This window comes from Triticum aestivum, chromosome 1B (genome assembly GCF_018294505.1).
Source record: "Triticum aestivum cultivar Chinese Spring chromosome 1B, IWGSC CS RefSeq v2.1, whole genome shotgun sequence".
NCBI classification, from domain to species: domain Eukaryota; kingdom Viridiplantae; phylum Streptophyta; class Magnoliopsida; order Poales; family Poaceae; genus Triticum; species Triticum aestivum.
In genome coordinates this window covers 617,115,042-617,187,130 of record NC_057795.1, presented here as the reverse complement: position 1 = coordinate 617,187,130, position 72,089 = coordinate 617,115,042, and the positions used below count along the sequence as shown (strand labels likewise).

General features: G+C 42.5%; 1 protein-coding gene and 1 long non-coding RNA gene across 3 annotated transcripts; one reads left to right on the top strand and one right to left on the bottom strand.

Moving 5' to 3' along the window:
* Positions 1-28,437: 28,437 nt before the first annotated feature.
* Positions 28,438-69,179, bottom strand: LOC123142663 (serine/threonine-protein kinase 10). Of its 2 annotated transcripts, none has more exons than XM_044561474.1 (11): positions 68,680-69,179; positions 58,081-58,291; positions 51,300-51,540; positions 48,707-48,851; positions 47,818-48,210; positions 47,456-47,657; positions 46,395-46,644; positions 45,583-45,736; positions 32,058-32,348; positions 31,900-31,966; positions 28,438-29,493 (listed from the first exon to the last, which is right to left on the bottom strand). In XM_044561474.1, exons 1-11 carry the CDS (start codon positions 69,049-69,051, stop codon positions 28,613-28,615), a joined length of 3,207 nt encoding a protein of 1,068 aa, XP_044417409.1. In that variant the 5' UTR covers positions 69,052-69,179; the 3' UTR covers positions 28,438-28,612. The 2 variants fall into 2 exon arrangements, with proteins under 2 accessions (XP_044417409.1, XP_044417414.1); XM_044561479.1 differs by having other exon boundaries at positions 32,079-32,348.
* LOC123142681 (uncharacterized) lies at positions 62,044-64,553 on the top strand. Its single transcript, XR_006470592.1, has 2 exons — positions 62,044-62,319; positions 64,122-64,553. It is a non-coding gene; the product is annotated as an uncharacterized lncRNA (long non-coding RNA).
* Positions 69,180-72,089: the final 2,910 nt, after the last annotated feature.

The following is a 72,089-nucleotide window of genomic DNA, read 5'->3' as shown; positions in this document are numbered from 1 at the left end:
CCCCGAGCCCGCTGACGCCTTCGCTGGATCCACCGTGAGCATCTCCCCGTTTCCCCTCTCTTCTCCCCCTCGTTTCCGCGCCGTAGCTCCGTTCCCCACCATGGCCGAAGCCATCGCCGCCGCAGCTCCTCGCCGTCGTGGCCACAGCCGCCGCAGGCCGCAGCCGAGCTCGCCGTTGCACTCAGTGCACTCTGGCGAGTCGCGCGGACCCGCTCGCAGCCTCCCTAGTGCCCCGCAGCCCGTTCCCGATCGAAGCCGAGCTCCAGCCGCTGCCGTGAGCTTTGCTCCGGCGAGCTCCGGCCTCCCCAGCTCCTCCCACCTGCCCCTCCAGGTGCGCGAGAGCCCGGGCTACACCCCGGTGCTCTCCGACGCCGTCCCCGTGGCCGATATCGCGGACGCCGCCGCGTCCAGAGGTCGCCGCCGATGACCTCGCCGGCCTGACGGGTGGGCCCCGTCGGCCAGGTGATTAGCTTAGTGCTAATCACCGCTTAATTAACCCCCCCTGAGGCTGACATGTGGGCCCCGGTGCCCCCCTAATCCTTTAATTAAGTTAATCTAACCCTGTTTAACCCCTGTCACTAACGTGTGGACCCCACACGTCAGGTTTGACCCCAGTCAGCCGCGTTGACCTGCTGACGTCGTGCTGACGTCATGCTGGCGCAATAATATGATTTCTGGATTTAAATTAAATCAGGAAATTCCAGAAATTGATTTAAACTTCAAAAATTCATAACAATTCAACCGTAGCTCAGATTAAAATAATTTATATATGAAAAAATATCAGAAAAATGTAATCTATCCATCTGTACTAGTTTCATGCATGACAAACCAACTTATACATGCTGAATATGAGGAAACACATTATGGCATATATAGGAGCTTAATTTGGAAGTGCATTTGAGCTTTTGGTTCAAATGGATTTCAAACCAAATGAATACTAGTTGCATTAGCTCAAACAGCATCACATCTTCATGCCATGTTCATGCATCATATTGTTGCATATGTTGTGTATTGATTGCCGACACTGTTCCTTCTCGATAGGTCCTGCTCCGGAGTCCGTTCCAGAGTGCCTGTCTATGAAGCAGTGCCTCCCTTGTTGATTTACCAGGCAAGCAAACCCCCTTGTTCATTCCGATACAATCCTACTCTCTCGCTCCTGCTCTCAGTTATTGCATTAGGACAACAACGATTCATCTGCTACTTTGTGCTGCGGTAGTTGAACCCATTCCTCTGCATGACCTGTCATTGCCACAGTAAATAGTTGAAACCCACTAGCATGTGTAGGAGTTGATTGAAGCCATTGTTGTGTTCCTACCATGCTATGCCTGCTATTGCTTAGAGTTGTGTCAGGTCTGGTTCATTGGGAATGAATTGGAGTGTTACGATATGTTCTGATGCTGAGAGTGAAGTGTGTGAACACGATTTGGTAAAGGTAGCGGTGAGAGGCCATGTAGGAGTACATGGTGGGTTGTCTCACTGGAACCGTCCTTAAGCACTGAGTTCTATGTATGTTGTCCAATGACTCGATACTACCACACATTGGGATCCGGTAACTCGACCCCTCTCGACTTATTAACCAACTTGATCTCTGTCCAGGAGTCGCAACTAGTTTCTGGTGTTTGTAGGTAGTGCTATTTTTCTACCAAGTGGCACCCGGCAGGGTGGGCTTGGGACAGACTAGGCACACGTGGCCTGGTGTACCGAGTGGCACCCGGATGGTGGGCTCGGGAACCCTGCTCACATCGTTTGGGGCCGTGAGCGACACCCCGGCCGGATCTCCTTGCGGATGGAACCCGAATAGGCGATAAACCTGGGCTAGAGTCTTGTGTGGTTAGTCAGGTCGTGGCCGACACCCTCGCCAGGCTTCCGCTTGAAGGTTGCCGAGATACATGACGTGTACATGGCGGTAAGTGGCGAGAGCGTGTGTGAAGAAGTACACCCCTGCAGGGTTAACATGATCTATTCGAATAGCCGGGTCCGCGGTTATGGACTTCTTGGATGCTTACATGGTACATAGACAACTTGAAGTGGATACTCTAAAATGCTCAAGACAAGTGTGAGTGCTATGGATGGCCTTCTCGTAGGGAGACGGGGATGAATCCATAGTAGTGTATTGTGTGGTGATTAGTGGACTCGTGTACGTTGTCTCACCTCAAGAGTTTCTGGTAGTCGTAGAACAGGATAGCCACAGAGTCAAAGCTGGCTTGCTGCAACTAAACCCCACATTACCTTCTTGATACACATGCATGTATGATAGGATCTGATGTAAGTCTTGCTGAGTACCTTTGTACTCATGTTGCTTTATTTATGTTTTTGCAGCGGAGACTTCGGTCTTACTAGTGTTCTCATGGACTTCGACTAGTAGCTAGTACCTCAGCTACGATCTTGATCGGATGTTGTAGATAGTCAGGCTTTCAGCCTTTTTCATTTATAGATGTCTGTACTCAGACATGTAATGCTTCCGTTTGTTGCTTGATTGCTCTGAATGTTGGGTCATGTGACCCCTGGTTTGTAATAATGCTATGATGGCTCTTCTGAGCCTTTATCTATATGAGTTGTTGAGTTATGCTGTGATGCCATGTTGTACAGCACATACTTGCATGTTATGCGTACGTGTAATGTGTATTGCTATGTGTGGGATCTGACTATCTAGTTGTTTATCCTTAGTAGCCTCTCTTACCGGGAAATGTCTCCTAGTGCTTCCACTGAGCCCTGGTAGCTTGCTACTGCTCCGGAACACTTAGGCTGGCCGGCATGTGTCCTTCTTCGATCCTGTGTCTGTCCCTTCGGGGAAATGTCACGCGATGAATACCGGAGTCCTGTTAGCCCGCTACAGCCCGGTTCACCGGAGTCCTGTTAGCCCAGTGCTACAGCCTGGATTCACTCGCTGATGACCGACACGTTCGATGCTGGGTCATGGATGCCTGTCCCTGTAAGTTAGTGCCACTTTGGGTTTACGACTAGCCATGTCAGCCCGGGCTCTTTATCATATGGATGCTAGCGACACCATCATATACGTGTGCCAAAAGGCGCAAACGGTCCCGGGCAAAGGTAAGGCGACACCCGTGGGGATACCGTGCGTGAGGCCGCAAAGTGATATGAGGTGTTACATGCTAGATCGATGTGGCATTGAGTCGGGGTCCTGACAGCGTTGGTATCAGAGCCTGACTGCCTGTAGGATTACCAAGCCAAACTGGTCGAAGTTGAGTCTAGAAATTCTTTAGTTATGTAAGGGAATTGATTGTGGGAAGGAACGTAAGGCTCTTTTTACTTCTTATACCTCATGGCCTTCTGATCTGAGTTGTCCTATCTTTCCTACGGGGTTAAGGAACTAGGCTTTCTCTTCCGTCTATTAGGATCACGTGTTACTACTCCGTAGTCCCATAGGATTGGTTGATCAGAGTCATACCCCAGTTTTGAGTATTTCCGGTGTAGTCTGTTTAGTATGATCTCAGAACCTTGAGTAATGTTGATGAGTATGTTACCACCCCATTTTTAGTAGGATGTCTCATTCTGAGCATTTTACTGCCGTTATGCTGCTGGAATTTCCCTAGGAGTTCGAGAGATACTAATTCCTTGTCCTACATTCTACAGTCTATAGTTGATGTTGATTCCGTCCCTGGTTTTCGTTTCTCAGGATGTCCTCAAGTTCTATTGTTCGTAGCCAGAACCATGAGGATGGTAGGGATGAGGATCCTCCCGACCAGCCTTCGTTGGCAGAGTTCATGTTAGAGATGGAGAGGAACAAGCGTGAGTCTAATCGTTTGTTGGCACGTATCGAGGAGAACACCGCACATCAGTCCAATAAGTCTGCGACCATTCATGACTTCATTCGCTTGCACCCACCTACCTTTCATCATTCCATCGAGCCACTCGATGCAGATGACTGGCTCCGTAGCATCACTCATAAGCTGCGTTCCGCGAGCGTAGCTGAAGATGACAAGGTCACCTATGCCACATACCACCTGGAAGGTCCTGCTAGTCTTTGGTGGCAGAACTATGAGGCTATGCTTCCAGCTGGCCAGATTCCCACCTGGAGAGATTTTACTGAGGCTTTTCGCGAGCATCACATTCCCCAGGCCCTCCTTGATCGCAAGAGAGAAGAGTTCTGTAGTTTCACCCAGAGTAATATGGCTGTTGATGCTTATAGTAGAGAGTTTGAGAACCTCGCTCGCTATGCCACAGAAGAAGTGTCCACGGACGCCAAGAAGCAAGCTAGGTTCCGGAAGGGTCTCAACCCCAAGTTGCGTCGTGATCTCCACCTGCATCATTGTGATACATTCCAAGCTCTTGTGAACAAAGCCATTAATGCAGAGACAGCTCAACTCACTTACGAGGAGTCTCGTAAGCACACCCGTGATTTGGGATCTTCCTCTGGCTCTAGTTCCCAGAAGCGCCGGATTTGGGTTCCAAACTCCGCTCTTCCTTCCGGATATACACCGAGGCCATTCTATGTGGTGCCTTCCCTAGCTCAGTCATATGTTCCACCCAGGCCTACTAGTAGACCGCTTGTCAGTGCGGGTCCACGTCCAACCTCAGGGACTTGCTTCACATGCGGGAAGCCAGGACACTATGCACGTGACTGCTCTCAGACTAGTTATGCTCCACCCCAGCCCGAGAAGACTGTTGGCTGTATTAAGCCATCACGCAAGATGATCAGTGTCAAGTCAGCCCCCACTGAACATGGGCGTGTGCATCACGTCTCAGCTAAAGACGCTCATGATGATCCGGATGTCGTTCTTGGTACACTCCTTGTCAACTGTCATCCAGCATCAGTTCTATTCGATACTGGGGCATCTCACTCCTTCATTTCTGAAGGCTATGCTCGTTTGCACGACATGTCATTTTGTGATATGCCAACTCCGCTTGAAATCCAAACCCCAGGGTCTAGATGGCAAACTACCAGAATCAGCCATGGTAATGAAATCCTTGTTGACAGACTTGTATTCCTTGCATCACTTGTAGCCCTCAAGTCCTCAGATATTAACATCATCTTGGGTATGGACTGGATGACAGCTCATCATGCCAAGATTGATTGTTACACCAGATCTGTTCAGCTTACACACCCATCTGGCAAGATAGTCACCGTCTCCACTAGAGTTGCCAAGCGTCAGCTCTATTCTCTTAATGCCAGCCCTCTTCCAGACCTTGAAGATATCCCGGTAGTCCATGACTTTCCGGATGTCTCTCCAGAGGAACTGCCAGGTGTTCCACCTGACAGAGATGTAGAGTTCGTCATAGATCTTATCCCAGGAACAGCTCCAATCTCCCGGAGACCTTACAAGATGGCACCCTTAGAACTAGCCGAGCTTAAGAAACAACTTGATGAGTCCTTGCAAAAGGGTTTCATACGTCCTAGTTCTTCTCCTTGGGCTTGCCCCGTCCTCTTTGTCAAGAAGAAAGATGGTACGGACCGGATGGTTGTAGATTATCGTCCCGTTAATTTGGTCACGATAAAGAACAAGTATCCGCTCCCCAGGATCAACGATCTGTATGATCAGCTCGCTGGATCCTCAGTCTTCTCCAAGATGGATTTGAGGTTAGGATACCACCAAATTAAGATCAGAAATGGGGACATTCCCAAGACAGCTTTTGTCACTCGTTATGGCCAGTACGAGTACACCGTCATGTCCTTTGGCCTAACCAACGCTCCAGCCACATTCTCCCGCTTGATGAACTCGATCTTCATGGAGTACTTAGATAAGTTCGTCGTGGTTTACCTCGATGATATTCTTATTTACTCGAAGAACGAGGAAGAGCATGCCGAACATCTTAGACTTGTGTTAGAAAAACTCAGAGAGCACCGCCTTTATGCCAAGTTCTCCAAGTGTGAATTTTGGTTGCCAGAAGTGACCTACCTAGGCCACGTAATCTCTGGTAAGGGCATTGCTGTCAATCCCGAGAGAGTCAAGGCCGTTCTCGATTGGACTCCACCTGAAACCGTTAAACAAGTTAGGAGCTTCCTTGGTCTAGCCAGCTATTGTCGCCGCTTTGTTGAAAACTTCTCCAAAGTAGCCAAACCCCTCACGGAACTTCTCAAGAAAGATAAAAAGTTCGAGTGGTCCCCACAGTGTGAGTACAGTTTTCAGGAACTGAAAAGACGCCTGACTTCTGCTCCCATACTTGTGCCACCGGATTTCACTAAAGACTTTATTATCTACTACGACGCCTCACGACAGGGACTAGGTTGCATTCTTATGCAGGATCGTCATGTGATTGCCTATGCATCTCGACAGTTGCATCCACATGAGGAGAATTATCCTACACATGATCTAGAGCTTGTAGCCGTAGTCTATGCACTCAAGACCTGGCGACATTACCTCCTTGGTAAACGTTGCGAGATCTATACCGATCACCAGAGTCTCAAGTATATTTTCACCCAACCAGATCTGAACCTTAGGCAATGACGTTGGTTGGAGTTAATCACCGATTATGATCTAGGGATTACCTACACCCCAGTGAAAGCCAATGACATGGCTGATGCTCTAAGCCGTAAATCCTATTGCAACAACCTCATGTTGCAGCAAGGCCAACCACTTCTCCATGAGAAATAAGCTTAATCTTCACATTGCTCCTCACGGATTCCTTTCTACCTTAGTGGCGAAACCTACCCTTGTGGATCTTATCATAGAAGCCCAGAAGCATGATACGGGGATTACCCGGATCAAGAGAAACATTGCCAAGGGTATTGCTGGTAGTTTCTCTATAGATGATCGAGGTGTTGTTTTCTTTGGGAACCGCCTGGTGGTCCCCAAGAAGCAACATCTGCGACAATTGATTCTTAAGGAAGCGCATGAATCTCCTCTCACGATTCATCCCGGTAGTACTAAGATGTATCAGGACCTACGCCAGAAGTTCTGGTGGACTAGGATGAAGAGAGAAATCGCTGAGTTCATTGCTAAATGTGACGTTTGTCGTCGCGTTAAGGCAGAGCATCAAAGACCTGCTGGCACCCTTCAGCCTTTAGCTATTCCTGAATGGAAATGGGATAAAGTTGGTATGGACTTCATCACCGGCTTTCCCAGGACCAAGAGAGGGAATAACGCTATCTTCGTAGTCGTTGATCGTCTTTCCAAAGTGGCTCACTTCCTTCCTGTTCGAGAGAGTATCACTGCTAGTCAGCTTGCTGACTTATACATTTCTCGAATAGTATCACTCCATGGTGTTCCACTAGAGATCAATTCAGACCGTGGCAGTCTTTTCACTTCTCATTTCTGGGAGAGTTTCCAAACTGCCATGGGAACCCATCTTTCCTTCAGTACCGCTTTCCACCCTCAGTCGAGTGGTCAGGTGGAACGGGTCAATCAAATTCTCGAAGACATGCTCAGAGCTTGCGTTATCTCATTCGGTATGGATTGGGAGAAATGTCTTCCTTTTGCCGAGTTTGCTTATAACAATAGCTATCAATCCAGCCTCAAGAAAGCTCCTTTTGAGGTTCTCTATGGACGAAGATGTCGAACACCTTTGAACTGGTCAGAAACCGGTGAAAGACAATTCTTTGGACCGGACATGATCCAGGAGGCAGAAGAGCAAGTTCGCATCATTCGTGAGAATTTGAAAACAGCCCAGTCTCGTCAGAAAGAGCCAGTACGATCGTCATCATAAGGATATGACTTATGAAGTTGGCGAAAAGCTTACCTTCGGGTTACTCCTTTGAAGGGTACCCATCGTTTCGGTATCAAGGGCAAGTTGGCTCCTCGTTACATTGGTCCCTTTCGCATTCTCGCTAAACGAGGAGAGGTTGCCTACCAATTGGAACTACCCCCACATCTTTCTCGAGTTCATGATGTCTTCCACGTCTCTCAACTCAGGCGTTGCTTCTCGGATCCTATCCGCGGAGTGGACCACGAAACGCTTGATCTCCAAGATAACCTCACATACCGAGAGTACCCGGTTCGCATTCTTGATCAAGCAGAGCGTGTTACCCGACGTCAGAACATCAAGTTTCTCAAAGTTCAGTGGTCTCATCATTCCGAGAGAGAAGCTACTTGGGAGCGAGAAGATCGTCTTCGACTGGAGTACCCCGCTTTCTTTCCGTCAACCCTTGAATCTCGGGACGAGATTTTTTCAAGTGGGGGCGAGTTGTCACATCCCTAGTCTGGTATGACCTAGACTAGCTAGCCATTTGTGCATCATATTTAAATTTCATTTAAATTTGAAATGAGGATTGGTGGAACCCTCAGAATCATTTTTGAAATGACCCAAATAAAAATTTCTCCTAAAGGGTCCAAGAAAATGCTCATGTTGCTCTCTGAAAATATTGGGCAGAGATAAAAAAATCAAACCAATATTTTTAGGAGCTCATAAGTATTTATTTTGGCCATTTGGAATTAATGCATAAATATTTGCATTGGAAATATATTAGTTATATATATTAATATATGTCCAAAAATTATGCCACCTGTTGGGGAGCTCTGGAATAATATAGCTAGCTCCTGTAAAAATTGGCATAAGGTAATAAAATGATTTAATATTTTAATTAAATCAAAACAAATGTCAGAAAAATTAGAAAACAAAAAATAAAAGAGGGAGACTTACCTGGGCCTCCCCCCTGTGCAGCCCAGCAGCAGCAGGCCGGCCCAGCCAGCAGGCGGCCCAGCCCGCCTCCTCCTCTGTCGTCTTCGTCCTCGACAGAGGGAGGGGAGCGTGCCCGGCGCGCGCGCGCGCCACCGCGCCACGCCACCAGCCTCCCTGCTTGCCTGGCGCCCTCCTCGTCGCCCTGGAACGCCCGGATGTCGCCACGCCCCCCCCCCCCGATTCTTCCTCTCACTCTTCCCCGATTCTTCCTCTCCTCTCCCTCGCTCTCTCTCTCCCGTGTCCGAACGCGTCGGTCGCCGCCGTTCGCCATAGCCGCCGCCACCGGCCTCCCCTCACCTCCCCGACACGCGCAGGAGCTCCGCCCCCTCGCCCTGAAGCTCTCCGTCAAGCCACAAGACGCCGGACGCCCTGTGGAGCCGCCGTCGCCGTCGTCTTCCACCTCAGGCTCCGACCACCACCGCCGTCGATTCGCCGCACGCAGGACGTCCCCGAGCCTGCTGACGCCTTCGCTGGATCCACCGTGAGCATCTCCCCGTTTCCCCTCTCTTCTCCCCCTCGTTTCCGCGCCGTAGCTTCGTTCCCCACCATGGCCGAAGCCATCGCCGCCGCAGCTCCTCGCCGTCGTGGCCACAGCCGCCGCAGGCCGCAGCCGAGCTCGCCGTTGCACTCAGTGCACTCTGGCGAGTCGCGCGGACCCGCTCGCAGCCTCCCTAGTGCCCCGCAGCCCGTTCCCGATCGAAGCCGAGCTCCGGCCGCCGCCGCGAGCTTTGCTCCGGCGAGCTCCGGCCTCCCCAGCTCCTCCCACCTGCCCCTCCAGGTGCGCGAGAGCCCGGGCTACGCCCCGGTGCTCTCCGACGCCGTCCCCGTGGCCGATATCGCGGACGCCGCCGCGTCCAGAGGTCACCGCCGATGACCTCGCCGGCCTGACGGGTTGGCCCCGTCGGCCAGGTGATTAGCTTAGTGCTAATCACCGCTTAATTAACCCCCCCTGAGGCTGACTGTGGGCCCCGGTGCCCCCCTAATCCTTTAATTAAGTTAATCTAACCCTGTTTAACCCCTGTCACTGACGTGTGGACCCCACACGTTAGGTTTGACCCCAGTCAGCCGCGTTGACCTGCTGACGTCGTGCTGACGTCATGCTGGCGCAATAATATGATTTCTGGATTTAAATTAAATCAGGAAATTCCAGAAATTGATTTAAACTTCAAAAATTCATAACAATTCAACCGTAGCTCAGATTAAAATAATTTATATATGAAAAATTATCAAAAAAATGTAATCTATCCATCTGTACTAGTTTCATGCATGACAAACCAACTTATACATGCTGAATATGAGGAAACACATTATGGCATATATAGGAGCTTAATTTGGAAGTGCATTTGAGCTTTTGGGTTCAAATGGATTTCAAATCAAATGAATACTAGTTGCATTAGCTCAAACAGCATCACATCTTCATGCCATGTTCATGCACCATATTGTTGCATATGATTGTGTATTGATTGCCGACACTGTTCCTTCTCGATAGGTCCTGCTCCGGAGTCCGTTCCAGAGTGCCTGTCTATGAAGCAGTGCCTCCCTTGTTGATTTACCAGGCAAGCAAACCCCCTTGTTCATTCCGATACAATCCTACTCTCTCGCTCCTGCTCTCAGTTATTGCATTAGGACAACAACGATTCATCTGCTACTTTGTGCTGCGGTAGTTGAACCCATTCCTCTGCATGACCTGTCATTGCCACAGTAAATAGTTGAAACCCACTAGCATGTGTAGGAGTTGATTGAAGCCATTGTTGTGTTCCTACCATGCTATGCCTGCTATTGCTTAGAGTTGTGTCAGGTCTGGTTCATTGGGAATGAATTGGAGTGTTACGATATGTTCTGATGCTGAGAGTGAAGTGTGTGAACACGATTTGGTAAAGGTAGCGGTGAGAGGCCATGTAGGAGTACATGGTGGGTTGTCTCACTGGAACCGTCCTTAAGCACTGAGTTCTATGTATGTTGTCCAATGACTCGATACTACCACACATTGGGTTCCGGTAACTCGACCCCTCTCGACTTATTAACCAACTTGATCTCTGTCCAGGAGTCGCAACTAGTTTCTGGTGTTTGTAGGTAGTGCTATTTTTCTACCAAGTGGCACCCGGCAGGGTGGGCTTGGGACAGACTAGGCACACGTGGCCTGGTGTACCGAGTGGCACCCGGATGGTGGGCTCGGGAACCCTGCTCACATCGTTTGGGGCCGTGAGCGACACCCCGGCCGGATCTCCTTGCGGATGGAACCCGAATAGGCGATAAACCTGGGCTAGAGTCTTGTGTGGTTAGTCAGGTCGTGGCCGACACCCTCGCCAGGCTTCCGCTTGAAGGTTGCCGAGATACATGACGTGTACATGGCGGTAAGTGGCGAGAGCGTGTGTGAAGAAGTACACCCCTGCAGGGTTAACATGATCTATTCGAATAGCCGGGTCCGCGGTTATGGACTTCTTGGATGCTTACATGGTACATAGACAACTTGAAGTGGATACTCTAAAATGCTCAAGACAAGTGTGAGTGCTATGGATGGCCTACTCGTAGGGAGACGGGGATGAATCCATAGTAAGTGTATTGTGTGGTGATTAGTGGACTCGTGTACGTTGTCTCACCTCAAGAGTTTCCGGTAGTCGTAGAACAGGATAGCCACAGAGTCAAAGCTGGCTTGCTGCAACTAAACCCCACATTACCTTCTTGATACACATGCATGTATGATAGGATCTGATGTAAGTCTTGCTGAGTACCTTTGTACTCATGTTGCTTTATTTATGTTTTTGCAGCGGAGACTTCGGTCTTACTAGTGTTCTCATGGACTTCGACTAGTAGCTAGTACCTCAGCTACGATCTTGATCGGATGTTGTAGATAGTCAGGCTTTTAGCCTTTTTCATTTATAGATGTCTGTACTCAGACATGTAATGCTTCCGTTTGTTGCTTGATTGCTCTGAATGTTGGGTCATGTGACCCCTGTTTGTAATAATGCTATGTTGGCTCTTCTGAGCCTTTATCTATATGAGTTGTTGAGTTATGCTGTGATGCCATGTTGTACAGCACATACTTGCATGTTATGCGTACGTGTAATGTGTATTGCTATGTGTGGGATCTGACTATCTAGTTGTTTATCCTTAGTAGCCTCTCTTACCGGGAAATGTCTCCTAGTGCTTCCACTGAGCCCTGGTAGCTTGCTACTGCTCCGGAACACTTAGGCTGGCCGGCATGTGTCCTTCTTCGATCCTGTGTCTGTCCCTTCGGGGAAATGTCACGCGATGAATACCGGAGTCCTGTTAGCCTGCTACAGCCCGGTTCACCGGAGTCCTGTTAGCCCAGTGCTACAGCCTGGATTCACTCGCTGATGACCGACACGTTCGATGCTGGGTCATGGATGCCTGTCCCTGTAAGTTAGTGCCACTTTGGGTTTACGACTAGCCATGTCAGCCCGGGCTCTTTATCATATGGATGCTAGCGACACCATCATATACGTGTGCCAAAAGGCGCAAACGGTCCCGGGCAAAGGTAAGGCGACACCCGTGGGGATACCGTGCGTGAGGCCGCAAAGTGATATGAGGTGTTACATGCTGGATCGATGTGGCATTGAGTCGGGGTCCTGACAGCACCCCCAAGATAATCCAAGGACACCAAAAAGTCAAAGCTTGGGATGCCCCGGAAGGCATCCCCTCTTTCGTCTACTTCCATCGGTAATTTACTTGGAGCTATATTTTCATTCACTACATGTCATGTGTTTTGCTTGGAGCGTCTTGTATTATTTGTGTCTTTGCTTGTTAGTTTACCACAATCATCCTTGCTGTACACACCTTTTGGGAAGATCCATACCTGAATTGGAATTTGATAGAATACTCTATGTGCTTCACTTATATCTTTTGAGCTTGATAGTTTTGCTCATAGTGCTTCACTTATATCTTTTGAGCTTGATAATTTTTGCTCTAGTACTTCACTTAGATCTTTTAGAGCACGGTGATGGATTTGTTTTAAAGAAACTATTTGATCTCTCATGCTTCACTTAGATTATTTTGAGAGTCGTTAATAGCATGGTAATTTGCTTAATGTTAATATACTTGGTGTTCAAGAAATGTGAAACTTTCTTTTGAGTGTGTTGAATACTAAGATAAGTTTGATGCTTGATAATTGCTTTGAGATATGGAGGTGATAACATCAAAGTTGTGCTAGTTGGGTGATTATGAATTTGAGAAAAACTTGTGTTGAAGTTTGCAAGTCCCGTAGCATGCACGTATGGTTAAAGTTGTGTAACAAATTTGAAACATGAAGTGTACCTGGCTTGTGCATCCTTATGAGTGGCGGTCGGGGACGAGCGATGGTCTTTTATTACCAATATATCCCCCTAGGAGCATGCGCGTAGTACTTGAATTTTTGATGACTTCTAATTTTTTTCAATAAGTATATGAGTTCTTTACACTAATGTTGAGTCCATGGATTATACGCACTCTCACCTTTCCACCTTTGCTAGCCTCTTCGGTACCGTGCATTTCCCTTTCTCACCTTGAGAGTTGGCGCAAACTTCGCCGGTGCATCCAAACCCCGTGATACGATACGCTCTATCACACATAAACCTCCTTATATCTTCCTCAAAACAGCCACCATACCTACCTATTATGGCATTTCCATAGCCATTCCGAGATATATTGCCATGCAACTTCCATCATCATCACGACATACATTACTTTTGTCATATTGCCATTGCATGATCATGTAGTTGACATCGTATTTGTGGCAAAGCCACCATGCATTATTTTTCATACATGTCACTCTTGATTCATTGCACCATCCCGGTACACCGCCGGAGGCATTCATATAGAGTCATATCTTGTTCTAAGTTTCGAGTTGTAATCCTTGTGTTATAATCAATAGAAGTGTGATGATCATCATTATTAGAGCATTGCCCATATAAAAAAAGAGAAAGGCCAAAAATAAAAAAAGAAAGGCCCAAAAAAAGAAAAAAAAAGGGCAATGCTATTATCTCTTTTTCCACACTTGTGCTTCAAAGTAGCACCTTGTTCTTCATGTAGTGAATCTCATATATTGTGCTTCAAAGTAGCACCTTGTTCTTCATGTAGTGAGTCTCATATATTGTGCTTCAAAGTAGCACCTTGTTCTTCATGTAGTGAGTCTCATAAGTTGTCTTTTTTGTACTAGTGGGAATTGTGCATTATAGAACTTGGCTTGTATATTCCTACGATGAGCTTCCTCAAATGCCCTAGGTCTTTGTGAGCAAGCAAGTTGGATGCACACCCACTAGTTTTCTTTTGTTGAGCATTCATAGCTCTAGTGCATCCGTTGCATGGCAATCCCTACTCCTCATGTTGACATCAATTGATGGGCATCTCCATAGCCCGTTGATTAGCCTCGTCAACATGAGACTTTCTCCTTTTTTGTCTTCTCCACACAATCCCCATCATCATATTCTATTCCACCCATAGTGCTATATCCATGGCTCACGCTCATGTATTGCGTGAAAGTTGAAAAAGTTTGAGATTATTTAAGTATGAAACAATTGCTTGGCTTGTCATCGGGGGTATAGAAGTTGGGAACATCTTTATGTGACAAAAATGAAGCATAGCCTAACTATATGATTTTGTAGGGATGAACTTTCTTTTGCCATATTATTTTGAGAAGACATGATTGCTTGATTAGTATGCTTGAAGTATTATTATTTTTGTGTCAATATGAACTTTTCTCTTGAATCTTTCGGATCTGAATATTCATATCACAATTAAGAAGATTTACATTGAAATTATGCCAAAGTATCACTCCGCATCAAAAATTCTTTTTTATCATTTACCTACTCGAGGACGAGCAGGAATTAAGCTTGGGGATGCTTGATACGTCTCCAACGTATCTATAATTTTTTATTACTCCATGCTACTTTGTCTACTATTTTGGACTATATTGGGCTTTATTTTCCACTTTTATATTATTTTTGGGACTAACCAATTAACTGGAGGCCCATCCCAGAATTGCTGTTTTTTTTCCTTTTCAGTATTTCGAAGAAACAGAATATCAAACGGAGTCCAAATGGAATAAAACCTTCGGGAACGTGATTTTCCCACCGAACGTGATCCAGGAAACTTGGAGCCTACTCCAAGAAGTGCTAGAGGCGGTCACGAGGGTGGAGGGCGCCCCCTGGGCGCGCCCCCTGCCTCATGGCCCCTTTGTTGCTCCACCGACATACTCCTTCCACCTATATATACCTACGTACCCCCGTCAGATCATATACGGAGCCAAAAACCTAATTCCACTGTCGCAACCTTCTGTATCCGCGAGATCCCATCTTGGGGCCCGTTCCGGAGCTCCGCCGGAGAGGGCATCCACCATGGAGGGCTTCTACATCAACACCATAGCCTCTCCGATGAAGTGTGAGTAGTTTACTTCAGACCTTTGGGTCCATAGTTATTAGCTAGATGGCTTCTACTCTCTTTTTGGATCTCAATACAATGTTCTCCCCCTCTCTTGTGGAGATCTATTTGATGTAATCTTCTTTTTGCAATGTGTTTGTTGAGATCGATGCTGATGAATTGTGGGTTTATGATCCAGCTTATCTATGAACAATATTTGATTCTTCTCTGAATTCTTTTATGTATGATTGAGTTATCTTTGCAAGTCTCTTCGAATTATCTTTGTGGTTTGGCCAACTAGATTGGTAGTTCTTGCAATGGGAGAAGTGTTTAGCTTTGGGTTCAATCTTGCGGTGTCCTTAGTCAGTGACAGAAAGAGTTGCAAGGCACGTATTGTATTGTTGCCATCGAGGATAACAAGATGGGGTTTTTATCATATTGCATGAATTTATCCCTGTACATCATGTCATCTTGCTTACGGCGTTACTCTGTTTTTACTTAATACTCTAGATGCATGCTGGATAGCGGTCGATGAGTGGAGTAATAGTAGTAGATGCAGAATCATTTCGATCTACTTGTTTTGGACGTGATGCCTATATACATGATCATACCTAGATAATCTCATAATTATTCGCTTTTCTACCAATTGCTCAACAGTAATTTGTTCACCCACCATAGAATATTTATGCTCTTGAGAGAAGCCACTAGTGAAACCTATGGCCCCCGGGTCTATTCTCATCATATCAATCTCCATTACTTTATTTACTTGCTTTGTTTTACTTTGCCTTTTATTTTTTACTTTGCATCTATCTATCAAAAATACCAAAAATATTATCTCTATCAGATCTCACTCTCGTAAGTGACCGTTAAGGGATTGACAACCCCTAAGTCTCGCAAACGAGTTGCTATTGTTTTGTGTAGGTACGAGGGACTTGTGCGTGGTCTCCTACTGGATTGATACCTTGGTTCTCAAAAACTGAGGGAAATACTTACGCTACTTTACTGCATCATCCTCTCCTCTTCGGGGAAATCCAACGCAGTGCTCAAGAGGTAGCAGTGACAAAGGACACATGTGTGAATAGAGTCGAGTAAAGGAATTACAGCTTACCCAACTTGGGGGGTTGTACCTAGAAAATCCATCCTGCGGCTTAATGCGGAGGAACTCCTCCTCTTCCCCTTTGTACAAATCAGACAGTATTTTTGCCAGTGCGGCAGCAGAGTCCGGACCTTTACGACCACAGCGGGTGGCGTCGTCTTCTCCGTTGAAGTGCCATATGGGTTTCCCCCGATATTGAAGTGGCTGCACCCCCCGTATGATGCATATTGACATAACCACTATCATTGTCAATCCTAATTTAGCCAGAATTTTTATCCGGCCCATTGATACGTCTCCAAGGTATCTATAATTTTTGATTGTTCAATGCTATTATATTACCTGTTTTGGATGCTTATGGGCCTTATTCTACATATTTATATCATTTTTGGGACTAACCTACTAACCGGAGGCCCAGCCCATATTGCTGTTTTTTGCCTATTTCAGTATTTCGAAGAAAAGGAATATCAAACGGAGTCCAAATGGAATGAAACCTTCGGGGGCGTTATTTTTGGAACAAATCTGATCCGGAGAGCCTGGAGTGCAAGTCAAGAAAGCTCCGAGGGCCCCACGAGATAGGAGGGCGCCCCCCTGTAGGGCGCCCCCCTGTCTCGTGGGCCCCTCGGGCGTCCACCGACATATTTCTTCCTCCTATATATACCTACGGACCCCGAAAACATCCAGGGGCACCACGAAACACAATTTCCACCACCGTAACCTTCTGTATCCGCGATATCCCATCTTGGAGCCTTCGCCGGCACTCTGCCGGAGGGGGAATCGACCATGGAGGGCCTCTACATCAACATCCTTGCCCCTCCTATGAGTTGTGAGTAGTTTACCATAGACCTACGGGTCCATAGTTATTAGCTAGATGGCTTCTTCTCTCTTTTTGGATCTCAATACAATGTTCTCCCCCTCTCTTGTGGAGATCTATTCGATGTAATCTCTTTTTGCGGTGTGTTTGTCAAGATCCGATGAATTGTGAGTTTATGATCAGATTTATCTATGGTTATTAATTGAATCTTCTCTGAATTCTTTTATGTATGATTGAGTTATCTTTGCAAGTCTCTTCGAATTATCGGTTTGGTTTGGCCTACTAGATTGATCTTTCTTGCCATGGGAGAAGTGCTTAGCTTTGGGTTCAATCTTGCGGTGTTCTTACCCAGTGACAGAAAGGGTTGCAAGACACGTATTGTATTGTTGCCATCGAGGATAACAAGATGGGGTTTATATCATATTGCATGAGTTTATCCCTCTACATCATATCATCTTGCTTAATGCGTTACTCCGTTCTTATGAACTTAATACTCTAGATGCATGCTGGATAGCGGTCGATGTGTGGAGTAATAGTAGTAGATGCAGGCAGGAGTCGGTCTACTTGTTTTGGATGTGATGCCTATATACATGATCATGCCTAGATAACGTCATAATTATTCGCTTTTCTATCAATTGCTTGACAGTAATTTGTTCACCCACCGTAATACTTATGCTCTCGAGAGAAGCCTCTAGTGAAACCTATGGCCCCCGGGTCTATCTCTTATCATATTTGCTTTCAATCTACTTTTATTTGCATCTTTACTTTCTTGCATCTATATTATAAAATACCAAAAATATATTTATCTTATCATACTATCTCTATCAGATCTCACTTTCGCAAGTGGCCGTGAAGGGATTGACAACCCCTTTATTGCGTTGGTTGCGAGTTCTCAGTTTGTTTGTGTAGGTGCGTGGGACTTTTGAGGAGCCTCCTACTGGATTGATACCTTGGTTCTCAAAAACTGAGGGAAATACTTACGCTACACTTGCTGCATCACCCTCTCCTCTTCGGGGAAAACCAACGCTAGCTCAAGACGTAGCAAGAAGGATTTCTGGCGCCGTTGCCGGGGAGGTCTTCGCTCAAGTCAAGACATACCAAGTACCCATCACAAACTCATCTCCCTCGCATTTACATTATTTGCCATTTGCCTCTCGTTTTCCTCTCCCCCACTTCACCCTTGCCGTTTTATTCGCCCTCTCTTTCCCAATCTCCTCCTCTCTTTTCGCTCGCCTTTTTCTGTTTGCCGTTTTCTGTTTGCTTGTGTGTTGGATTACTTGTTGCCATGGCACAAGATAATACCAAGTTGTGTGATTTCTCGAATACCAATAATAATGATTTCCTTAGTACTCCGATTGCTCCTCTTAATGATGTTGAGTCTTGTGAAATCAATACTGCCTTGCTGAATCTTGTTATGAAAGATCAATTCGCCGGCCTTCCTAGTGAAGATGCCGCTACTCATCTAAACAATTTTGTTGATTTGTGTGACATGCAAAAGAAGAAAGATACGGATAACAATATTGTCAAATTGAAGTTATTTCCGTTTTCACTTAGAGATCGTGCTAAAGTTTGGTTTTCGTCTTTGCCTAAAAATAGTATTGATTCTTGGAACAAGTGCAAAGATGCTTTTATCTCTAAGTATTTTCCTCCCGCTAAGATCATCACTCTTAGGAACGATATTATGAATTTTAAACAACTTGATCATGAGCATGTTGCCCAATCTTGGGAAAGAATGAAATTGATGCTTCGCAATTGCCCTACTCATGGTTTGAATTTATGGATGATCATACAAAATTTTTATGCCGGTTTGAACTTTGCTTCTAGAAATCTCTTAGATTCGGCCGCGGGAGGCACGTCTATGGAAATTACATTAGGAGATGCTACAAAATTGCTTGATAATATTATGGCTAATTATTCTCAATGGCACACCGAAAGATCTTCTAGTAAAAAAGTGCATGCTATAGAAGAAATCAATGTTTTGAGTGGAAAGATGGATGAACTTATGAAGATGTTTGCTACTAAAAATACTCCTCTTGATCCCAATGATATGCCTTTGTCTTCTTTGATTGAGAATAATAATGAATCTATGGATGTGAATTTTGTTGGTAGGAATAATTTTGGAAACAATGCTTATAGAGGAAATTTTAATGCTAGACCGTTCCCTAGTAATCCCTCTAATAATTATGGAAATTCCTACAATAATTCTTATGGTAATTTTAATAAGATGCCCTCTGATTTTGAGAATAGTGTGAAAGAATTTATGATTTCTCAAAAGAATTTTAATGCTTTGCTTGAAGAAAAATTGCTCAAAGTTGACGATTTGGCTAGGAACGTTGATAGACTTTCGCTTGATGTTAATTCTCTTAAACTTGGATCCTCTTCTCCTAAGCATGATATCAATGAGTCTCTCAAAGTAATGAGAATCTCCATTGACGAGTGCAAGGAAAGAACCGCTAGATTGCGTGCTAAAAAAGAAAGCTTTATAAAAGCGTGTTCTTCTAATCTACATGAAAATAATGATGAGGATCTTAAAGTTATTGATGCGTCTCCTATTAGATCTATGTTTTGCAATATGAATTTTGATGATTATGGGACTGATGATGAATCAACTTTGCCTAGAAGGCGTCCCAAAAATTCGGAGTCTTTAGATCTTAATGCTAAATTTGGTAAAAGAGAGATTGGAGAATCCTCAACTTCTAATAATGTTGAACCTACTATCTCAGATTTCAAGGAATTTGATTATGATAATTGCTCTTTAAAAGGTTGTATTTCCTTGTTGCAATCCGTTGTTAATTCTCCTCATGCTTATAGTCAAAACAAAGCTTTTACCAAACATATTGTTGATGCCTTGATGCAATCTTATGATGAAAAACTTAATTTGGAAGTTTCTATACCTAGAAAACTTAATGATGAGTGGGAACCTACTATAAATATTAGAATTAAAGATTTTGAGTGTTTTGCTTTGTGTGATTTGGGTGCTAGTGTTTCCACAATTCCGAAAACTTTATGTGATATTCTAGATTTCCATGATCTTGATGATTGCTCTTTAAATTTGCACCTTGCGGATTCCACCATTAAAAAGCCTATGGGAAGGATCAATGATGTTCTTATTGTTGCTAATAGAAATTTGGTGCCCGTAGATTTTATCGTTCTTGATATAGATTGCAATCTTTCTTGCCCTATTATTCTTGGTAGACCTTTCCTTAGAACGATTGGTGCGATTATTGATATGAAGGAAGGGAACATTAGATTCCAATTTCCTTTAAAGAAAGGCATGGAGCACTTTCCAAGAAAGAAAGTTAAATTACCTTATGAATCTATCATGTGTGATACTTATGAATCAAGTGTCAAAGATGGCACTCGTTAGATCTATCCTTGCTTTTATGCCTAGCTAGGGGCGTTAAACGATAGCGCTAGTTGGGAGGCAACCCAATTTTCTTTATGTTCTTTGTTTTTGTTCCTGTTTAGTGTTAAATTTTGTTTCTACTTTCTGTTTAGATGTGTTTTTATCTTTTGTTTAGTGTTTGTGCCAAGTAGAACCTATAGGATAAACTATGATGATGGTTGATTTGATTCTGCTGAAAAACAGAAACTTTGTGCTCACGAGAAAAAAATCAATAAATCACATAAAAGATCTTTTGCATTGATTCGTTTTTCTGCTGATCAATAAAAAAATTGTACAGTACGTCCTATTTTGGTAGGAGTTTTAGAGTTCCATAAGTTTGCGTTAGTTACAGATTGCTACAGACTGTTCTGTTTTTGACAGATTCTGTTTTTCGTGTGTTGTTTGCTTATTTCAATGCATCTATGGCTAATAAATTAGTTTATAAACCATAAGGAAGTTGGAATACAGTAGGTTTAACACCAAAATAAATAAATAATGAGTTCATTGCAGTACCTTATGTGGTGGTTTTGTTTTCTTTCACTAACGGAGCTTATAAGATTTCCTGTTGAGTTTTGTGTTGTGAAGTTTTCAAGTTTTGGGTAAAGCTTTTATGGACTATGGAATAAAGAGTGGCAAGAGCCTAAGCTTGGGGATGCTTATGGCACCCCAAGATATTCAAGAATAGCCAAAAGCCTAAGCTTGGGGATGCCCCGGGAAGGCATCCCCTCTTTCGTCTTCGTTCATTGGTAACTTTACTTGGAGCTATATTTTTATTCGCTACATGATATGTGTTTTGCTTGGAGCGTCGTGTATTATATTGGTCTTTGCTTGTTAGTTTACCACAATCATCCTTGCTGTAACACACCTTTTTGGAGAAGCCTATTTGATTAGAATTTGCTAGAATACTCTATGTGCTTCACTTATATCTTTTGAGCTTGATAGTTTTTGCTCTAGTGCTTCACTTATATCTTTTAGAGCATGGTGGTGGATTAATTTTATAGAAATTGCTAGTCTCTCATGCTTCACTTATATTATTTTGAGAGTCTCTTAGAACAGCATGGTATTTGCTATGGTTTTAATTTGGTCCTAGAATGATGAGCATCCAAGTTGGGTATAATAAAAACTATCATAGAAAGTGAATTGGATGCTATGATCAATTTGATGCTTGATAATTGTTTTGAGATATGGAGGTAGTAATATTAAAGTCATGCTAGTTGGGTGATTATGGATTTAAAGAATGCTTGTGTTGAAGTTTGTGATTCCCGTAGCATGCACGTATGGTGAACCGCTTTGTGATGAAGTTGGAGCACAATTTTATTTATTGATTGTCTTCCTTATGAGTGGTAGTCGGGGACGAGTGATGGTCTTTTCCTACCAATCTATCCCCCTAGGAGCATGCGTGTAGTGCTTTGGTTTTTGATGACTTCTAAATTTTTACAACAAGTATATGAGTTCTTTTGATTAATGTTGAGTCCATGGATTATACGCACTCCTTTCACCCCTCCATTATTGCTAGCCTCTCTTGTATCGTGCAACTTTTGCCGGCACCATACACCCACCTTACTCCTTCCTCAAAACAGCCACCATACCTACCTATTATGGCATTTCCATAGCCATTTCGAGATATATTGCCATGCAACTTTCCACCGTCCCGTTCATATGACACACATTACTTTTGTCATATTGCTCTTTGCATGATCATGTAGTTGACATCGTATTTGTGGCAAAGCCACCATCATATTCTTCATACATGTCGCTCTTGATTCATTGCATATCCCGGTATACCACCGGAGGCATTCATATAGAGTCATATTTTGTTCTAAGTATCGACTTGTAATTGTTGAGTTGTAAAAAAATAAAAGTGTGATGATCATCATTATTAGAGCATTGTCCCAGTGAGGAAAGGATGATGGAGACTATGATTCCCCCATAAGTCGGGATGAGACTCCGAACGAAATATAAAAAAAGTGGCCATAAAAAAGAGAGAAAAGGCCCAATAAAAAATGAGAGAAAAAGAGAGAAGGGACAATGCTACTATCCTTTTACCACACTTGTGCTTCAAAATAGCACCATGATCTTCATGATAGAGAGTCTCATATGTTGTCACTTCCATTTACTAGTGGGAATTTTTCATTATAGAACTTGGCTTGTATATTCCAATGATGGGCTTCCTCAAAATGCCCTAGGTCTTCGTGAGCAAGCAAGTTGGATGCACCCCACTAGTTTTCTTTTGTTGAGCTTTCATATATTTATAGCTCTAGTGCATCCGTTGCATGGCAATCCCTACTCACTCACATTGATATCTATTAATGGGCATCTCCATAGCCCGTTGATACGCCTAGTTGATGTGAGACTATCTTCTCCTTTTTGTCTTCTCCACATCCACCTTTCTATTCCACATATAGTGCTATGTCCATGGCTCACGCTCATGTATTGCGTGAAAGTTGAAAAAGTTTGAGATTATTAAAGTATGAAACAATTGCTTGGCTCGTCATCGGGGTTGTGCATGATTAAATACTTTGTGTGATGAAGATAGAGCTTAGCCAGACTATATGATTTTGTAGGGATAACTTTCTTTTGGCCATGCTATTTTGAGAAGACATGATTACTTGCTTAGTATGCTTGAAGTATTACTATTTCTTATGTCAATATGAACTTTTATTTTGTATTACTTGGATCTGAACATTCATGCCACAATGAAAGAAAATTACATTATGAATTATGCTAGGTAGCATTCCACATCAAAAATTCTCTTTTTATCATTTACCTACTCGAGGACGAGCAGGAATTAAGCTTGGGGATGCTTGATACGTCTCCAACGTATCTATAATTTTTGATTGTTCCATGTTATTATATTGCCTGTTTTGGATGCTTATGGGCTTTATTCTACATATTTATATCATTTTTGGGACTAACCTACTAACCGGAGGCCCAACCCATATTGCTGTTTTTTTGCCTATTTCAGTATTTCGAAGAAAAGGAATATCAAACGGAGTCCAAACGGAATGAAACCTTCGGGAGCGTTATTTTTGGAACAAATCTGATCCGGAGAGCCTGGAGTGCAAGTCAAGAAAGCTTCGAGGGCCCCACGAGATAGGAGGGGCCCCCCTGTAGGGCGTGCCCCCTGTCTCGTGGGCCCCTCGGGCGTCCACCGACGTACTTCTTCCTCCTATATATACCTACGGACCTCAAAAACATCCAGAGGCACCACGAAACACAATTTCCACCACCGTAACCTTCTGTATCCGCGAGATCCCATCTTGGAGCCTTCGCCGACACTCTACCGAAGGGGGAATCAACCACGGAGGGCCTCTACATCAACATCCTTGCCCCTCCTATGAGTTGTGAGTAGTTTACCTTAGACCTACGGGTCCATAGTTATTATCTAGATGGCTTCTTCTCTCTTTTTGGATCTCAATCCAATGTTCTCCCCCTCTCTTGTGGAGACCTATTCGATGTAATCTCTTTTTGCGGTGTGTTTGTCAAGATCCGATGAATTGTGAGTTTATGATCAGATTTATCTATGGTTATTAATTGAATCTTCTCTGAATTCTTTTATGTATTATTGAGTTATCTTTGCAAGTCTCTTCGAATTATCGGTTTGGTTTGGCCTACTAGATTGATCTTTCTTGCCATGGGAGAAGTGCTTTGCTTTGGGTTCAATCTTGCGGTGTTCTTACCCAGTGACAGAAAGGGTTGCAAGACACGTATTGTATTGTTGCCATCGAGGATAACAAGATGGGGTTTATATCATATTGCATGAGTTTATCCCTCTACATCATATCATCTTGCTTAATGCGTTACTCCGTTCTTATGAACTTAATACTCTAGATGCATGCTGGATAGCGGTCGATGTGTGGAGTAATAGTAGTAGATGCAGGCAGGAGTCGGTCTACTTGTTTTGGATGTGATGCCTATATACATGATCATGCCTAGATAACGTCATAATTATTCGCTTTTCTATCAATTGCTTGACAGTAATTTGTTCACCCACCGTAATACTTATGCTCTCGAGAGAAGCCTCTAGTGAAACCTATGGCCCCCGGGTCTATCTCTTATCATATTTGCTTTCAATCTACTTTTATTTGCATCTTTACTTTTCTTGCATCTATATTAAAAATACCAAAAATATATTTATCTTATCATACTATCTCTATCAGATCTCACTTTCGCAAGTGGCCGTGAAGGGATTGACAACCCCTTTATTGCGTTGGTTGCGAGTTCTCAGTTTGTTTGTGTAGGTGCGTGGGACTTTTGAGGAGCCTCCTACTGGATTGATACCTTGGTTCTCAAAAACTGAGGGAAATACTTACGCTACACTTGCTGCATCACCCTCTCCTCTTCGGGGAAAACCAACGCTAGCTTAAGACGTAGCACCCATCAGATAGAGGACGCTCTCTGTCGTCTTCCTCCTGGAGGCTCCGCGGGCGCCAGTTTTGGCGTTTCTTCAGCGGCGCGTTGGTAAACTCAGGAAGGCCTGTCCGGACTGGGTTCGGAAAGGGAACGTCATCTACATAAAACCACTCCGAGGGCCAATCTTTGGATGCCTTCTTTGGAGTGCCGGACAAGTATCCGGCCTGGGCGATGCGCCATATTTCGGCTCCCCCCACTTGATATATAGATCTCTCCTGATTGCGAGGGACGAGGCAGAATAGCCTCTTCCATAGCTCGAAATGAGCTTCGCAGCCCAGGAAGAGCTCGCAGAAGGCAACATACCCTGCGATGTGCAGTATGGAGGCAAGAGTGAAGTTGTGCAGCTGGAGACCATAGAACTCCAGGATCCCGCGGAGGAATGGGTGGATTGGAAACCCAAGCCACCTCAGCAAATACGGGACAGGGCATATCCGCTCCCCTCTAGATGGGTTCGGAAAAGTCTCCGCCTGCTCCCCGCCATTATAGGTGGCTAGTCCGGCTCGGATGGGGACCATGTATGCAGGTGGGAGGAACCCTTGGGTCTGCAACTCCACTAATCGGCTATGAGGGACAAAACACTTATCCCAATCGCCTGGCTTAGAGCTAGGGGTGCGAGAGGAGGAGCTTCGGCGGCCGGCCATGATGGAATGGCTTTTCCCGGGCCCGCTCTGTTGAATGCTTGCTGGGAGGAAGATTGTGTGATTTGGATATGAGGATCCCCGTCTCCTCAAATAGGCGGTTGGCTTACAGGGTCAGGGTGGAAAATGTAAAAATGCCCCGACTTCTCGTATTCACTTGGCACGTGGAGATAGCCATTATTGAAACACAGAAGCCGAGGAGTACGACATTGATGGATGCCGGACACTGTTCGCCACAACAGGTACTCTGGATTTGGAGAAGAACCCATCTTGCAATGCCGAAGACAATCTGCGCGCCGGACTCACTGTCATTGAAGCCTGGTTCGGGGGCTACTGGGGGAGTCCTGGATAAGGGGGTATCCGAACAGCCGGACTATGTACTTTGGCCGGACTGTTGGACTATGAAGATACAAGATTGAAGACTTCGTCCCATGTCCGGATGGGACTCTTCTTGCGTGGAAGGCAAGCTTGGAGATTCAGATGATAGATCTCCTTCTCTCTAACCGACTCTGTGTAACCCTAGCCCCCTCCGGTGTCTATATAAACCGGAGGGTTTAGTCCGTAGGACACAACAACAATCATACCATAGGCTAGCTTCTAGGGTTTAGCCTCTACGATCTCATGGTAGATCAACTCTTGTAATACTCATATCATCAAAATCAATCAAGCAGGAAGTAGGGTATTACCTCCATCGAGAGGGCCCGAACCTGGGTAAACATCGTGTCCCCAGTCTCCTGTTACCATTAGCCTTAGACGCACAGTTCAGTACCCCCTACCCGAGATCCGCCGGTTTTGACACCGACACCGCTTCCGGGTTCTGCATCGAGATAGCCGTGCACCCTGGCGAGACAATCTGCATTCTTGCATACCATTGTCAGGTATTTCTGACTTGACACCCGAGCTGTGAAAACCCTTTGCATGGACATTGCCCAATTAATTATTGCATCCTTCAGGGCTTGGTTGTTGGGATACATAGCACCCGTCACAATATTGTTCTATTGATATTGCCAGGCAGAATCATGTCCATCGTTCACGATCATTGCAGATGAGAAGTCATGATTCCATGACGCAGGATTCGGGACCTCCTCTACATTTTTTTCTTCATCCGACTTGTCAGAATCATCAGCATGACCCCTATCAACATCGGTGTCTTCTTCTTCCATCTGGTCCTACATGTGCCCATCGACCTCGTCAGCGTCCACCTCGCCACTGTAATCACCATCAACATTTCCTCCTTCTACCTGACTACTCTACACTGGTTTGTAACCATCAGCATTTCCTCCTTCTACCTGACTGCTCTGTCCTGGTTTGTAACCATCATCTCCAGCATTTGACATAGATAACTGCCTCCCTCCACAGCTCTGCCCAGGATCATAGCCACCCTCGCCTTCATGTGCAGTGACCTCCTTCACGACGAGAAGCACTAAAGCAACATGATTGCATCCCCTGCGTTCACAACCTTGTATCCACCGCACCCAATCAGAGTCTCGCTCTATTGGCCTCAAATAAAAGTAAATTATTGAACTTGACCGTGTCCACAATGCATGAACACCGACGGTGTGTGTTTCAGTATCAAGACCTAAACTTGCCGCAATCCATTCTAACTGACAGACAAACCATGTTTGAGGTGCGCTCCACCTCGGTGTGAGTAAATTCACTCAGATCAGCTCCCATCTCAGTTGTTTGGACAGTACCAGGACCGTAGTAAAATATGAACTTCACTACATCACACATCTCGGCTCACCTAATTTTTTTTCAACAACGAAATACAACTATTAAGCAACAACTTAAAATATCCGCACTAATAAATATTAGACATGTCTATATATTAGCTAGCTATATATTAGGGAATATTAACGGAGCAACTAATACAATTCACACACCTACAAATATACTACGAATATTTGCTGGAGCAACTATGAATATTGACAGATTTTAATATTTGTCATCTACATATATTACGGATTTTACCGAAGCAACTCCAAATACTGACACACCTAAATATTTGACATCCACATATAGTACGGAATATTACCGGAGCAACTACAAATTTTTACACAACTAATTAGTTGACATCTAAATATGTTTATGTATACTACCGGAGCAAATAACAATAATCGCACACCTAATTTATTTCACATCAAAACATATTAACGAATACTACCAGAGCACCTACGAAAAATAAAATGTTTGTTGAAATATACCCTTGAAGCGTGCGTGCGAACGACGAACGGCGGCCTTCAATCACCGGAATCGGAGCCGGAAACTCCACCAAACTGCCGGAGCTTCACCTCCACCACCTCCACCACACTGCCCTAACTTCACCACCACCACCTCCATCTCCACCGCCGCAACATCCTCCACCAATGAGCTGGAAAAAAACTCCACCAAAATGCTCACCGCGACCACCACGAGCTACCCCATCAGCACATCGAGGTCTCTTTTGGCTCCCCTAACTAAGTATAACCCATTCATGGTGCCAAATTCGCAAAAAACTGGCTCATTTTGGTGTAGAAATTGGAGGCATTTTCGTGTAGAGAGTGGAGAAAGAAAGAACAAAAGAAGACCATAGGAGCTCACAGCTCGCGTGTGGGAAGGAGGGACAAAAGAAAGGGAGCGGGCCAGCCGCGCAATGTGGGGCCGGCACCCTGTCGGCCAGCAGCAGACCGATCGGTCCACAGCGGGCTGATAGGGGCGGCCCGTGACCAGCCCGCGACGACAGCCGACAGCCCCTTCTCTCCCCCTCGCGACGTGGCCTAGCCAGTGCGCGGCCGACACATGGCAGGCGGGCCAGCTGTCTGCCTGCTGTTGGCCGACTAGGCCCAATCGGCCTGCTGTGGGCTGACTAGGCCCAGTCAGCCAGCAGAGGGCCGACGGTGTATTATTTGTGAAAATGTTGTATCCGGCATAATATTTATGAAAATTAATTAAAAAATGTATTATTACAAAAAATAGCCATGTTTGATCAATTGGCTCCCCGGTAAAGAACGACTTGTTCAGTCTGGGGCTCTCCCAGACCGAACGGTCGGGAGATAACAGTGTCCAAAATCAATGGCGCAAGTACCTGAAAGGACTTGGTGGTACTTGCCAACCACCGTAACACTTCCCTTGGGAATAAAGTTGTGTCGTCCGATCTGGAATCAACAGGCTGGAATATTGTAGGAATGACCTTTAAAAATATCACATATGAAATGGAAAACCTTTAATTGTACTGTAGCAGGTAGCTGCATAATTATACATAAAAGTTTCACTCAATACACACAGAAATTCAATGACAATGATTAAAAGCAAATCCCGTAGATTTATTTGAAACAGCAGATAAGGTGTAGCCGGCCGGTTTATGATTTCTGGAGGATACCCTCCAGCTGGGCGCACACGCCTTTCTGGACTCTCTGCACCCGAGCTAGCAGCGCTTCATCAGCAGACGTGTCGCCAATCTCGGCTTCTTCGTTTAGCACCTGCTCCGCTAGTGTTATCCCTTCAGCCTGTGCCGCCATCCCTATGCTCTTCTCCTGGGCGATGGAGGCTGGAAGATCCTTCAGCCTCGACTCGATTTTCTCCAGCTCTGACTGGAGGGCCTCCTTCCGTTTCTTCAGTTGGGTTTGTTGCATGGCCAGCTTCTTCGCTTCGACTGCATGTTCTTGCATGGTGGCCTTGAACTTGGCGCACTGGGATTTCATCTTATTTATCTCTGTCCTCCGGGCTGCTCGATCCTTTGCTCTTTTCATTGCGTCTTCATCCTTCGAAAGCGCAACAAGCTCCATTAAACCGGCCTGCAATTCATCAGAAGGTGTGTACTCACCACCATTAGCAAGAACTCCGTTCACCATCTCCTTGATAAAACCACTGAATTCTGCAATCTGATGTGGGAGGACGTCACGGAGAGCTTCGTATATTTGTTTCAAGGCTTTCTTTGTTTCCTTCTCTTGCTTTGTGGATACAGTGGTTGAGTCAAGTTCCTCACAACTAGGTTCTTCTTCATATATCGCATCGAAATCGAGCGTGAAGTCAAGGAGGTCACTTTGAATGGACTCAACTGACGTGTGATCACCCGCATTAGCTGGAGCAGCATCTATGTAGAGGTAGTTGCAGGTTGCTGTACTTCCAGAATTTATGGCCTCCATCTTTGGCTTGTGTGAAGAACCCTGGTTAGGGTGGAAGGCCTCCTCCAGTGCTCCGTCTTGTCGCCCTCTCTTACCACTCCATGTCAGACTTACATCTGGCATATAATTATTGAGAAGAGAGGTTAAAATGTCTCTTATATCTCTAACACTTCTGCTTCGGTACACCCCCCCTAAACACAGGACGGCTCAGATTAGCCCATACCTCTTCATAATAAAGGACACGATTGTCATACTTTTTTTAATCACCGTTTTTAGAAGAACCCGGCGTATACTATACGTTGTGTATGGAAGGCGCACACATCCTCCCAAGCTGGGCCGGCCCATTCATCCTTTTAATAATTTTTAGAAAGGCAAAAAAACACGTGTCCCAGAGGATTCAAACCCCGACCCTTCCAGATTTATAAGTACCGCGCTAACCAACTGGGTAATCAAACCTCATGCTCTACATCTGTTTTTCAACAATTAAAATACAACACTGGAAAAAACGACTGTTTCCTGTTTAATTTTCTTTTTTTGTTTCCCTTTTCGTTCTTATTAAATGCGCGAACTTTTAAAATTCGTGATTTTTCTGAAACAATGAGTTTTAAAAAAAGTCGTGAAATTTTCTTCAAAATCAGTGAACTTTTTTCCCAAAATTGATGATTTTTTAAAATTCGTGAACTATCTCTTTCAATTCAGCATTTTTTTGAAAATTGATGAACTTTTTTCCAAATTTTGCATGAATGCTTTCAAAATGAAAGAACTTTTTTGTAATTGTGAACTCTTTTTCAAAATTGATGAGCTTTTTTTTTCAAATCAATTAAGTTTCTTTGAATCCAATGAGCTTTTTGAAATAACCCCAAGTTTGGGAAGGTGGGAATGCCCATTGAAGGCATCACTGCCAGGTTTGAACGATTTCCAACATCGTATGCAAGTTGTGAAACATCCGATCATATATCTGCCTTTTTTTTATCGAGAAGACTCTAGATAATACAAAAATACTTGAAAACAAAAATAACTTGGCATGATGCCTTTAATTGGTCATATAGGTTCATGGAAAAAAATTGGGGTCATTTGACGGATGTTGAAAAAACTATGCTCTCACACGGACCCTTCTAGCCTAACCAAATCCGTTGAACATGGTCTATTTCTGAACATGATTGTGGGAAAATGTTTCCGTTTTCAAAAAATGCTCACTTTTTTAAATTTGTTCACACATCTAAAAAGTGTTTGTTTTAAAATAATTGTTTTGTATTCGAAGTTTAATTATTATTTTTGCGTCGGTGATGTCCTTAAGGTCATGAATATTTTTAAAAAAAGGTTTAACATTAAGCACGAAGTTTTTCATTGAAGTTTAAATGTTTTGCAGTGCCACAAAACATTAAACACTCTCTACTTGAACTGGATGTAGTACGTACTATAAAAATGTCCGTAAAAAGTTGATAACATTTCATGAATATGAGAAAAGTTCCTGAATTTAAAAATAAGGTCATGAAATTGCAAAAATATGTTCACAGATTTTGAACAAAGTTCATGAAATTTTTAAAAGTTCATCAATTTCATAAAAAAGCACAAAAATTGAAAACAATCACGAATTTGATATTTTTATGAAATTTGAAAATGTTCACGAATTTATAAAATTTCATGAATTTGAAAAAAATGTAAATGTGATTTTTTTAAAATATATATTAAAAAATCATGAATTTGAAAATAAGTTCAGTAACATGAAAATAAATTTCATGAATTATAAATGTTTTACTAATTTTAAAAAGTTCATGGATTTGAAAATAAGTTCATGAAGTTTGAGAAGAAGTTCATGAAAATGGAAAACGTTAACGAATTTTATAAAAAAAATTGAGAATTATGAAAAGAAAACAAAAATGGAAAAATATAAACGAAAAAAAAGCGAGCAAAAATGGCCGAACAGAAGATCAGACGGGTTAAGATTCCCAGTGGGCCGAACAAAGAAATGGCGCATGTTTTTTTATTAGCCTTATATATACTTGCCATAAGAAGGGTTTCTCAAAAAAAAAAAAAGAACTTGCGATATGAAGGGCGAAAGAAGTACGTGGACACAAGAGTTGGGATGTCCCAATGGTTATCACCTTCGGTACCAAAGGTTTAGTGCTGGGCCATACGGCGTATACGTTCAGCTGGCGACCCACTATACATACAAATAACAAAGGTCTATATTGCCCTTTATACGTTTTGTGAGGGGGGGGGTGTACCGAAGCGGGTCTCCTAAAGTAATTGTTGACCAAACCATTATTCTTAACAAAATCATAGTGCACCTTATATTATGAAATGGAGGGTGTAATATGTAACAAAATATTCGGACTAGTAAGCATAAACTAGCTACTAGTAGTATTAATATACTTGTTGAGAAAACCCATTTTAGATATCTTAATCTTGCTATTATTTACTAAAATATTCATATAGAAAGTAGCGGTCGAAATTGCATAAGTCATCATGCCCTAAGCGTCATGTATTTAGAAATATGGGATGGAATTTATTGATTTTACCATGTTGCTGGTCCTCCAGGCTTGTTGATTCCTTACTTGCTGCTAATGTATTATTATACTTTATCACCTGCTTGGTATCAAATGACTTCGTATTAGGAATTAGAACAAAATGCCATGTATTAGACATTATTTAGTGACGCCGAAAGGACGTCTGATACCAGTAAATGTTCTGATGTAACCTTGTTCTCAAGTTCATCTTTGGATGACTCTTCATTTTGATCTGCTGCTTGTATGCTCGCATTACTCCTCAACAATGGTTTTCTTACCTTTCCTTCTCCTATTTGAGCAAGCTTCAGTGATATTTGGCCTATGTTAGGCCTTTTGTTCTCGTCACTTTCAGCACAATTTAGAGCTAACTCAATACATTCATGTATTTCTTGTTGGTAAGCAGTACCTAAGGACTGATCAATCAATTTGTGCAAATCATTCAAAATCAGATGATTTTGTACCTGCAGCATGTTGACCCAATGTATGTTATATGGATTGGAAAATTGATCTAACAAAAAACATGCACACACGCACACACCTAGGTCAGAACAAGACATCAACTCATTAGCTTAAGTTGTGTTTGTCATTAAGGTGAATTATGATAATCTAGCTTTTCAATCAGCTTCTTTTTGGGTAACCAACGTTTGCCTGTTTTCATGGCTATTTTTCCACAGAAATATATAAAATGATAGTACAACACAATTCACGAACTGCAAACTAAGCATACGCCTTAAGGTGGTGTATGTAATTTGTAACTGCAAAATCTAAAGTCAGTACTTAAGTTTATTGTGTATATTGCTGGTAGTTTACAATCAAAGATTCAGTATTTGTGATCTGAAACCAAAATGAACCACAATTAGAATATCTCAAGACTAAATAATGTTTCTGGAATGCTTGATGGGTGTGAATAAAAATGAAACTATACACTCTCTTTTTCGAAAAGGACGCTAGACCTTCGACCTCTGCATTGATTGATGCACATAACTATCTATACACTCTTTTCTATGAAAACAGTTTTTTGAAATTGGTGTCATCAAACTAAGAAGTGTCTCTTCCAAGAGATTCCCAAAATATTATCCTAACAAAATACACCTTTAAAGCAGAATGTGTCCAATTGCTAGAACAAATGATCCAAAAAGGTGTTACATGAACTGGAAAATACATGTGTGCTCTCAGGACACAGCTTCCATGTGGAAAAAACACTTACATCGTGTAGGTACAGTTACATTTGAAAAAAAAACCTAGGCCTCCCTACGCCCGAAGGTCGCATGTCACGAGGCAAATTTCAGAGTTTGCAATCCCGGCAGCTGAAACGGATTATTGCGTGGGATGACACCCTCTCTCTTGCTGGCAAGGAGACTATGATCAAGGCAGTAGCTCAGGCCATCCCTACTTATATTATGGGGGGTTTCAAATTACCTATGTCAGTCTGTGATGATCTAAACATAATGATCCGGAACTTTTGGTGGGGGACTTTGGAAGGCAAGCAGAAAACACATTGGCTCGCATGGCCGAAGATTCAAGCACAGAAAAGCAAAGGTGGATTGGGATTCAGGGACTTCCGCCTTTTCAACCAGGCTCCCCTAGCGAGACAGGACCGGCGTCTTCTAACTAATCCCAATAACTTGTGTGTGCAGGTCCTCAAGGTGCGTTACTATCATGATGGGCACCTCGAAGATAGGGTCTTCGCGGGGTACGCCTCTCCGATGTGGCATGCAATTCAGCATGGCCTCGAGCTCTTGAAAAAGGGCAGCATATGGCGCGTCGGTTATGGGTGGGACATTCACATATGGTGCAATAGGTGGCTGCCGAGGGAGCCGTCGCGCCAACCTATCACCCCACAGGGTACGTGCCGCTTGAGGAGGGCGGCAGAGCTCATGGACAAAGAAGGGTCCTGGCGCGTGGACCTTCTCCGCCGGTACTTCCTACCGGCGGATGTCGAGTCATCATCGCCATCTGTACGTCGCCCCATGTCCCCAATGAATGACATTATACATGGGCTTCGAAGAGGAACGATATCTTCATCGTTCGATCATCTTATCGCCTAGCCATGGATGAGCGCGAGCGTCCATCGGCATCTGGCACGAGCAGGGCATCGGACGGTCGTCACGCCATCTGAAAGATCATATGGGGGTGCCCTGCTCCCCCAAAGGTACACGTGTTCGCTTGGAGAGTCGTCACCAACTCACTTGCTACTTGGGCTAATAAAGCCTCGCGTCACCTTGAGATTACTGACATCTGCCCCCTTTGTAGTGTGGAACACGAGGATGGATTCCATGCACTGTGCAGAAGCCCCTGGCAAGAGAGCTCTGGCGTGCTATGGCCTTGGACTGGAATATTCCCAATGTGGAGTCCATCCATAACACAGATCCATAGTGGATATTTTCATTATTGAACCCATTGGATGACCCGACGAGACTGGTCATGCTTATGACCATGTGGAGAATATGGCATGTCCACAATGAGATCACACATGACAAGGTGCCACCCACAGTTGAGGCCTCCCGGCGTTTTTTGCAGGGGTATATTAATTCGCTTATGTGCATTCATCAACACCCCAATGCACTAGTAGAAAACAGGGCTTTGGTTGGGGCCTGGCCAACCCATTAGTCCTGGTTCTGACACGAACCGGGACCCATGGGGGGCATACGTCCCGGTTCGTGCGCCCAGGGGGCCGGCCGGGCCTCGGAAGGCATTTGTCCCGGTTCGTGTGGACACATTTGTCCCGGTTCTAGGCACGAACCGGGACAAATGGTCCTCGCTCCTGGCCCACAACCATTGGTCCCGGTTTGTGCCTAGAACCGGGACAGAAGGAGGGCCTTTAGTCCCTGTTCCAGCTACGAACCGGGACCAATGAGGTGGCTATATATACCCCCTCGCCGGCAGCAGAGCACTCCACACTGCTCTGTTTTTTCTGGCCGGCGAGGGGAGAGCTTTATGGTGCTTAGCTCGCCTCCTATGCACATGAGGTGTTTGATGAAATGCCCGAGCCACACTAGTTAAGCTTTCTCCTCTCAAAACTCGACCTCTGAGCTCCATTTTCCCCGAGATTTGTCTAGGTTTAGCGGTCCATCACGTCCCGTCCCCGTCTTCACCGCCGCCGATCGCCCGCGCCGACCTCGACGCCGGCACCATCGTGGTCAGCCTCTTATTCTTATCTTCTTTCTGAAAGAAGAAATTCTTACTTTAGATAGATACTTTTCTAATTATCTTACTTTTATTATTGTTTGTTATTATATAGTGCGATGGTTTTGGTATCCGCCCCCGTCGGCCTCGTCCTGTCTATGATTCGGATGTGGTATATATTATCTTTTATAACTATTTGGTTCATTTTTTGTTTATGGCAATTATGCCGACCAACGTGACATAGATTTTATTTATCTAGGAGGTATGTGAACCAGAAATTCCAACCGACCCTATTGTCGAGAGGTTAAATTTAGTTGAAGAAGAAAACAATTACTTGAAGGAAAAAATAAAAAAAATTGAGGAGGAGAAGATGATATTGGAGTTGCATGTTGCGGATGTCGTCGATGATCACAAGATCAAGATGGATGCAATGCGGTTAAAGATTAGAAAGATTAGAAAATATTCCATTCATACCGAGACTTGGTATCATTATGCCGTTGGATCAATTGTTACCTTGGTTGTGATTATGATCGCATTTGTTGTTGCATTGAAAGGTTTTACATAGTTTCAAAGGATGATTTAATTAGATGCTCTGACGAGCTATATATTGTTCAATGAGAACTATGTATGTACTTTGGTTTTAATGTGATGATGAACTTCTATTAATTTGGTCACTTATCTATCCATGTGAATCTGTAATGGTTTTTGACACACATAATTATATATAATGCACATAGATGAACCGACAATGGATATACGGTGACAGACACACCTTCGAGTACATTAAGGACCTGCATAATTTTCTCGAAGTGGCTGAGGCAAACAAGTAGAATGGTTTTATGTGTTGTCCATGCCCTAATTGTGTGAATATGAAGTCTTACTCTGACCGAAAAATCCTTCACACCCACCTGCTTTATAAGGATTTCATGCCACACTATAATGTTTGGACGAAGCACGGAGAAATAGGGGTTATGATGGAAGACACCGAAGAAGAAGAGGACGATGACAACTATGTGCCCCCTGAATACGGTGATGCTGCAACGGGGGAAGCTGCTGAAGATCAAGAGGAACCAGACGATGTGCCCGATGATGATGATCTCCGTCGGATCATTGTTGATGCAAGGACACAATGTGAAAGTCAAAAAGAGAAGCTGAAGTTTGATCGCATGTTAGAGGATCACAAAAAAGGGTTGTACCCCAATTGTGAAGATGGCAACACAAAGCTCGATACCGTACTGGAATTGCTGCAGTGGAAGGCAGAGAATGTTGTGTCTGACAAAGGATTTGAGAAGCTACTAAAAATATTGAAGAAGAAGCTTCCAAACGATAACGAATTGCCCAACAGTACGTACACAGCAAAGAAGGTCGTATGCCCTCTAGGATTGGAGGTGCAGAAGATACATGCATGCCCTAATGACTGCATCCTCTACCGCGGTACGTACGAGGATTTGAACGCATGCCTAGTATGCGGTGCATTGCGGTATAAGATTAGACGAGATGACCCTGGTGATGTTGACGTCGAGCCCCCCAGGAAGAGGGTTCCTGCGAAGGTGATGTTGTATGCTCCTATAATACCACAGTTGAAATGTCTGTTCAGAAATGAAGAGCATGCCAAGTTGATGCGATGGCACAGAGAGGACCTTAAGAAAGACGGGAAGTTGAGAGCACCCGCTGACGGGTCGCAGTGGAGAAAAATCGAGAGAAAGTACTGGGCTGAGTTTGCAGGTGACCCAAGAAATGTATGGTTTGGTTTAAGCGCGGATGAAATTAATCCTTTCGGGGAGCAGAGCAGCAATCACAGCACCTGGCCCGTGTCCACTTTGATGCAACAACCAAGAGGGGAAAGGACACATATTATGGTTACATAGTGGACATATGGGAACTTGACTACGGACATGATTTGAAGGTCCCTTTGTTTAAGTGCAAATGGGTCAATCTGTCAGGAGGCGGGGTATAGGTAGACCCACAATACTGAATGACAACAGTGGATCTGAACAATCTTGGATACACTGACGAACCGTTCGTCCTAGCCAATGATGCGGCGCAGCTTTTCTATGTGAAGGACATGTCTACCAAACCAAGAAAAAGAAAAGATAAAGAAGCGAATACATCATACGATGAGCCAAAGCGCCACATAGTTCTTTCAGGAAAAAGAGACATCGCGGGAGTTGAGGGCAAGACAAGCATGTCTGAAGATTATGAAAAGTTTCACGAAATTCCTCCCTTCAAAGTCAAGGCTGACCCAAGCACCATGTTAAACGATGAAGATTATTCATGGTTACGACGCAATAAGCAAAGGACACAAGCGAAGAAAAAGTGAAGACTTTCTCTCCACAACTATTATGATGATGCATTTGATCTAGAATATCACTCCAGTTACAGGTAAAGAAATGAAATCCCTTTGTAACAGATGAGTTTTTGTATGAAACCCTGATACTTCGAAAGAGATTGGCCGTTTTGTACACGAAGTGCATCTAGTCTTTGCCGTAACCCTCTCAACTTTTTAGCACATGCTAGGTGAGTGAAATGATGATACCATGCCAACTTTCAACTTTTTCAGAGATCATTTGTAGTGCTTTTCAATTTCATGGTCATTTAGCTCAAAGAATGAACTAATATAAAAAAGAATGAACTAAAAAACTTTTATGAAACTCTAATAGCAAAAATAATAAACTAAAATTTATGCAACTAAAATTATCAAAGTATTTATGTTCAAAACAATAAAAGCAAAAAGAATTTTCGTAAAGAACTTTTTTTGTTAGAAACTTTAATAGCAAAAAGAATTATCATAAAGATTTCTTTTGTTAGAAACTAAAATAACAAAATTTGTTTTTGAATATAATGATAAAACACTAGTAAGTATTTTGTTGTAAATAGAAACAAAATAAAATAAATACAAAAAACTTGGAAAATAAAATAAAAAAGTGCCACCTACTGGGCCACCACGGGCTGCATACGACTAGAAACCCGCTAGTGGGGCCAGGATGCATGCCCGCAGTAGGCTCAGTAGGCCCACAGGCACAGAGAGTGGATTTAGGCCCGTAAGCCTGCAATAGAGAGGAGCTCGAAGTGGTCGGCTCGACAGGGCTTATAAACCACTCTGATCCCCTCTCGGCTAGCGAGGTGGGACTAAACATCGCATTGCACCACGCCAGTTCCAGCACACGACCTTTGGTCCCGATTGGTGGCACCAACCGAGACTAATGGGGGAATTGATGCCGGTTCGTAGCACCAACCGGGACCAATGACCCCTTTTAGTCCCGGTTGGTGCCACCAACCGGGACCAAAGGTCTCTGTTTCCCGCCCTTTGGGCTACTGAAAAGAGGCCTTTGGTCCCGGTTGGTGGTACCAACCGGGACCAAAAGGGTGCATTGGTCCCGGTTCGTGCCAAGAACCGGGACTAAAGCTTCATGTATATAAGGAACACTTGTGAAAATTTTGGTTTTCATCTTGCATTTTGCCCCCGACGACGTGCGCAGAGACCTCCTTGACGCCGCCAGGATGCCAGACGTCGTAGTCGTCGCCCCCACCCCGGAGCCCACGCCGACACGCCGTCCGCCGCCCATGCCGTCGCCATGTGTCGTCGCCCGTGCCCTGCCCCCGCGCGCCCGCCCGGATCCTGCACGTCGATGCCGCCCGCCACCCCAGCCATCGCCCTCACCGGCCGGCCCCGCTGTGAGCCGACGCCGCCCCGGCTCTCTTTTTTTCATTTTTTTCATATTTGTATTTTTTTCTATGTATATATACTAGTAATTTGTACAAATTATTATGTATAGTCATTATACTAAATCATTAAATTATGTAAATTACAGAGTAACATTTTTCTATATGAAGAATGTATTAGGCAAAACCTTTACTTTTTTTCTAAATTTTCTATTTGAACATTTCTTTAAAAAATCCAAGCAATACTACTTTATTGAACATTCTCTGATTTAATTAGGTTAGTGTATTAGATGTTAGGTTAGTGTGCATTTTAGGTTAGTTGAATTACATGTTTTTAGTAAGTGTTTAATAGAATTAGTTAGAAAAATAATAGAAGTAGTTAAACTAGTTTATTTTTAGTAAGTACTACTTTATTTTATTTATAGTAAGTGCTTAGTTGAGCTAGTTGATTTAATAAAACTAGTTTATTTTACTATAAAAGTTGTTTATTTTTAGTAAGTACCACTTTATTTTATTTATAGTAAGTGCTTAGTTGAACTAGTTGATTTAATAAAACTAGTTTATTTTACTATATAAGTAGTTTATTTTTAGTAAGAAATTTATTTTACTATAAAACTAGTTTATTTTTAGTAAGAAAATTAATAGAACTAGTTTATTTTACTATAGAAGTGGTTTATTTTTAGTAAGAAAATTAATAGAACTAGTTTATTTTACTATAGAAGTAGTTTATTTTTAGTAAGAAAATTAATAGAACTAGTTTATTTTTTTAGTTAAACGATATGTCCTTTTTTAAAAAGATAATTAAACGATATTTCGAGTTGACTTTAAGTCTGTCGAGTCTCCATCATATATGAGAAGATGAAGAATCCCGACTGTTGTCGTGGGGGTAGCTTCTCCTTCGTTTCCGTGTGCTAGACAATTTGGTGTAATGCACTCGGGAACGAAAGAAGGAGCTACCATCACCGACAGTCGCAAATGTCAGAGAGAAATCAGCGAGGGAGAGTCTCCACCATATATGAGAGGACGAAGAATCCCGACTGTTGTCTCGGGATAGCTTCTTCTTCGTTCCCATGTGCTAGACAATTTGGTGTAATGCACTCGGGAACGAAAGGAGGAGCTACCATCACCGACAGTCGAATATATACACCACGTGAGCTGAGAGTTTTCAAGAAAAAACTCGACAGACCGATAGTCAACCCATGATGAATAATAATAATCTAATTTAGTTTTTGTAGTATATATATTTAATTGTACAAGTTTAATCTTTGAATTATGAACATAGGAAATGTCGTATTCAGACGAGGAAAGTCTCCCGGGGGTGTGCGGCTGGTGCAACAACGACCGAGGTCTGTGCGACAGGCCTCACATGGACGAAGATCGACGCTTTAGCATTAAGCTCCAGGAGACCTTCGATGTTGAAACGGTACGCAACAACGACAAGTATTTTTTTCCGTAATTAATCAAGCACGACTTCAACTATTTTAACGTGTAATTTTCATCTTTTACAATGACTAGATTATCTCATGTCATGCAAGACACTATGTCTTGGAGAGGATGGGTTTTGAAGACCATGAAAGTTTCAAAACAAAGAAAATTCACCTAAAGACCCATCATGGTATGGATTTTGAAGTAAATATGTACAATTCTCATAGCGTAACCTATTTTGGTTGCCCAAATTGAGAAGCACTTTGCAATATGTATGGTTTTTATGAGGATATGCTTGTCACCATGGATCTTGGTGATCCTGACATCGAGCAAGACAATATGGACATTTGGGTCCTTGTTAATACGCTTCCAATTCTACCGCTATGTGAGTTTCTTAAACATAATTATTAACTATTTTATATTATTTATTTCAAAATAGTTGACAGCTTATTTCCATTGATAGCTTATTTTTATTCTTCAAACAATATGTGGAAGATGGTAGACAAAACCCACTACATCGATGGCTCCGAATTAACTTATCAAGAGAAAAATCATCTGATCGCATTTTGTACTGACCTTGAGAATTACAATACCTATTATGATACTCCTCCAAATTATGGTCAATACGTGCCACTAGTGCACGTATTGAACCTCGGTAACTTTTATGGAGATATCCTGGTAAGATTTTTTCACTATTATGACATCCGTGCATCTTTTACATACTTCTAAAACTAGTACATCATTACTAACTACGAAGTTATTACTATGTTTTTCAACAGAAAATCCCGATGGATTGTGTGCCTCATTTGATGTATCACAATGGTAGCCTTGATGTTTTGAACATACAACCAGGTCATCCTACGAATCTCACCTGTCCATACCGGATTTCTAAAACCGGTGAACATATGGTAATCAAAGAATGAAAAAAATGTATGGACAGTCGTAAGGAGGTTCTTGGAAGCAAAAGGAAGTGAAGCGCAAGAATTGAAGACAGGATGATCTTCATTCTCCATAATGGAGAGTCAGGACCTATATATTTTTATACTATTTTACCTTAAAGAGGGTATTTAGGTCCTACCTAATACTGATGATCATGTGCTAAGAACAATTAAGTAGGGTTGGTTCGATGATTATGAGGATGAGGATCGTATGACTTGTTATTAATAACGAGTAGAAGTTGTATGACGATGATTAGTAGGACTTGTTATTATGATGATGCATGATGCGAGCATGAAGAGTTATTATATATTAGTGGGTGAAATGAACATGGATTAGATTGAAGTGAAGGCAACATGTAGTGCATGTCGAAAGTAGTACTAATCCAAACTTGATCAAGTTAGGATTAGTATTACTTTCGACATGCACCACATGTTGCCTTCACTTCAATCTAAGTCATGTTTAGGCATAGCAGTAGCGTTGGTAAATCAAGCACGGAGATAAGAGATGACACTTCTCTCTCTTAGCTAGCTAACACCCTAAATTAACCCCCCAAAACCTCCTAAACCCACCCCCTTTCAAAAAAACCTCAGCTCCTGTCAGCTGCTGACACGTGGATGCCTTTTGGTCCCGGTTGGTGCTACCAACCGGGACCAAAGGCCCTCCTACCTGGGCTCGCCGCAGCGGCCACGTGGAGGCCCATCTATCCCGGTTGGTGTAAGAACCGGGACTAAAGGTATAGGGCTTTAGCACCGACCCTTTAGTCCCGGTTCCACAACCGGGACAAATGGGCCTTACGAACCGGGACAAATGGCCTTTTTGCTACTAGTGATGGTGACCTAGAGAAAGGAAAGATGATGGTCTTGGCTTCACCACCGCGTGTCATAGCAAGCATGATGCCCAAGGTACGTGCGCGCTGGACCCCCCCTGAGCCAGGCTGGGATAAAGCTGAACGCAGACAGAAGCTACATCGTTGCCACAGGTGCAGCTGGAGGAGTAATGATCCTGCGTGATGATAGAGGTGAGATCATTTACAGTGCATGTAGGGAACTCCGCACATGTGATAATGATTTGGAGGCAGAGTTTAGCATCGTGCAGAGAAGGGTTGGCGTTGGCTATGCATCGGACCACCTACCTATTTTGGTTGAGATGGATAGTCCGGAGGCGGTGTCTATGATCACAGTATGTGAGACATGCATATCGTTGCATCGTGCATTTATAGAGGAGATTCGCGGGTTGGCTGATCATGAGGCTAGAGAGAATTATTTTATACTTTGTAGTCGTTCTCAGAACATTGTTAGTCATGAGCTGGCCGCTTATGACTGTAGTACACCACGCACCGCAGTTTGGCTTGGTGCCGGGATGGACTCCATTGTAAAACTAGCTCTTGCGGAGAGGCCTCTTGAGGCATGAAATTATATTTTTTTTCTCCCAAAAAAGAAAATAAACTTACATTTCTAAAAGTTCTGAAAAACACTTATATTAATAAGGGCATCTCTAACCGATCTCCAATAAAGTTTTAGAGGAGAAAAATAAGGAGCTAACCGCACCTACCGATCTCTCAAATCTACTGCTTTAGAGGCGGAAAATTTTACTACTCTAAGTTTACTTTGGCTCCCAGCTCTCGTATTTTTACTCCTCAACGACGCTGCTCCCTAAAACATTTCCCTTCCTTTTCTCTCGTCCGCTGCTGCTGGAACCCACGCCGCTGGTTGTCGGCCGCCCCAGTGACCCGGAAAATGAAACCCCCAACGCCCTCGCAACTCCACCGACCCTCGCCAGTGCCAGAATCTCGCCGGCGGCGAGGAAGTTCATAAAATTGTGCCATTCATCCTCATGCGCTCTCTTGCGACCCCATGTCGCCGTTTTCCCACGCCCCACAATGTCGTTGCCTTCGGCAAATTAGACATTTTTGACCTGTGGCTGAAATCATTTTATAAAATGAACTGTCCATAAAAAAATTCACAAAGCTGACCTTTTTGAGGGGCACCCCGAAGGCGTCATACTACATTGTGTAGCGCCTGTCTGTCAGGCGTTGCACAATATAGTGTGACGCCTTCATGTCGGGCGTCATTTAGGTCAGCTGAATGATTTTCTTTTACGAACAGTTCATTTTATGAAATGATTTCATCCACATATCAAAATTGTCAAATTTGCCGTTGCCTTCACCTCGTGTGCATGTATGCGTGTGTGTGCGTGCATAGGCACCGACCTTGTCGTGCGTGCGTGCAACGACTTGCACCGATAGATGGATGGTTGATTGATTTGCGTGTGTGCGTCTCACCGTTACAAGTGCATCACCGACCCGCCATTGTCCTTGTCCGGGCTAGTCACCGGAAGGAAAAAGAAGCAAGAAGAAGGAAGAAGATTAGAGAGACTTCCATGTGGGGTCATTTTGTTTGAGGAGTTAAATTTACGGAAAAACTAACACCCACATGTATGTGCGTTTGTACATCGCCCACACGCCTCTATCACCACTCATTTTGTCACTTATGAACAGATGACATCAGCAGAAATCTTTTTGTTTTTCGGCTTAAAAATATTTTATCTCCTAATTAAAAAAGCGCATTAAAAATTTATTTTCACCATTAAATCCGTCTCGATGAGATCTTCAAAACTAGACCCCATGTTGATATGTTTCGACGATTTTTTTTTTGCCCAAAAGTTGCCATGATGTTTACACTGTAGTTGCCATGGTGCTTAAACTAAAGTTGCTATGTGGCAATTTTAGTTTGTAGATCATGGCAATTTTAGTTTTTGATGATGACAATTCCAGTATTTTGACCATAAAAATATTTTTTCCATGAACCATGGCAATTTTAAGTGCATGTATCATGGAAATTTTAGTTTATGGTGCATGGCAAGTCTAGTTTCTTAATTCTCCATTTTATAATATGTCAAAATTTACTTTTTAATATAGAAAAAAATAACTGAAACATAACATGACAACTTTAGTGTAAACATCATGGCAATTCATGTGCAATAGACATGGCAACTTTTAACCCCAAAAAAACTCGTCGAAATATATTGATTTGAGATCTAGTTTCGAAGATCTCGTCGCGATGGATTTAATGGTGAAAACGGATCTTCAATCGGATTTTTCATTTAAGAGATAAAACATTTTAAAACTGATCCAAAAAGGTTTCAACATGCATGCATGTGATGCCATGGCGTAGTCTGTATGTTATATGCAGTGTGGGCGGGTTTGGCTCCCACCACACGTGTGGGCGTAAGCGTTGTCCTAAATTTATGGGATCGGTTAGGTCCGACCACCGTTGGAGAAGAAAAGTTATCCGATCCTTCTCCTCAGCCTTCCCCTCCTAAATCTCTTGTGTTGTACTTGACTTGACTCTCCCCCGCTTACTGCTTGCTGATCGCAGGTGTTCAAAAATGACATGAAGTTGGATATGAGTAGATGTTGTTGCTCGAAAACGTCTTTCATTCACAACGAAACAGAATGGTCTCGCTTGATGCGTCATTTTAACATGGCAATGGGAACCCGCTACCCGCGAACCCGACGGGTAAAAACCCTATTAGGGTAAGGGTTTGGGAAAAATAAATACCCATGGGTTTATAAATGGGAAAAAATTGTATCTGTCGGGTAACCCGGCTATGGGTATGGGAATGCAATGCCCATACCCGCATACCCGTGCACGAAAATGCAACAGCTAGCCTCGACCCAAAATCCCCTACCCTTACACATTTGCATGATCTTATTTAAATATGTTGATCTTGTTTTGTGAACTCGTGATTTTGTTGATCTTATCATATTCTGCTTCATTTGATCATTTTAAAGTAGGGACTGCATAAGCAACTTCAATAAAAGAAATTATAGAAAATTGTGTCCCTCTTGTTTGTCTTTTAGTTGAAAAAGGACGAGAGAACATATGTTAATGTTTCTCTAAGAAGTTCACTTACAGTCTACTCATCCATGAATGTAATTTGACATTGTTTGGTGCCATCTAGTTCATGCTTATTGCTATCCACTTTTGTAAACTAGTACCATTTTTATTTGATCGCACAACAAATCGTGATATGAATGTGCTGAATTGCAAAAATGTGGTATATTTTTGTTGAAATTTGAAGTTACATGCTAAAATTTTGTGTATATATGCCAGAGTTCTAAAAAATACATGGTGAAGTGTGAATTGGGTAAGTTGGCCGAGATGGGTATTTTTACCCGCGGGTATTACCCGCATCCGTCCGGGTACGGGTATGAAAACAATTTGAAACCCGAGGTGCGGGTACGGGTACGGGTTTGGGCAAAAAATACTAAGACGGGTAAGGGTTCTGGGCAACCATTACCCGCACCCGAACCCGGCAGGTGCCATGTTGATTTTAGAATGTGTATTTTCTCCTCTAAATTATAGGGGATCGGTTAGAGATGCCCTTAGGCATTCATCTCTCCTTGTTTCTCTTATACCTCACAAATGGGTTTTGAACACTTCTTTGCTGATAAGATTATGCTCTATAATACATCCATGGTTTGAAGAGTGTTAATCTAGAATGTATTGTTCTGTTATATAAAGATGAGGATAAACTTACTTGGTTAACAATGTGTCGACCATAATGGCTCTTTTTATCAGTTTGTGCTCTTGGCTGACCTATTAGCATGTCCAGCATGAGGAGACCGAAACTATATATGTCCACTCCGGTTGATATCTTCCCATCCACGTGATATTCTGGAGGGGTGCAGTTGCTGCAGGGAAAATAATATGTATATTATCCATATATGTAATTATGTATGTCCAATGCATACTAAAGGGGGATGCTTCATGTGGGTATCATATCACAATAAGGGCTTCTTTAATTTGTCTAAAAAACGCAGGAATAGGAAAAACATAGAATTGCAATGCCATGCACACTTTAATCGTACATGATTTTGGTTTGTTTGACTGCATCACAGGAAAAACAAAGGATTCTTTCGAAGAGCTTTTAGTGGATGTTAGGGAATCATTAGGAGACATCCTTATAGGATTCAATCCTACGAATCAAACAACCAACATAGGAAAAAATCCTAAGGATTTGAATCCTTCAAATTTTCTATGAAAATCCTTTGAATCAAAGAGGCCCTAAATAGTGTAGTTACATTAACTGAAAATCACTGGAATGTTGCCTATCTAATAAATTGGCCAAATTTGTTTACTTATGTCTCTATCTGTAAAGTAGCACATGCACAAAGTATCAAGTGAAAAGCAAAAACAGGATGGAGGTGTTCCAAACTTCCTATCTCTCATAGCCAACTTATTGTTGTTGATTGTTTGAAGTTAATTATTCTCCAGTCTCCACAACATTGCTACAAGAGAATGACTAACACAGTGCCGCTATAGATTGCAGTGGTAGATTGAAAATCTTACATGTTTCCAACAGGCATGTCGACATACTGATGCTCTTTATTCAAATCAAGAGGCCATGAGATACCAAAGTCTCCAATTTTTGGGGTCAGTACTCCATTGGCGTCGACATGAACCAGTACGTTATCTGTTTTTAAGTCCATATGGACGATGCGGACACCATCTGGGCACTCATCATGGAGGTACTGCAGCCCTTTGCAAATTCCTTGAATTATGTGGTACCGCTGTTTCCAATCAAGGTTGCCACCTTGACCTGGAGAGTTCATCGACAATTAAAATTTGTTATGAGACATAAACCTACTTCATGTTTGCAAACTTGTTTTATATATCACGCATAAACAGAACGAAAGTGATCAATTTGTATGTAACAAGAGTATAAGACCATGCCACTCCATCGTCAAAGTACTATGCAATGCTTCGTCATCTTTTTATTATTACTAAAACATTGCCCGTGTGTTGCAATGGGATATAAATATTCTATTACGTTAGCTTGTGATTTACCTGTCAATAATCATATGATTGTGTAAATAAATGTTCATCAAATTCTGCATGTGAATTACCATGTATTTTGATTTGAAGTTTGGTAAGTAATTAAAGTGGAATTGGTTCAGAAGGTAAGTAATTAAGGTGATTAATTATCATATACATGGAAGGTTGGACGAAGGGTGGTGGGACGAAAGGTGAAATGGGAACCTTGCATTCTTTTTAAGTAAGTAGAGATTTCAAGATGTATCATAATGTTTCTGTGTATAGCACCAAATAAGAATGCACTTATTGAAATTTTTATCTACTTTATATCTTAATAATGCTTCATGGTGTTCCATCGTATATCTGCAAAATCCAGGCACGGATCTCCAACACATTCAAGGGTGAATCATACACGGTATATAACATGCATGTTATAAAATTCACTCTCGCAACAAGAACTAACTTTTGCAATGAACGAAGTAATTTGTAGTGAAATCCCTTTCCTGGACGTCTGCTCTTAAATTAATATGGATATATAAATCCTACACAAGACGCTTCTGAAGGATTTATACATGGAAGAGGTGAGAGGACTGTACCTTGAAGGCGATCTTGAAGTGTCCCGCCAGGGAGATGTTCGTAGCAAAGCATGGTCCCATGTCTATTGAAGCAGTACCCTTCTAATTTCACTAGGTTTTTGTGCCTCAGGGCTATTAGAATACTTACTTCATTCAGGAATTGTCCTGAGAACCTTTCTTTCTGTAGCTTCTTCACTGCAATTACCTTGTCGTTAAGTACTGCCTGTTGTATTGACCGAAAATTTTCTTTGTTAATTATGCAACTGGTTGCTGATGGTTAGTTATTTGGTACTACATGATCACTGTCTGTAATTTCTCACAAAAGAAAAAATAAACATGTTTAACTTTGAATAGAGAGATTTCATTGGCACTTGCTTACTTACCTTATAGACAATACCGAACGCCCCACGTCCGATCTCACAATGATCGGCGAAATTCTCGGTAGCATTACTAAGTTCATCATACCCATATTCCTGTACATGGTCTACCTTTACATGTCCTGATCCTTTTGAAGAAGTTTCATCTTGCCCAAGTTCTTGGTGCAAGTTATGGTATCTTCTTTGGGTATAACCTCCAAAAGCTTTTTCTTGCTTTTTCCTTCCAAGATTGGCCAGGATGGGGGCTATCTGAGCTAAGCGAGGCCTGAAGGCTTCATACTCACTTGTGCAGTTTAAGGCTAACTCGATGCATTCCTCAATTTCCTCCTGGCAATCGGCCTTGGATAAAAATGGATCCCTTAATGACACGAGATCATTCTTTTTATGGTGATTATTCACCTATATGACACAATTAATGTACATCTGTAAACATATGGTTTATGTACATAATACATACGAAAATAATTGCTATCCTGAAAGATAAAATGTAGTAGATAAATTATATGAGACAGGGCTTTCAACACCCGGGGTGCCCCTACACCCTCTATGAACAGTAAATAAAAAAATATGAAACTTTGGAATATAAAAAATGATCACATTCGATATTCTTGCAAAGTTTCAGCCTCAAATAACATTTGAGGAGCCCTCACCTAAAAAAACAAAATCAATGCTCAAAGTTTATGTGCACTTTTGAGCAATAATTTTTCTATGAGGGCTCCTCGAGTGTTATTCGTGGCTGAAAATTTGCAAGAACATCAAAAGTTTGATAGTCTTTGATCCCCAAAGTTTCAGATTTTTTGATTGTTTTTTCATTTATTTTTCAATTTATTATTCATGAGAGTGTAGGGGCACCCGGGAACTGTCACAGCTTTCTCAAATTACATGGACAACTTACAACGGCAATCAGTTCCTTGCCAAAAGGATCTAGTTTATTTGACGTCTTCGATAGACCAGATACCATGACCATGAGGATAATACCAAAGCTCTTAATGTCAATATCCGGTGAGAAGTCGTCTTTTCGCTTCCGTACAAAATCGTCCCTGCATATGCAAGGATTGTGATTGATGATAACGAAAATAACTTGTGACGCACTGAGGACATCCTATGGAAGACATGCATGGCAACATATACTAGCGAAACTCAATATATTAAAGCAAAATCTTATAGCTGATTATGCAAGAAATGAGGGTGTGTTTCTTCCTTGTTTTAGAAGTTAGCATGGCGAGGAGATGTCTGATGAGTTAGTATCTACTCCCACCGTTCGGGATTAAAAGGCGGGGCAGACGAAACTTTAGGACCAAGGTGACCTCAACTACAAATTAAACTCCAGCAGATCTAATTAGCAATTGCATGTTTTTCATTTTCAGTTTCCACATTATTTGATGCTGGTAATTTGGAACCATGCCTTGGGGTGTGGAAAGAAAAGAATCGTCATCATGTGTCGCTCTCGAGAACGGGGAGGGGCGGCTCACCCAAACCCTAGACACTCACCCCCGCCGCTCTCTGTTGACGGTAACATGGTTGCCTTCTTGCATGGAGATCACTTCCTGATCATACGCGTGGTGGCGTTGGACACCGCGGCATAGCTGATGGAACTTGGACGATGGGGCATCGACCCCATAAACTCTAGAAGGTGGTCATGCCGCGATGCTACGTGAGCAGAAGCGGACGGTGTGGTTGGCCTCCGTCGCCCAGATGTAGCCGTCCGTGCTAGCGATGACTCGGTGGATTGCATCGATGATGAGGCAGCAACGACGACAACATGAAGTGGTGCAACAATGGGGTACATGGGTAGTGTGATTACAACTTGCCGTTCATGTTGATTTGGTGGTTGAACTGTTTCTTTTACTTGGGCCCTTCCAATGCTTGGCTCTTTGCATAATTTCATATACAAAATGCTAAGGTGTCATAATAATTAAATAAGAGAGGGTATTTTCATATTAGTGAAGAGATAACTCTTAACATGTTTCCATATCCAGCGAAATTAATTCTTTGCTTCAGCGTGGTATTCTCCCTATTTCCCCCTCATTCACTTCTCCCCATAACTAGACCACAATGTTAAGTTGCAAACATGGTCCTTAAATGAAATACTCCCTCTGTCTGGCATGTAAATTTGGTCAAAAGTCAATGCTTTCTAAGTTTTACCAAATATATAGAAAACAATGTCAACATGTATTTAGGGATGGGGGGAGTAAATACAAAATCATCGGGGAACAATGTGTTAGACATCTCGTAGTGGCTAATATCTTAAGTTAGTATCATGCATAACGTACTGGTGTGTCATGCTGTTATCATGCTGCATAGTAACACATGTTAGTACCTTAAGTGACCCTTTTTTTGGATAACTCATAGTAGCAACTCATTTAATATGATATTGTATCATATTATTATACTAGTATCATCTCTTTACTCATTAAATGACATGTCATATTAGGCTAGTCATAGTGGGTAGTAATTTAGACTAGTAACATACTCTCTCTGTTTCTTTTTAGTTTGCATATAAGATTTAGTCAAAGTAAAACTTTGTAAAGTTTAACTAACTTTATAGAAAATAATATCAACATCTACTATACTAAGGTTATATGTTATGAAAATTAATTTCATCATGCATCTAATAATATTGATTTCATAGTGTGAATGTTGATATCTTTTCCTACAAAACTAGTCAAACTTTACAAAGTTTGACTTTAACCAAATCTTATATGCGAACTAAAAAGAAACAGAGGGAGTACATATGTTACTAGCCCATGTTAATACCTCCATAGTGAGAAGTGTCATAAGTGTAGTAACATACATATCTTTATTTATTGCTTTGTAGACTCATTTTGCATTATGTTACTTTATTTGTCTCTCTCCTCTTTAATTACATAACACATCATCTTTTTTTGCTTATGTGGCATGTATATTACTATTTATATTACTCCCACTATGACTAGCCTTAGTAATATGGATGGTTTGTATTGCCTGAGGCTACATAATACTATGCAATGATATACCCCACAATGGGAGGTCGTCTCTAAAGAAATTTCACTACCTAGGTAAATAGAACAAAGCTTCCAGATTTTTTGCAGGTCGTTTTCAGGGCTACTTCAATCCGTATGCCATGTGGGCTTTTGGGTACAGTATGTTGCAGATGGTGAGCATGTTTTGTTCAACTGATTTGGTTGACGAGTCAGTAATAAGTTATTTATAGGCATGTAATTCTACTCCGGACAAGTTGTGGTCTCCTTTCTTTCGTAGAGTTACATGTGTAGGCATGTAGATCTATTTTGACCGGTGTGGTCCTCTTTTTATACTACATTTTTAGTTATGCTGGATAACTAAAACCTTTTCAATAAAGTTGATTTTGTGCATCACAATGAGTCATTGATGCAGAAGTCAGGGTTACCCTCCTTCAAGAAATAAAACTTAAAATGACCTCTTACAAGTCAATGCATCAATAGTGCTCTTAAGTACGGAATTTACATAGTGGAACAAATGGAACTTACGTGGGCCCGTATCCACCCGGGGTTGCATCCTCATCAAGTTTTTTCGAAATACCAAACTCCGCAAGTTTTGGTGTTAGAACGCTGGTGGTCTTGTCTTCGTGAAGAAGTATGCAGTCAACTTTCAAGGTAACCCGAATTTTAATTACAGTTTTGCAGCCTTCGAGGTATTGAAGGCCTTCACAGATGCCTTTCAGTATGCTGACTCGCTGTTGCCAGTTGAGCTGTGTATTGTACGTCCCTGCTGCACTCACAACATGAATTTATTCAGAATCTTTTTTCTAGAACTTATTTACAATCTTTTAGGTATAACAACGACTGAGCTAGGGCAAACCAGATCAGGAATGCTTTACATTCTAAATTAGGGCATCTTTAATCCAAAAGATTTCTAGAGAAAATTTGGAGATTTTAATCCTTGGATTTTTTTTAGGCTGGCCGTTTGACAATCTATAGGAAATTTTCATTAGGATTCACTTTACTTAGATTTTATGTTAAAATTTCCATTCACTCCAACTTCACGAAAAGAATCCTATTGTTTCATGTGCATAATCAAATGTCCGAGTAATCTTGTAGTATTAAAGATGCCGTGACACTATATTTGTGTTTCACTTATTCCCGCATTTTAGAAATCCTAAAATCAAAAGAAGCCTTATACAGAGAAGGTTTTAATTTGGCCCCAGCCAAGAAAAGAAAAGAATAGATTTGGTAAATTCCTTTGTGCATGCGCGCACAACTTGATTTGCATAGAGCATACTCCCTCTGTAAACTAATATAAGATGAGGGAGTACAAGTGACTCTCTGGAACACCCTGATTTGCATGTTCTGCTGGCCAGATCCAAGTATATTAGTTTTTTTTGTTTTGTAATCTACATTTTGTAGTGGGAGAGGAGCTTGGTGGTCTGTTGCGATCAAGCCCCTTGCATTGTACACCATCGAAGCAAATAATAAGATGTACAGGATAAACGGGGAATCCATGTTTTTTATCTTTATATTTTGGGATTGGAGGCATAATTCCTGAGATCTCCAACTTATAGAAGAAAAATAGCACCACATAATCATGTCGATCTAAGTAAGAAAGAAATGGAATCATGTCGATCTAACTAGTACCACCTCTAGGAAGCAACAAACAACGTTGAAATTAGCCAGGCCCATGAACGTCTGTATGTTGCTCATAGCCGGACTAAGCAGCATAATTGGACCGGCCCGTTTAGTGTACTACAGATTCCGGTTTCGAGAATCTTCTAGAAGGTTCTTGACCGGTTCAGGTCGCATTTTTTATTCTGTTGGTTATCTTTGGTTATGTTTTATTTTATTTATTTATCCTTTTTCAAAAGTTTCAATTTTATAAATATTAGAATTCACAAAAAATGTTTGGCATTTGAAAAATTGTTAAGGACAAATATTTTTCAGAATTTCAAAACGCATTCATATTTCCAAGATTTGTTCACATACTTAACAAATGCTCATGTTTCAAAAAAGTTACAATTTTAAAAAGAACTGGAAGTTGAAAAGGTTAGTTTTTAGAATCTGTTCATAAATTTAAAAAATGTTTCTGTTTCAAAATTTGTTAGGATATTTTCAAAAAGTAATCATGGTCTCAAAAAATGTTCGTAATTCAAAAAAAATCACGTTTTTTGTCAAAAATAACAGATATTTAAAAGATTCATACTTTTTTTAAAATATTGCCTTTTTTCAACAATGTTCGAAACAGAAAGACTGATAACTTGTTGCTACAATGGATATGGATGCTACAGTGCAGCAGGCGCAACAATGCCCGATTCGCTACAGTGAACTGAGCCGCTATGGTTCTAGGTCGCTACAGTGACCGCCTGGCTACAGTACGTCGCTAGCTATATGAGCCGGCCGGGAGCACCTGTGTGATTGCTCGACTATTTATTTGACGTAGGAGAAGTGTCGTCGCCTGAAGCGATTCTCTAATGGATTGGCCGAGTAGGAAGTTCTTTCACAGACGGGAACTTTTAGTGCTCTCGAGTACCCACGCATCTTATATGCGCAACTTTTTTTAGCAATTCAAAAAAGTTCAAAAAATTCCAATCTTGTTTGGAATCAAAGATGATCAGGTATTGTACTCGTATAAAAAGTTTAGACAAAAAATGACTCCTATTAACACCAGGGAAAAAAAGACAAGTTTATGATGACAATAACGCTATAAAGTACTATACAATATAGCTTGTATAGTACTTGTATATAACGTTTCTTGCCAAATCTTTGACCTAAGGTGCAACGAAATTCATTCTCTTACGGATCTTTTTATACGACTACAATACTTTATCATCTCTGATACCAAAAAAAAATTGATTTTTTTAACTTTCTTTGAATTACTTTTTTTATATAGGGTGTGCTGGTACCCAGGTTCTCCTTCGTATTTTCTGTTCTTTCAGTAATTTCATTGTGAAAGTTATTTCCATGTTGTTCTGTTACAATGCGTTGGTTCATTCAGTTTTTTTTCACTTTTATTCATATTTTGAATATATGTATCAAATTTCCAAAATGTTACTTAGTCAATTATTCTAAAAAAATACCATGAATTAAAAAAATGTTTATGAAGCACAAACAATTGTTTATGAAATTTTTAAAAAAACCATAACATTGAGAAATAGAATTCACACATTTTAAAGCACATTCTTCACACTTCTTAAAATGTTCATGAGATATGTAAAAAAATATTTGCATACTTAAAAAAAAACCATACTCACTCCGTTCGGAAATAGGTGGTATGCTTTCAGTTCAAATAATTACTTCTAAGTGGAGGTAATACCAGTTAAAAATGTTCAAACATTTAAAAAGCGTGTTCATGATAATTTGAAAAACAATTCGGCCCGGTTCTTTTGAGCAGATTATGGAGAATCTCGGTTTGAAAAATCTTGAGCCAAAAGAACTCGACTCCTCTCCAAAATCTTCGTAGGATTCTCCAGAATCCTAGCGCAATCCAAAATCCTCAAAATAGTTGGATTCCTCCGGGATCTCGGGATTTTGGCTAATCCCTCAAAAGAAAACGGTTAGAATTAAAAGAGTGCCCCTATTGCAGTAGGTTATTACGGTGAGAATGCCACCGAGCCATCTCCCCGCACGTGCGCCCATCCGTGCTCCTGCGTACATGGCTTAATTTGATTGGAACAAAATAAGGCCCGGCCCCACCCCCTTAAAATCAGGAGGAGATGATTAGATTAGAAATGAAAAAGGAAAAAAGACAGCTGTAGGTTGAAGTGGGAGTATGGATGGGAGCATGGGGTGGGAGCAGGCAAGCCGGATCCCTCACTGGCCCATACAGAAGAAAACAAGCATCGCCTGGCCTCGATGTGTTTCGCATCGCTCGAATGCGAGTAGGGCCGGCTAGGGTTCCAGCGCCACCGCCGGTGCCTCGCCGTCCCAGACCTCGCGGCCACTGGCCTGGTCTCCGTCACCGCCGGTCTCGTCTCTTGCCCCAGCCCAACTTCCTTTGCCACCCTCCACCCCTCTGCCCCTCCCGCCTGGCCACCCATCTACCCCTCTGTTCCTCTGCCACCGGAAGCCGACGGCGCGCCCCTCTGCACCAACTGCCGACGACACGTCTCTTCTGCCCCGAAGCTGCAGCTGGACGACGACCACTCCTTCGCTTCGAGGCAAAAGTTGCCGGTTGTCTCCCATGCAGCCACCATGAGCCATCCTACCTCTCTCAAGTCTCAACTCTCTCTCTCTCTCTCTCTTCTTCTTCTTCTAGCTAAATTGGATAGACTGACAAATTTGTTGCATAGATGGATGAATGGATGTATCAATTTGATAAATAGATAGTGCTAGATATTTTGTTGTTGTCAATGCTACTGTCTACTGGTGCTATTGGTACTGTAAATATTTGCTACTGTATGAATGATGTTGTTAGATTGATGAATGCTGTTGTTAAATGCTAATATGAGAACTATAAATGGTAATGGTAGATCCTGTTTGAAACAACAAGTGTTAACAATTCATCAAACGATTTCTCTCAAAGGGTAGTAAAGACATTTCAGCATACAAGTCTTTCTAGATTCTCAAACTACAATCTCAGAAAAAACTCGACGTGCAGATTCTGGTAGAATTTTCTAAAATCTTGATTCTGCAGAATCCCGTGCAAAAAAGAACTGGGCCTCGTGCAATTTGTAGAAATGTTCATCACAGATAAAAAAGTGTCATTTGAAATAATGTTCCTAAACACTTAGATGTTCATGACATTTACGAAAAATGTTCTATGCGTTTTTTTAAATGTCCACTACGCGCTAAAAAAATGTTTAACGCACCTTTTAAAAATGTTCAACATGTATTTTGGATAATTGTTCATCGTGTATTTGAAAAATGTCTAACATGTATCAGGAAAATGTTCAACCTGTATGCGAAAAATGTTCAACAAGCACTTTAAAAAGCTTGACATTTTTTTCAAAAATGAAAAATGAAAAGAATTAAGATAGGTTGTACCGATCAATAGAGCCTACTAGCGGAGCGCTGGAGGGCGAGTGCTCCTACAACTCTGTGAAATCACTAGTTGAGGAGTACTCGTTGCAAAATTCACTCCAACCTCCCCAGGTTGCGACAAGTGGCGTGCTGCATGTGCGCCACTTGTCGCAACCTGAAAGTTTTCCCTTTTTTCGTAGATCTCTTTATTTAAAACATTTTATCTCTTAAACCATGCGTCCAAATCTCGAACCACTTTTACCATTGGATTCCTCGCGTTGAGATCTTCAAAACTAGATCCATGTTGATAGGTTTTGACAAACTTTTTTTTACGAAAAAAACGGACAAAAAATCGAACCGGGAGCACGTTTTTTTTTCCTTTTCGAAAGATAAAATCGCAACCGCGCCTCTCACGAAAGCAAAACCGGGACTCTTGCGGAAGGAAAAAAAGAGAGAAAAAGTGTTTTTTCCCGTTTTCGAGGAGGCACGGCCGTCTCGCGGAAGCAAAACCATGACTCTCGCGAAAAAAAAAACAGAAAACACATTTTTTTCCGTTGCCTCTCGCGAAAGCACAACCGTGCCTCTCATGGAAGCAAAACCATGACTCTCGCGAAAAAAAACAGAAAATGCGTTTTCTTCGTTTTCGAGAGGCACGGCCGTGACTCTCGCTAAAGCACAACCATGCCTCTTCCGGAAGCAAAACCATGACTCTCGCGAAAGAAAACAAAAATAAAAAATGCGTTTTTTCGTTTCCGAGAGGCACGGCCGTGACTCTCGTGAATGCAAAACCGTGCCTCTCACGGAAGCAAAACCGTGACTCTCGCAAAAGGAAAAAATACGTTTTTTCGCGATTTTTTTTCAAAAATTTATTTTGCTCCAAAAGTTCAGGAAGATCGGTGAAAAACCGACATGTCGAAAAACCCCATTTAAAAAGCCGAAAAGGTGTGCAAAAAAATTAAAAAAATAAAATCTAAAGAGAGCGTCCAGAGCGCGACATGTGGCGGGCGGCTGGGAGCGCGCCAAATGACGCTGATCATTGCGAGGCTCACAAAGGAGCGCTCGTTAATTAGTTGCTCTCGACCGTCGCCAGTGGGCTAGCAGCGGGTAAGCCTAACGAAGTTGACATGAGTCCATGTATATATGCAAGATTCGAACTTTTTCCTGGAACCTAGGACACATTCGGCAAAAAAATTCCTTTTTTTGCGAGATTTTTGTTTCCTGTTTGGCTGGTCCAGTCAAAGAGGCACGACCTAACAGTATAGTAGGAAACGGCAAAAAGAAAAAAAAATTGGACCTGTAGCAGTTGCATAAATAACAAAAAGAAAGTGACACACCCATACTTCAAGAGCAAATTAGTAGTGGTACTAATGGGTGTGATTTTTGGAAGATGGTTCTAGGCGCACCTGCATGACGTTGTAATTTAAAAAAATATTAAAAAAATCAAAAAGTTCTGAAACTTTTCGTGTGGCGAAAATGGTGAACTACTCTACTCACGTATGAAGTTCCATGAAGAAATGGCTGGGAAAAATTAAATTACAATTTAAATATTTTTGAACAGTAGCTTTTACATAGAATAGATTTTATTTTCTGTCACACAAAAGTCTACGGAAGTCATTTCTTCGCAAAACTTTATGTGTGAGTATATACTAGAGCATTTTCATCATCAAATAGCTTCAGAATTGCTTGATTTTTAAAGAAAAATTCAATGTGGTTGAGCCTAGACCCAGCTTCCATTCGATTATTTTCGTGGTACTGACCTCCAGTAATCTATTCATAAATGTCTCAACAAAGAATTAATGCACTATTGTAGGGATTTTTGTGTTCTAGTGATATCCCCACAAAAGAAATGTTGTAAGGCTGGTCGTAATGACAAGTATCATATACTAGTATCACACATATGATACTGGTGTATGATACTACATCCGTAGTGCATAGTATCATATATGACTTCATTTATTAGCATGCATGATACATAGTAGCATAACATTTAATATGATACGGTATCATGATATGATACTCAACTCTCTCTTTCTTCATTTAATCATATTTCACCTCATCAAATTTGCCTAGTTGGCATGCATGATACTACCTATGATACTCCATTACGACCAGCCTAATGGCAGTACTGGGTTATTTGACGTCTGCATGCGAATTTATCTAGCTTAGAGAATTTTAGCAAAACAAAGCCTTACACAGAAAACATAGATAAAATAGAGGCTAAAAAGGTAGATACCATTAAATATTGCATATTATATTAATTTTTTCATTTGTCAAGGAAGAAAATCATCATGTATATAGACATTCATTTAAAAAGCAATTGTTCGTATAAACATATAAACTGACATGTCAGTGATCATACCTAGAAGGCAGTCCTCAAGGGTTTGATAGGGCTGCTGATGTTCATAGCAAAGAAAAGCTCCCAGTTTATCCATGCAGTAGCCGTCTAACTTCAACAAATTTTTGTGGTCGAGTGTAGAGATGGCATGCGCGAAGTTCTTGTAAGTTTTCTCACCTTTTTTCTCTCTCCGGAGTGTCTGCACAGCTAGCACCTTCCCATTATCAAGTACTGCCTGTTCGATTAATGTACAGAGTTAGTGTTGAAATTTTGGCAAAATAGCGAATTTGCGGTATTCAGGAAGTAAGAAATTGCTATACAACAAACCAATATGAATCTAATAGTAGCTTGAGTCTTAGACCCTGTTTGAAGTCCCTCCGCTCCACAAATCCGCTCCGAGAGCAGGCGGAGCTATAGTTGAAAATCGGGAAGCAATTGTTTCCTCGCTCCACAGATCCTTGGATCTCGCGGTGGATTGCCTAGGAAGATCTTAGCTACCACATGCATTCATTTCACAGGGGGGACAACCCGAAAAGAAATGAATTCATTTCACACGGAAAACAAACGACCATAGGATGCAAAAGAGTAAAGCAAGGCGGCACGTGCCATGGACAACCTGAAAAGAAATGAATTCATTTCACAGGAAAACAAACGACCATAGGATGCAAAAGAGTAAAGCAAGGTGGCCGTGCCATGGACGGACTACCCCCCCCCCCCCCCCCCCCCCCAACCAACCCCAAGGAGGAGAAGGACGAGACAGTGAGCAGACTCGCCTCGATCCGTTATGCATCTTCAACTACTACTGCCGCACGAAAGATGGAAGTGCAAAGGCAAGGGCGACCGTTGATGAACTTCTTATATTTTTGTTTGAGAAAAGTATATTTTTGGTCTCTCAACTTTTGACGGAGTTTAGATTTAGTCCCTCAAGTATGAAACCGGGCAACTTGCACCTCGAACTTTCAATACCTGACAAATTTTGTCCCTCAACACAACTAAAACGGTTTGTGAGCTGACTTGGCAAGTTTTTGACCGGTCATAGTCCAAGTAGCCATATTTCTCTGTCCTACTGATCCTATCTCTTCTTCCCTCCTGTTATCTCTCTCTAATGGGCATTTCAACGAGCACTTATAGTGCAACGGCTGCACAAGCGCTGTGGTGGCATGCCAGGACGCCGGCTGTGATGACACCGAGCTAGCGCTTGAGGGGTTCTACAACACGCACGTCTCTGTCGATGCTGGTTGGGTGTCCCTGTTGCTGCTCCAGCAGGAGGGAATCATGCTGCAGCTTGCCGGGAGCAGCACAGGTTGCCCGCAGCGGCATAGGCCTCCTCCACGACTCGCCGTGTGTAGGTGCTCCACCTCGCGGTCGTAGTAAACCACACCAAAGGAAGCAACGCCGGAGGCCCTAAATCGCTGACGTCCAAATCGTCTTCCTCGACTTCCGTGACTATCGTCGCACTGCGATCTCCCCCTCTTGCAAGCTCTGGTTCTTCCTGTCGGCTTCCTAAGCTCCCCGTGGTCCTACCTAAGCCTCACGCGTCCTCCCCAACAAGCCCCTCGTCCACGAGCTCACCCCGCTGCGAGCCTGTGCTCCGCTACCGGTTGTCGTCGACGCAGCCGTCGCTCAGGTGCTTATGCGCCGCGTCTGAGTAGGTGTACGTGATATAGGTGAGCCCCTGGTCGTTTCTCCCGTCTCCTCAAGCCTCCCCGTGCCATCTAGCTTGATGCCAGCATAGCGCCGCCCGTCATAGCCGGCGAAGCTTCGGCCACCCCGCGTGCCCATGCTTACTTTCTCAGACGCGCGGACACTCCAGCCTGCTCCAAGGCATGGTGCAGCCTCTTCCCGCTAGCACCCGCCTCGTCCAGATTCCAGAGCGCCGCCGCCGGTGCAAGCTAATTTGCCAACGTGAGGAGCGATTTGCCGGCTCCTTTGCCATGTTGGCGTGGACCGGTCAAACCAGTCAAAATCCATGACAAGTCAGCAGTGAAACCTGGTCTGCTGGTACAAGGGATGAAATTTGTCCGGTATTAAAAATTTGAGGTGCAAATTACCCGGTTTCGTAGTTGAGGGACTAAATCTAAACTCTGTGAATAATTGAGGGACTTATACTTTTCTCTTTTTGTTTCATTCGTAGTTAGTAGAGCATGTTAATTTTTGGTAGTTCGATGATATGGCTTCAACTACGTACTTACGTTTCAAAAGAGTAATATATGGTTTGAGGATTTGATTTGATAGATTTGGTTGTGAAGGAGCAATTTTATGTGTTGTTTGGTCATTGTCCGTGGAAGCAGACATTTGGGGACTGGATTTAGGTACATGTGGCCGTAAATGCTCTAAGTTGTTGTTTGTGTTAGGAAGTATTAGTATTGGTTAGGAGTCATTATTAGTCTATGTTTAGTTTCTCGCGCTCAAGTCATGTGTAATATATATATATATATATATATATATATATATATATATATATATATATATGCCTCTTAGGCCTTTAATAAAGATAAGTTATTTTTTAATATTATATTAGAGCTAAGGTCTTGAAGTCTTGACTTTTGCAATTTATTAAAAATTATTGGTTGTCCTTTTTATCCACATAAAAGCCTTTTTAATCATATACACATGAGTTTCGTGCACCGTCGCTCTCTTTTCGATTCCATGTGACTTGTCTTTCGCATGAGAGGGGTTCCATCCGATGTCTCTGCCGCAGGTCAAAGCCCACATGACAGGCTCCACATCGGGCCGCCCCGATGCGGTCCAGCCGCCACCTGTGCGTGCGTACTGCTGCAACTCGCTGGGTGGCCTCGCCGCTCGTGGATCATGTCCAAATTCACCGTCCGTGCGTCTCCAGGCAGCCTACTGTTGCTGCCCACGGGTTGCTCTTCACGTGTAGCGTCTCTTTGCATTGTTGATTTAAGCCCATTCTTTTGCTGTTGAGCTTGTTTCGCCGTCGGTTTTCATGGACCATAATTCTTAAGCAACACTTCTTCTCTTGATGTGCCATCTTCTTTCGACGACCCATCTTTTCTTGATACTTCTTTTGTATTTTCTAGTGACACGGTGTATTTCTTTGATGTGCCATTTCTTTGCTATCCCCTTTGGCGACTCGATAGGTTTTGAAGACTCTTCATGCTATGACGACACTCTCAAGACGCGGATTTGGATTATCATTTTCTTTCGTATTACACTTCTTCAAATGCAATACTATTGCATACGCTTTGCATTTGAGGAGGGTGTTAGGAAGTATTAGTATTGATGTAGGAGTCCTTATTGGAAAATAATTCTAGGAGACCAGGTCTCACGGGTTAGCAGGTGAGACCCATCCTGATGGATGACACATGGCATTCATAAATCACAAAGCATCTACCCCACCCCCCACCTGAAATCAGGGAAGAGAGATTAGATGCTTTGTGATTTGTGAATGCCACGTGTCATCCATCAGGGCGGGTCTCACCTGCTAACCGTGATACCTGGTCTCATATAATTTTTTTCCGTCCTTATCAGTCTATGTTTAATTTCCTTGAACCTCAAGTCATGTAGTATTGATGTAGGAGTCCTTATTAGTCCATGCAATGCTATGTTTAATTTTCTTGAACCTCAAGTCTTGGGTTTTCAATAAAGATAAGTTGCTTTCCTAACAGTTTGGATAGATATCATTAGCGTTAGGTTTTAGGAAAAGATGTTTTAAGCTGGATTTTTGCTAAACACGGGCATTACTATTTTTCTCCACACAATCAGTTTAAGGAAAACCCTGTTTAGGTTAGAAAAGTGTGAAACCGGTTTATCTATTCACTTTTACTAATTTTCAGTCGTCTGAAAATGAATTGGTCTCAGGTCCTTTTTTGATCCGTCGGATTTCGCACGAATCTTATCGCCTGGTTTGTCTTCAGTATCGCGTCCCCGGGGTGGTTCTGTCGGCTTTCGGGTTCGCGGGTCGGCAACGGGTATAACTTTTTCGATCGTGTAGCGTCAGGTGTTTTTGAATTTTCTATTCAGTCTTGTGGGGCGGCGGCTTTTGTTCTATCTGAGGAGGGGATCGGTGGGAGCTGGCCGAGGTGGGGCGGAGACGGCGGAGGGGATCCTCCGGTGATTAGTAACGGAGATGGCGCGCGGCGAGTCTCCCCAGGGAAGGAGAGCTTGTACGCAGGGGGCTGCAGGTGGGATAGATGCTGGCCTGGAGAGGAACTTGGCGGAGCTGCCCCGTCGTGCGTGCCACCAGCAAGTTCCAGTCGGTGGAGGCGGCAGTAGTCGGCGGCGCCAGTTGGGCGCATGGTATTTATTCGTCCCCCGCTATCCTCGCTCTGTGAATTCCATCCCATGTGTATTTGCCCTCCTGCGCCGGGCGGATTCAGTTCGTCGCGATTGTCGCCGGGTCATAGACGTTCATCGCAGGGGCCAGGGGCGGTTCAGTTCGCTGGTTTTGTGTGTCATAGCTTAGGTCATTCCAGTGGAGTTTTTGAGTGGTTCATCAGAAACGCCCCTGTATTAGCTGCAGGCACCTCTCCTCTCGTTTCCCCCAATTTTCACCTCACCAAAATTTCCGCCTCGATGTTGTCTTTGATGTAGGATGTAGATCTCCTTTTTAGTTCGAGTGAAATTTCACGATAGTATGTTTATTGTAAGAATCTAGAGGCCCGAGGCATGTTTGTGTGGATTTTTTCTCAGTTAGTCCCTGATCCATCACCAGGATCAGTGTAGGCGTGTGCATCGATCAGTCCATTAGTTCACAGCTGCGGCCGCAAAGGTTGCTGGGGCATAATTGTTGAGAAGAAGATTAACATGGGCGGGCTGAAGCTCCATGGGTAAGAAGAAGATTTAGCTATAAGAAGATCAGAGAATTACAGAGAGTGTGCTCTGTTTTGTGTATGTGATCCTGCCTACTGCACCTATTTTTTGGGCAGTGGCAAGATCCCAATATGAAACCCAACAAGGAAAATAGGGTTTTGATCTCTTTGTACTTCTGAATGTGTCCTGTCCGATCATTTTTTTGGATCTGAACATCAGAATTGGGACTGACTTTTGTCTCTGTCCTAACTTAGGTCTGTGTGGATGTAGATGATCAGAGGCCCCTTTTTTTGTCTTGGATATAGTTCTCCTTTTAGTCTGAGTGTAATTTCAGTATTGTATGGTTTATTGTAAGAATCTAGAGAGCCGAGGCATGTTGTAGATGATGAGAGGCAGGTAACTGATTGAATGTGTTTTCTCTCTCTGTAGGAGTACTACCGTGAAGAAACTGTAGAGTATCATTTTGTCAGCTTAATTTCGCTTTCTTAGGTTAGATTAGTAATGGTTGTGATATATCTTTCTGTAGATATTTTTTGTTTGATGTATATCTCTTTTTTAGTCTGAGTGTAATTTCACTATAGTATGTTTATTTGTAAGAATTTAGAGGCCCGAGTTATGTTATTATTTCACTATAGTATGTTTATTCTAGTGTTTCTAGCGATATGATATTATTCCTTTTTGATGCTTAGTTTTAGAAGTGCTACTAGTAGCTAAGTTGTAACATATTTCATTTTTATTCTTCTACCATTTGTCAGTCTAGATTGTCATTTTGATCATGTTTTATAATTTTTGGTCAGGCATAGTCGATTTTGTTTTCCATCGTGCTAGTGGATGTTTTTCTTAGTGTGTGAAGACAGATTTTTTAGATATGTTTTGCTTCAGATTTTTTTTATGGTATACCCAACAATCAGATTTCTGACGGTCAGCCTACGTTATGTATACGCAGTCTAGTTTCTTCTTCTGGGAATAGGAAAGCCAGCTCTGTCTGTTCATTTTTTAGTTGTCGATAGCTGGAAAAAAAATTATGTTCTATCCCAAAGAAAACGCCTCCGTGATTTCCTCTTGTTGATCAGATTTAGTCAATTGATTAGTTCCATTATTGTTTCACCTAGAGCCCTCTAATAAAGCTTTCAATGCATTTTCTGTTTTTATTGTTGATCATTTTTTAGCCGTGTTTTCCTATAAAGCAAAACTTCTTCAAGTTAAGTTCATTGTTGAGTTTAAGTTCAATCATTCTTATTTCAGTATACTGACAAACAGTTTTTCCGTATTCATCATGTGCCTTATAGATGGAGTGCCAAATCTGCATGTATGACGACTATAGAGGTCACAAAGCAAATGGCATATCAGTTTTGGAATACGTTTTGGGAGCAGGGGACATCATTACTGCTGTTTACAGGACCTCCAAGGATGGCGTATCAGCTTCAAGAATGGTTGAAGGATTTCATGGAGAAGAACCTAAGGGTCGACACCTCTATGAAGATTACCATCAGGCCCAGCAACTATGGAGAACTTGTTAGTATCAGTATAAGTCTTCAGGAGGAGCATAGAAGAGTCTTTGGGAGCTTTCCCTAGTGCTTAAGTTCTCCATCTTTAGCCGATCACTTATTCTGCATATGTTTTATAGATTCAGTCTTTTCTGATATAGTGTGAACTCAAGAACAGATATGTGATGAAGAAGCAGCAAGCATGAAACCAAGAAGATGCAACAACTTTAGTTTTATTATGTAGCTTTCTCCTGCTACTCATTTCTTCAGTGATCACTCTTCATTCTTCATTGATTATTCCCTATTTTCCCATGTTTTCTTAGTTATCCTTTTTCTTAGTCATTCTGATTTATTCACTTTTGAGTTCTCAGCCTTCATTTAGTCTTCTTGTCAATCATCAATTTTCTTTTTCCGGATTGTCTAGTTATTCAGTCCAGTTATTCATTGATTAGTCTTCATTTTATCAGTTTTTCTGGACGAGTTTGTCTATGTATTTTCATTTTTTATTGTTTATTCTTTAGTATCTCAGTTCTAGTTTCAGTTATCATTGTTATTATCATTAGGCTCCGTCACTCAGTCTTTGCTCAGGTTTAAGTTTATTAAACTCATTTCTCAGTCTTGTGTTTCAGTTATCAGTGTTTCATTTTACTTGTCATTCAGAATTTCTTTGTGCGCTAGTTGTTGTCTGTCTTGAGACATTGGATTGGGTAGATTCAGTCCTTCATTTTTTTCCCACTCTTACTCATTCCTTTTAGTTATCTTTGTCTTTCATCCTGAAGTCTTCAGTTATCATTCCCGCTGTTATTTCAGTCATTCATTATTGTGAACTCTCAGTTTTATTATTTTTCTTCAGTCTTCACTGTTAGTTGATTTGTTCAGCCTCAAGGCATAGCTACCTTTGTTTCAGTCTATCTACCTTTTTAGGTTTTTATCACTCATTCCTTAGTGTTTGAGTTTCTTTTTAATTTGTAGACAATTTTCTTATTTAACAGCGAGGGTTTTGTGTTTTTACTGTTTTTCATTCTTTGTATGTCATTATTTTAAGTCCTTTCTCCATTTTGTCATTGCTCACTTAATATCCATTGATCATTTCATCATTTCTCGTTGTTTAGTTTTTGTATCTCATTATTGATATACATCATTATTTCTCAGTGAGGGCGAAAATTTCTCAGTTTTTGTATGTCAGTACTCGGTTATTTGTCCTCTGTATTTTGCTGATCCATTTATATTCATTTAATAGTGTTTGTATCTCATTATTTATATAAGCATATAAGCTTTACAATTTCTCTAGTATTTCAGTCTTGAAGTTCATATTCCTCACTCACTGCGCGGTTTTTATTCAGCATTGATTCATCATCTTTTAGTTTTTAGTAAAGTTATTTAGCCCATATTTTGTATTGAGCAGCATGAGTAGGTGATGTACTGTGAAGACTAAGTAGTTTCTTCAGTTACTTTTTGTCATTCTCTAGCATGATCAGTTATCCCTTTCTATAAGTCCAAATTCATTTTACTTGTTGAGTTTTCGTCAGTTTCTGTTTTTTTCATGTGCTTCTTAGTTTATGTTCAGCTCTTTTTAGTATTATCTTTTATCAAGGAAAGTTGCTTTTAGCCTGGACAGCGGGGAGAAGGGGATTGTGGAATGCGATATACAGTAGAGCTGCATATGACACCGCCCCTAATGACTGCATCGTCTTCAAGAGTGAATGGAGAGAGTTTCCAGCAAGAATAAGTATTGTTGATGTTGGAACAGCTGTACTAATCACTTTCAAGATCAGCGCTCATGAGGATATTCGGGATGACAGTCGTTGTCGATGTCCTCACGGCGGGTGCCTGAGTCTACTAGGTGACAAGCTTCAGTCGAGTTGGATCTCAATTTTCATTAGCTTTGCACTAGCATAGCCTTTCTCTATCATGTCACTTCTTTTGTGTTTATCTGTCTGCAGTGAATCTACATAATGTGTACTTTGCACGTGTGGCATGATACCACCAGAACCTACTGCATATGTACCTATGTCGCATTGGTTCCAGCTTTTTGGGCTGGCAGTTATATAATTTATTGCATGTCTATTTTACTGCTCATTCACTCTCACCATTTTCTTTAGATAACTAGCATTTTTTTAAGTAATGCAGTGTGTTTTTCTGAGAATATATGTGTAGGTATGTTCAGGTTTGCCATCCAAAATGTAAGAGTTTTTGACCATACAGAGAACCTTTCTCAGGTATGTTCAGTGGTCATCTCAATCTTTCGGTATTCTTCCTCATCTGGCATCTCTGTCTCTCTCTCTCTCTCTCTCTGTCTCTCTCTCTCTCTCTCTGATCTCCTTTTCTTCTCGCTGCTCCGAAGCCTGTCTTATCTTTGAGTGTGTAGCCTTGGTGTCACAAAAAAGCAGACTCAAGACGCAGGAGTGGGTATGGTATTGGAGACCGTAATCGGGTCAGTCTGTTTACCCGGCGCGATAGTGCTGTGGCTGGTTTGTGTGGGGTAGCGGGCCAGCAAGAGGACATTCGACTGAATGTACTGAAGAAATCGGTCGTTTTTTTTAGCAAAACTGCCTCGTTCCTAAGAAAAAAGCAAAACTGACTCAAGGCTTAATGGGATAAGTATATTTTTCGTCCTCGAACTCTTCCCAGAGTTTAGAAATCGTCCCTTAACTCAAAACCGAAGAATTTTCGTCCCTCAGCTATCAAAACCAGATAGTTTTCATCCCTCGTGCCGCTTTGGGCGGTTTTAGTCCGGGGTGAACAGTAAAATCGAAAAAAATAGCAACAAAAATAAACAAAATCTGAAATTTTAGAGCATCGAAGATACTTTGGTGCGCAAGACACGTGCAAAAGTTTGTGGTGTTTTGATATACGAGCAGCTCGTGGCAAACAAAAAACTATACATTTGTACGCCAATGAACAGTAAATTCAAAATAAATAACAAAAAAAAATTCAAAGCGGTATGAATTTTTTTGTCATAAAAGAGGCTTGGGTGCCCAACGTGCGTGCAAATTTTTGTGATGTTTGGGTATTGTACGAACTCGTGACAAAAAGAAACAAAATTTGGCACAGATTTATTTTTTAAAAAGTGCGCTATTTTTTTTTGGCTAGAGCTCCTCGTATGTCATTCGATCACAAAATTTTGCATGCATCTTGCGTACCTGAGCATCTGTGATGCTAAAATGTTTCATGTTTTTTTGAATTCTTTTTGCTATTTTATTAAATTTACTGTTCACCAACGTACATATTTACAGTTTTTTGTTTGCCACGAGCTGCTTGAATGTCGAAACACCCCGAAATTTTGCACGGGTCTTGTGCACCAAATTATCTTTTGATGCTGTAAAATTTCAGATTTTTTTAATTTATTTTTTGCTATTTTTTCGATTTTATTGTTCACTGATTTACTGTTCGTCCCGGACTAAAACCGCCCGAAGCGGCATGAGGGACGAAAACTATCCGGTTTTAATAGCTGAGGGACGAAAATTCTTCGGTTTAGAGTTGATGGACGATTTCTAAACTCTCAATACAGTTCGAGGACGAAAAATATACTTATCCCTTAGATAAACTGACTTAGATCTGAGCTCCCCCACGTGTAAACACAATTGGCTGAAAAATCCAACCTAAACCAAAATAGAAAACAGACGTCTGTAGACCGATTGACCAAGGAACAAAAAGTTTTTTCTCTCCCGTGAGCTCGTGGCCTTCCCAAAGCTGGTGGCCACTTTCCCCAAAATTTGACTGGACGACAGTCTTCGGATCTCCGATTCGTCATCGCCGTTTGCCTGCTGCCAACATGAGCACTTTCTAACGCCTCGCGCGTCCCTCTGTTAAGTTACACTTCCAGCCCCATCTGGTGTTAGAGGCCAGCCGTTGACGAACTATTACAAAAGATTGGTTTCATGAATATTTTTCAAATATGTATCATTTTCTAAAATACAATTTATTTTAAAAATATCAAACAATTTTAGAAAACATTTTTCTTTTCGGGACAAAACTATTTTTCTTTTCTAAAAGATGGACGCACAAAAATTTAGTACCACCTTGGATAGAACAAAAATCTTTTCGGTGGTGAATGGATGAAAAAATTGAATAAATGCACCTTGCTTTATATTAGTAAAAAGGGAGGTATAGATATAGAAATATGTACACACGTTGTTTTGGTTAAATGCTATCTTATTAAGCCGATATTCTCCGTACGACTATTTGTAGGAAATTGGCTTGTTGGCCGGGGGCTATATTAATGTTAAATTTGTCTAATAATTTGCATTTTAGAAGTGAAATTATTCACAGTTCAATGATCATACTAAATACGTGAAAGAATGAAAGATGAATTAAACGGACGAAGCGAGACATATCTTAAAAGAGTATTGTTTGTTACCATGTTGACGACCCCAAATTCCCCAAGTCTAATTCGACTAGTGAACTTCTTGGTAGCCTTCACCAGATCGCTATATTCATACTTTGTGCTGCTTTCTGGAAGTTCTCGTGAACCCCCCGAGAGACCCACGATCTTTCCGAGAATGCTTGGCCTCGCTGGTGGTGGTGGTGCTTGTTGCTCGTGATTAGCCGGGCGACCCACGAAGTAATCGCCAGCTTGTTCCTCGTTAACCGGGCGACCCACGAAGTAATCGCCAATCTTCTCGTTACCCGGGAGACCCACGAAGTAACCGCCAGCTTGGGCATCGGCAATCTTCTCGTTAGCCGGGCGGCCCACCAAATCACCAATTTGTTCATCGCCAATCTTCTCCATCTAGGTGCCGCTATCCTAATTTCTGCTTTTTGGATAGGAATTGATTCTTGGATTTCAATGATGGGAAGAGCTCAGGGAAACCGCTGGCAGACCACTAGTAGGACATAAATAGGGAGAAGCTCGGTTCGTTCGTGGAGATTGGGGAAAGAGATTATTTATTCCACTAGTAGGACATAAATAGGGAGTAGTACAGATGAAGGCTTCACCTACCGTATAAGTACATTATGACGGCTGGTTTGATCAAGTCTCGAGAGAAAAATATACGCAAGAGGGAGGAATACGACGAGAGGGCCAGGTACCGCGTCAACTTCCTCAATCACTTCACGTGTAATTCTGGATCTTAAAACCAATGTGAGTTGATTCATAAAATAAAGAAGGAGAGACGACTACCGGCCAGAGGCGGAGCTTCCTGGCAATTGCCTCCGTTCCTTTGGGATTCTTTTACGTTTATAGCGTTCTGCTAAATGGAAATATAAAAATACACCTTTCTAAGAGCATTTTCAATTCCCCCGCAAAAAAAAATAAAAAATAAGAGCATTTTCAATTGGCGGGCGGTTGCGCGCCGTGCTAAATTTTTTATTCAGCGCCGAAATTACCTTTTTAGCGCGTAGGAGGGTGTTTACTTTATCAGGCGCTGCAAAATTTAGCGCGCCGCTATAGCGCCAGCAGGCGTTGCAAAATCCAGCGCGTGCGAGCAGCCGGTGCTCGAAAAAAATGGAAGCAACACATACGAAAAAAAATATGAAATAACACATAGTTCAAATTCATAGCTTAAATTCAAGCCCCACACCACAAGCTAGTCCATACAATGCAAATAAAACTAGATAAAATGATGGTACGATGCAAATATAACTAGATAAACGCGTCGACGTAAACTACTCGTCCTCCTCGGTGGTGTAGTCCGATGACGTAAACGCGTCGACCCACCGAGGATCTTCCTCGTCCCAGGTCGACGCAGGTCCCAGCTTGCACTGGGCTTCCGCCAGTGCCTTCCGTGCATGCTTTGTCGCCCGATGCGCTGCTCGCTCCGCCCTCCTCTGCGCCCAGAATTCGTTCTCGGCGACGCCATCCCGCGGGAAGCGCTCACGCCACACCGCCATGGGGTGCTCATCCGCCTCGGCGATGAGGAGGAGGCGCGCCCGCCTCCGTTAGAAGCGGCGATCCTCCTCGGTGACTAGTCGCGGGGGAGGCGCGAATTCCTACGCCTGCTCGCGCGTACGCATATCGGAGAAGTTCATCTGCGTCCATGGCCTCCCGAGGCGCCATGCCACTGCATCGTACGCGTGGGCGGTCTCGAACGTTTCGAGCCCAAGACGTGTATCGCCGGAGCGGATCTCCGCGTAATACATGCCGGAGGGGCGGAGGCGGACGCCGCGGAAGCCCGAGCTTCTCCGGGGGCGCGGCGGCATGGTGGGGTGCTGGAAGAGACGGGGGAAGAAGGCGCGACAGCGGCGGGGCGCCGGAAGCAGCGAGGAAGAAGGCGTGGCGGCGGCGGGGCACCGGAAGCGGCGAGGAAGAAGGCGCAGGGAAGGGAAAGGGTGGCGGTTGACGGGCGCCCGCGCGTTGCTTTTAACCTGCGTGCTGGGCACTGCGCCCAAAACTGCTGCGCCCGATGCCACTTTTTCTTGCGCGCACCGATTTTTTTCGCGTGTCTGCTGTTTCCCACCAAACGGCCTCTCGCACGCCAAATAGCTGAATGTTTCAGCGCGAGACTTATCTGACGTGTCTGTTGGAGATGCTCTAAATGGGATTGACAAAAATGACCTAGCAGAAACAGGAGCTAGTGACACGTGTCCCTTTTCACCATCCGGCGTCGCGGAAGGTTGAAAGCACAAGTACTCCCTGGGTGGTTTTGGTAATTGATGTCAACATATCTCTTGTTGGACTAACACTTTTACCTAGTATGTTTCAGATAAGTTAAACAATGAAGTGGCATGGACTAGAAGATGTGGAACCCCTTCGAGATACTTAGGACAAAGGATTGGCTCAAGCTCCAAGCTCAAGACTCTACATTTTTTATTTTAGTGATCCAAGATCACATTGAGTCTATAGGAAAAGCCAATACTATCAAGAAGGGATGAGGTGTTGCTTAATGGCTTGCTTGCTCAAAGTGCTTAGTGATATGCTCCAAAGCCCTCAACTACCTTCTCACATCCACATATGACCCAAACCAAGAGTCCAACTCGGCCCTACCGATTCTTTCTATTCGAAGCCACCAAGTTCAGATGCCATAGCCACTGCCACAAACCCTAGGCAAATCGGTCTCACCGATAGGGATCTCGGTCTCACCAAGATGATATTGTAATCTCTCTGTGTATGTCCATTACCAAAATCAATTCTACCGAGTTTGCGTAATCGGTACTACCGAGATTACAATGCAAACTCTCTGTTCCTCTTCGTAACATTTTGGTCCAAGCGAGATGAGCGAATCGGTCCCACCGAGTTTGCCCGACCAACTCTCTGGTTAGCTTATTACCAAAATCGGTCTCACCAAGTTTGCCTGACCAACTCTGTAATTAGCTTATTACCAAAATCGGTCTCACTGAGTTTGTGTAATCAGTCTCACCGAGATTACGTTATGCCCTAACCCTAACCATATTGGTCCTATCGAGTTGCATGTCGGTCCCACCGAAAATCCTAACAGTCACATCATTTGCTGAATCGGTCCGACCGAGTTTCTCAATTCGGTCCCACCGAGATTGGTAAGTTTTGTGTAACGGTTAGATTTTGTGTGGAGGCTATATATACCCCTCCACCCACTCTTCATTCGTGGAGAGAGCCATCAAAACATGCCTACACTTCCAACCTACATTTTCTGAGAGAGAACCACCTACACTTGTGTTGAGATCAAGATATTCCATTCCTACCATATGAATCTTGATCTCTAGACTTCCCCAAGTTGCTTTCCACTCAAATCTTCTTTCCACCAAATCCAAATCATGTGAGAGAGAGTTGCGTGTTGGAGAGACTATCATTTGAAGCACAAGAGCAAGGAGTTCATCATCAACACACCATTTGTTACTTCTTGGAGAGTGGTG

Excerpts from the sequence above, each read along its gene's own strand:
- LOC123142663 (XM_044561474.1), bottom strand. The coding sequence starts at position 69,051 with ATGGAGAAGATTGGCGATGAACAAATTGGTGATTTGGTGGGCCGCCCG. Across the intron at positions 31,967-32,057 it reads TTACATCAGAACATTTACTG|GTGATAAAGTATAATAATAC; the intron begins GTATCAGACGTC and ends GATACCAAGCAG. Across the intron at positions 29,494-31,899 it reads CCTGGAGGACCAGCAACATG|ATGTAAGTCTGACATGGAGT; the intron begins GTAAAATCAATA and ends ATTATATGCCAG.